Below are 72089 nucleotides of genomic sequence, written 5' to 3'. Positions count from 1 at the left end.
AAAGGTCTCTTATTGCACTAGTGATACTCCCGCATCTGCAAAACTCTGCAGTCGTCCGTTAGAGGCCTCTGCGTATGCCATGCCACATTGCACACTGACCTGCCAGTACGCCATTCGGGACCAGTAGGGATGGTGCAGTGTGCCTCTGAAGTTGCATTTTGAGACATTAATTGTGTATTGAAGCGTCAGATGGCTCGGCAATTGGTAATCATTCCTGCTAATGTATTGCGATTGGTTGAGGTGCAGTTATGAGGAACCCTTCTTCGTGGAGATGGTATTGGTGTAGAAGACAAATCATTGGCATGTTTTCTGGTATCTATTATAGTGCAGAAATATGAGCATAAATTAGAAACAGATACTGTTTGGGGAGAAGAGAAGTTTGTGGCACAACTTGACCAGAAGAAGGGATCGGTTGGTAGGACATGTTCTGAGGCATCAAGGGATCACCAATTTAGTATTGGAGGGCAGCGTAGAGGGTAGAAATCGTAGAGGGAGACCAAGAGATGAGTACACTAAGCAGATTCAGAAGGATGTGGGTTGCAGTGGGTTCTGGGAGATGAAGAACCTTGCACAGGATAGAGTAGCATGGAGAGCTGCATCAAACCAGTCTCAGGACTGAAGACGACAACAACAACAACAACAACTGTTGTAACACTAACACATAATGATGACGATAGGGATGATAATGACGAACAACTCATTGCAAATGGTAGCGCTACGGCTAGTGCAGGAAGAGGCAATGGAAGCAGTGGCGGTGAATACCAACCATCTCCCAAGAAGAAGGTTAAACTTGCAAGTATCATCAGGGCGTTTGATGACAACACACTGGAGAACATGTACGATGATTATTATGTAAGAGGTTTCAACACATACGACAAGCTTCTGAAAAGATTCCCTAAACTGAAGTCTCAAAGCAATATTAAAAACATACTGGATTATGTGGCAAAGAAAAGAGAAGGAAATACAGTTTTCAAAGGAAATCGTACACTGATGTTAAAGACCATCAAGGAGTGTGTAATGGCGAAATTCAATGAAGTGCAAGAATGCAGTTCCGCCGTTCATTATTGGCATTTACAACATTGGGCATTGGGTGTAGCCAGAAATTTCGGATGTACAAAATTTACAGCTTCACTAGGATTTATTACTAATTTGAAAAAGGAGTTTAGGATAACATCACGCCGTATCACTATGCTCCAAGCACGAAAATATGAGGGTGACGAAGAAGAGCTCAAACGTTTGTTGCTGATGTCAATGAGCATATCACGAGAGAAAACATCGATATTAGTTGTGTATGGAACTGTGATCAGAGCCAGTTCAACTATGAACTTTCATGTGACAGAACACTATCCATGAAAGGTGAGAGAAACACTGTCGCGATGTTGCAATCAGTTAACTGTGCAACACTTAGTTACACGATCGATGTTGCTAGGACGATTGGCAGACAAACTCTATATGTGCTTCCAAGAATCCAGTGGAAAATTTATTCCCCGCGTGTCAAGGGAATAGAAACGCGGTGCCTTCCAAATTTCATCGTCAATTCAAGTGTGGGAAGATGATGAAACAACATCTGAAGACGTTTTTTCTGTCAGTTTTGAATCCACATTTGTCGAGAAAGTCATTAGTGCTTTGTGACTCCTGGTCTGGACATAAGGACGAACGAGTACTACTGGAAGCATCTGGTGGAAAACATGTAGATTTAAAAATCATTTCGCCTAAAACTACAAAATATGCACAACTTCTGGATGTATTTCTTCAGGAAATATAAAATATATGCCAAGATAACAGACTTCATTAACCTACATTCCAGTAATATGCAGCAGAAATTGCGTGACAGATTCTTTATCATGAATATGCATTCTGTCATTTGCAATCAGTTATCTGCGGGAGTATACAGACCAATGCTTCGTTACGCGTGGCAGAACGCTGGTTACGATATTGGTGAACCAGTGAACAACTTCAAAAGTGTCATTGATGTGGCGCTCAACACTGATATTATAGAATGTGCAAATGCGCCATGTGATCAACTTGCATTTCTTCACTGTGCGTTTTGCAGTCATTCGTATTGCTCGGAGCATTTTATTGGCATTCCGCATTTACATTTATGGTTAACATTGCTGCATTGCATATGGCATCTACAATTACATTTACAGTGATATCTAGAGCATGACTGCAGAGTTTTGCAGAAAAACGACACCCACCAGCACATTCACAGGTACATAATAGTCCTGTAACCAAATGTTCATACAGATCTGTTTGTTCGAGCCCAAGTACTTTCCTGGTGAGTCAAATTATTTTCTGAAATCTAGAAATACAGCACCTACCTGAGTGCCTTGATCCAAAGCTTTTAGTACATCATGTGAGGAAAGTGCAAGTTGGGTTTCACATGACTGATGTTTGGCATTGAGGAGGTCATTCTGTTGAAGATACCTATTATGTTTGAGCTCAGAATATGTTCTATGAGTCTACAACAAACTGATGTCAGGGATGTTGTACAGTAGTTCTGTGAATCACTTCTACTACACTACTTTTAGACTGGTGTGACTTGTGCAATTTTATAATAACTGGGCATGGGTGTTTTTGTCTGAGGGATCTACAATAGATTATAGTTAGAAGAGGGGCTAACTTAGCTGCAAATTCAGTGTAGAATCTGATGGGAATTCTAGCAGGCTCTGGAGCTTTATTCAACTTTAATGATTTCAGCTGTTTCTCAACACCACTGACAATAATATTTATTTCTTTCGCCCTTACAGTGGTTCAGGTATTAAACTGGGGAAATTCTCCTGGTTTTTTTCTTTGTAAAGGAACATTTGAAAATGGAGTTATGTATTTGCCTTTACATACAACCAGAATTTCTTTGGGTTCTGTGAAAGATCACTTGATGATATTCTGCTATGGCAGTCATTGAAGGCATGCAATATGTTTTTTTTATGTAATAGCTGTTTTATTTTTGACTTGCTGATATATTATTGTTCTCATGTTAATGACATATAGTTCCATGATATGATAGGATATAAGATGCAATTGGTTAAGATTCAGTCCAATGTACTGCAGAAGATCTGATGATGGCAACATAGTTTGCTGAAACCGGTCATCACAATAAATGCTGTATAACAGCGATCTTCATTGTCTGAATTTGCACTTCTGTTTCTGTGTTAATAAAGAGTGCCAAAAAGTTGATAATGTGAAACACATGCTCTCCTTGTTCATCGAAATAGATAAATCCATACTACTGTGGTGACATCACCCAGTTACATAATGTTGTAATGCGTGTGTCACCTGCATGTGTTTGGAAACCGCACCCTCGAACATTTTGTGCATCAGCCACCAGAGGCGATACAATCATGCCATCAAACATTTTGCAAGCCAGCCACTGGAGGTGCTGTCTTTATATATGTGTGTTCTGCTTTTGTATCTTCCACACTAGCAGTTTAGTTCATATGTAGTTAGGAGATAATGCTGAAGTTTTCATTCCTACATGTTAAGTTATTTTCAGCTGTATGTTCGGAATGAGTGAACAAGCTGTGTATTCTTTGCTGCCTCCAGTGGTTGTGATCAATAAAGCTAACATTAATATTGTTCAAAAGAGTTTTTGTGTACTGAGATTCCATCAATGAAGTGCACGCAGGTTCTAACAGTCAGCCCAGCTTGTGCCGATATGGGACCCCATTGTGATATACCTGTGAAGTACCATTGGATTAACGAACATTTACAGAAGAAACTTACAAAATCATGACACAAACTAGTGCACAGGAGGCGGCCAGGTTTTTCTGTTCTGGAATTTCGGCAGATGCTACCAAATTTGCGCTGGTAGTAAGCCAATCAGATCACCAGTATGCTGCAGACGTGCAAGATATAATTACCTCGCCACCAGAGGCTAACTCCATTGACCAGCTTAAAGCAGGATTGATCCAGTAAGTGTCAGCATCACAAGAAGAGCAAAATCATAAAGTTCTCACTCAGGGAGATACTGGAGACAGAAAGCTTTCGAAGTACTTGCGGCACTCAAGAAGCAAGGTAGACATGGGAACCATTCCAGACAGCTTACTGCACACAATAAGGAGCAGTTGTTTGCAACTGCCCTGTCATAGTAATTACAGCGTCGCAGTCTAAGACACTGTTGGATGCTGTAGCAGAACTGGTCAGTAAAACCCAGGACATGATGACATGGCTTCTGTCAGCACAATTACTGCGCAGTGCACTAGCGTGATGCCAACTGTTTTGTGCGCACATATTCTGCAACTGAATAGTAGCAACAAGGTATCTGCTGCTATCACTGGAAATTCGGGGAGCAAGGGCACAGACACAAACCCCTAGCAACTACCCAAGGCAGCTCATTTTGTATTATCACGTAATAGGGGAGAGAGTGTGGCAGATATGATACGCGAGTTGGGATGGAAGTCATTAAATCAAAGACGTTTTTCGCCGCGGCGAGATCTATTTACGTAATTTCAGTCACCAACTTTCTCTTCCGAATGCGAAAATATTTTGTTGAGCCCAACCTACATAGGTAGGAATGATCATCGAAATAAAATAACAGAAATCAGAGCTCGAACAGAAAGATTTAGGTGTTCGTTTTTTCTGCGCGCTGTTCGGGAGTGGAATGGTAGGGAGATAGTATGATTGTGGTTCGATGAACCCTCTGCCAAGCACTTAAATGTGAATTGCAGAGTAATCGTGTAGATATAGATGTAGATGAAATGGCAATGTCGGTCAGAAGTAGGTGCCTCCTCCAATTGCTGATCAGTTTCTCTGCACTTGTTCTTAGTGACTGGTGGTCCAGATGGAAAAATTTAACAGATACTGGGTCCGATTTTTCCATTTACCTACGGGCTACGTTGCACAGGAAGCGATCACCTACGTTATTTTGTCTGACTGCTGCAAACAACTAAGCCATAACATAGCACCCTGCACTTGGAACTAGACTTGGGTTTACAATGAGCCTTTCATGGGATTTTACCGTTGCAGACATAGCCGAACCTATCACTGGACAACTTCCTCACCCATTGTAATCTTCTACCAGACATTAAGTACTCACACCTAGTTGACAACACAACAGGCTTAATGGCATCTGGATCTCAGCGGAATGCAGTTATTCATACTGACAAAGTAGTACAGCTGGTGGATGGCGAGTATGTGGAGCTGCTGAATGGATTTCTGACTCTGACATGAACCCCTGGAGTACCTAAGAAGGTAAGACATGATACTGTCCACTACATAGAGATGACCAACGGTTCTCCTACGTCTTGCAGACCACGACGTTTGGCTCCAGATTGTCTTAAAATTGCAAAAGCAGAGATCGACAGTACAATTAGTGAATGTGTAATGCTGCCTTCCAACAGCTGGTCCTCACTGCAACATTTGGTCTCAGCCTTGTGCTGACTACAGACCTCGGAATGCCTCTGAACCAGACAGATACCCAGTGCCATTGCTACCCGACTATAACTATTCAGTGGTGCAGTTATTTTCAGTGTCCTGGACCATGCAAAAGCATACACACAGATGCCTGTAGCCAAATGAGACATTCCCAAGGCAACAATCATCACTCCTTTTGGCCTGTTTGAGAGCAAATTTATGACTTTTGTACTCAGGATCGCTGCTCAAACATGGCAACGCTTCATTGATTATGTGCTGCAGGGCCTAACTTTTGCTTTTGCATACCTGGACAATATTTCTGTTTTTTTTTTTTCCGCCATTTGCTGAGCAACATTGCCAACAATTAATGAAACTGTTTAAACAGTTGGAACACTGTGGCATCATTCTGAACAGTGCCAAATGTGTCTTTGGACAGCCCCAAGTGGATTTCCTAGGCCATAGGATAACAGCAGCAGGATTGTTACCACCGCCAGAGGAGATGGACGGTATCTTACAGATTTCACGCCCAAATACTGATAAGGAATTGTGCCGATTCCTCTGTATGTCAAATTTTTATCCCTGTTACTTGCCACACTGTACAGAGTTACAAGAACTGTAAATTGCAGTCCTCACCAGCCCAAAGAACTAGGGTAACTTGCCTATAACATGGACTGACCGAACATGTGTGGCATTTGAAATGGCGAAAAGGAGCATTGCAGGTGCTGCACTACTGGCGCATCCTGAGCCTACTGCACCTTTGGCGCTAGTGGTCGGAGCCAGCCAGAATGCAATCGGCACGAAACGTTGCAACAATGATGTAGTTACACTTGGCAACCACTCACATTTTTCTTGTGCAAACTATGGCCCTCACCAAAGCTGTGAAGCAGCTACAACAGAGAACTTTTGGTTGCTTGATCCCATCAACTACTCCAGACCTCGCCTGGAAGCTAGAGACTGTTACCTACACTTATCACAAACCACTAGCTTACGCCTTTTGTCAAAACAATACAAACTGTTCACCTAGATAACACAGTCAGCTAATGTTCATCTCTTAATTCAGCCCGGAATTCTGTCACATCTCTGGCATTGACAGTATGGTAGCCGATTGTTTGTCTGGGGTTGGATGCATTACTAGCATGATTTATTACACCAAATTTGTCAGTGCTCAAAAATCATATCAACAACTACAGGGACTGCTATTGGCAGGAACATCTGTATTTGATTTGCAGCTGATCAAAATTCCAGGGAGCGACGTCAAGCTGTGTTGTGACATGACCACTTCGAAACCGCGGCCATTCCTACGAATTGCCTTCAGAAAAGACTTCGTCAATATGGTACACAACTTGTGCCATCCCGGTATTTGATCAACAACATACCTCGTGATGAATTGTTACTTTTGGCTGGGTATACAGAAAGACTGCCGTGAATGGGCAAGGTGTTGTCTTAAATGCCAATGCAGCAAGATATAGCACCACGTGCAAGCACCGATAGGGAACTTTCCGGTCACCACAGCCCATTTCAATCACGTCCACATCGATGTTGTTGGGTCATTGCCATCATCTGACAGCCAACATTACATACTTACAATGACAGACCGCTACACCCACTGGCCGGAAGCCGCACCAGTGGACAACGTGACAGTAGAAACTCTTACTTTTGCTTTCGTGTCATTTTAGGTGTCACGATTTGGCTGTCCGTTACGTGTCATGACAGACAGAGGACGGCAACTTGAATCCAGCCTTTCTGCACAGACTGTGTAGCAGCCTTGGAACCCTCAACACACAAATTTAAAATAAATTAGTTCTTGTTTACATACTGAGGTGCTGGCCCTCTTTATTCTATATGCTCAGTTATTTTGTGTGAAACTGAATCTTTCAAGGGTCAGCTGATTGTTAAACGGCTACCCAGTTCATGGTTCAGCTTTTACAGTTGCAGGTTGCCTTACTAACAGCTTCCAAGGACAACAAAAATTTGGTTTTCAATATTTTGTACAATTCTTGACAGAAATTCAAAATTTAAAATACTATTGTAACTACTCATTTAAGTGGTGTAATCTTACACCACACATTACAAGTATCACACTTACGAACTGTGTGTATGTGTTAAAGCGGCGTAACTCATGGCGCGTAAATACCCAGGCTGTATTCATCCACTATTTGAAAAAGAAAGCACGACCTCCAACAAACTCTACACATTTTTTTCAAGCTTTAACAATTTTTTTTTTCTGGCTGACACCCCCATAAAATGATGAAAGGAGAAAGCTTATACTACAACTTTGCTGTTCAAGCGGCCAAACTCCTGCACTAGACATGATATTTTAATTTGTTACTTCTTTACTACTCATTCATTTTGCAGACAGTACCCACATATACCTCTGGATGTGCCTGCAAAATTCTATCATGGAATGATACACTGTGCAGGAGATAGGATGTCATAAATATTGAGATACAAGCAAAAGTAACTTTTGCTTCAAACGGAGCATGAATTACGCAAACTATATTCATCCGGTGTTCATTAATGACAGTACTTAGCAACTTCCAATAGGTACTGTAGGCATTATTCAAAATCTTTTCTAAACTTTTTCTTGTTTATATATTTAATGTCTAACATGTACCACATTAGCTCATTTGCAAAGTATTCAAACATTTGAAACTGTTTTATACATGGGAGTTCAAACATTATAGAATGGAGGGTACCTGATACTCTTTTAACAAGAATGGCTAACAGCCACATTTCGGCACACAGTCCTAGCAGATACGGTCATCATATGTAGCAGATTGATTTCTGCTATTATTTGATGCAGAACTGCTTGTCTGTTAGCACTGACAACTCTATATACACACTGTTGCTCTCGGTCATTAAGTATAGGCTGTCAGCCATTGCATTGTCCGTGATGGGGCGTAATGCCTAAAATTCAGTGTCTCAGCACATTCTTGAAACAGTGGGTCGCAGAATACTGAATTCCCTAATGGTTTCCAAAATGGAATGTCCCATGCATCTAGCCCCAACTGCCATTCCGCATACCAAATCTTAATTCCCATCATGTGGCAATAACCACATCAGAAACTTTTTCACATTAATCACCTGAGTACAAATGACAGCTCCGCACATGCTCTGCCCTTTACACCTTGTGTACATGATACCACCACTGTCTGTATATGTCCATATCACTATCACATGACTTGGATGACCTCAATGTATATGCAGTAGAGCCACTGGTGGAAAATGAAAAGTTACACAAAACACATTGTTTGTGTGCAGAAGCAAACATGTGTAATACTGTTAAGTCTGGATAACTTTGATGTGGACATGGTTAGTCTGTCAAAGGGCTCAATGATTGCTACTTTAGAGGTGTTACATGAAGAAGGTATAGAAAGGTTATGTAACGATCAGACACAAGCAAAACATTGATGCAACATCTGTATGTAAAAAAGGTGCGTCACTTGCAAGGCAATGCTTGGTAGACAATGAGCAAACTGTCAATGCAGCAGTGTTATGTAAAAAAGTGGTCCACTTGCTAGTCAGTGCTCGATAGGCAATGGAAGTGCTGCTTCTACAATTTATCATTGGGAAATTTGAAGTAGTCTGGGCAGCAGTGAGACTGAATTAAGGAGGAAGGGGTGCCGGGGTAATCCGTGCAGTTGTGTGAACCACTATGCCATGGTGGCTTGGTGTCTGATGCACCTGCCTAGTAACCAGGAGACCCGGGTTGGATTCCTGCCTTGGTACAAATTTTTAGTCACTACTGCAGTCTACATACATAAAATCATGCGTGTATGGCACCAGTAAAGTCTTTGAAATAGTGCCATTTTGTTTATATAAGTACCTGCACCTGGGTTTCATGCTAGATCCCCTATTTACATTCAAATGCTGAGGTGCTGTTCCAGAACATGGAAAGCCTCGGCAATTCTGTTCATTTGTAAGGTGAATTTAAAGTTGTCTGTGGTGGCAGTGAGAATTTGGTTTGAGGAAGGAAGTGTGCAAGGGTAATCCGAACAATTCTGTGAACCGCTATGCCAGGCTGGCTTAGTGAGACCCAGGTTCGATTCCTGGCCTTTGTACAAATTTTCACTTGCTGCTTCAGTCTATATACATAAAAACAACAGACAAGACATGCTTTTGGAACTCAAATGGGAATCCCTGAAGAGGAGTGAAATTCTTTCCATGGAACACTACTGACAAGTTTAGAGATGTGCCAGTTTAACCTGACTGGGGAATGATTCTACTGATGCCATTTTACATTTCACCTAAGGACTGTGAAGATAACACAAATTAGGAACCATATGGTGGCATATAGACCCTCACTTTGCCTTCACTATTTGCGAGTGGACAAGAAAGGAAATGACTACTAGTGGTACAAGGTACCTTCTGTCACTGACTTCAGAAATTTGTTTAAAGAATTTAAAATACTAACTGTTAATAACTTGTATGTGCTGAAGATAATCATTATGGCAGTAAACAGTAACAAAACACTTAATAAAGAAATATACGATCACAACACTGGAGGTAGAGAGAGAGAGACCCCACCTCATCTCTCATAGAACAACACTTTATGAGAAAAGCCCTCACTATGCAGGCATAAAACTACTGAATTACTTCCATCCTAATATCTCCAAATTGCCCATTACAAAACTACTTCTTCTTCTTCACGCGATCAGGCCCAAAGGACCGCGCGCCACCACAGTTAGAGCTCTCCATCCGTCTCTGTCTTCTGCTGTCTGTCTCCAGTTTTCCGTGACTCCCAGCTGCAACAGGTCTTCTCTCACTCCATCGATCCACCTCTTTCTAGGTCTTCCCACTGGTCTGCTGCCTGACGGGATCCAGTCCATTGTGATTTTGGGCCATCTTGTTGCCTCCATTCTAACAATGTCCAGCCAATTGCAGTCTTTTGCTTCTCATCACTCCCAAGATGTTAGGCTCCTTGTACAGCTCTTCTAATTCAGTGTTATGGCATCTTCTCCCTTCTCCAGTAGTCTGATCTCTGACTGGTCCAAATATTTTCCCGAGGACTTTCCTTTCAAATGTTAGCAGTCGCTTAAGGTCTTATTTTCGAGTGCTCCAGGTTTGAGAACCATAAAGTACTACTGGCATTATTAATGTCATATACAACCGTAGCTTTAGTTGTTGAGAGACACTTCTACATTTTAATATAGGGTCTAGAGAGTGATAGTATCTGTTTCCCGCCTGCAGTTGTGCTTTTATCTCTGCTTCAGTTGATGTTACATCTGTAAAAAATGATCCAAGGTATTTGAACTCTTTCACATGTTTATACCTGGTGTTGTTCACAATTAAATCTTGAGAGTTCTGGATCTTTCTTCCTATGGTGATATACTCTTTTCAGAGCTAATTTGTAGACCGATCCTAGCTGCCAATAACTCCAAGGTCTGGATACTTCTCTTCAGATCTTCTTGTGTGCATGCTAATAGTGCAATGTCATGTGCATGGGCCAGATATGTAATGTGTACATTACCGATTTGAATGTCCTTGATGTTTTCTTTGTTGAAATCCCGCATTACCTTCTCAAGTGCCAGATTGAAGAGGACAGGGGATAGCCCATCTCCTTGGCGTAATCCTGTTACAACTTGGAAGCTTTCTGTCATTTGATTGCCTACCTTAACCTTAAGTTTTGTGTCATTTAGGTATACCTCTACCAGTTTGACCAACTTCTTTGGTATACCAAACTCTGTCATTGTTCTAATCAGGCTAGGTCTATGTATACTATGTAAGCCTTCTTGAAGTCTACAAACAGGAGATGTATCTCTCATCCGTATTCGTACATTTTTTCACAGACCTGTTTTAGGACAAAAATCTGGTCTGTGGTTGATCGCCCTGCCTGGAAACCTCCTTGGTATTCTCCAATTATGTCTGTTGCTAGAGATTTTATTCGTTCTAATAGGCAGTTGGAGAAGAAAACTAAAAATGAAATTAGAATTATGGCTCCTAAACAATCCTGTATATTCAGTAGATGAGTTTCTAGATTTGGTACACTCATATGATGGAAGACCATCTATCTAAAAATATCTTAGACTGTGTCACAAACTGTAAATATTTTAATGTCAGATATGAATATTGTGTTACAAACTGTAGATTCCTTAATCTAAGTATGGCAATAACAATTTTTTTATGTATAGTCCATATATGTAACTCTGTTCTCTCAACTAAATTTAGAAAAAGTTGTGTAGATAAAAGTGCCAGCCAATAATGTGTAACCCTAGTAAGTAAGGCTCTGACTTATCCAGAAGACTGTAACAAAAAAAAACCTTTTTTTGTAATCAGTTGATGTTGGATGAAAATAAATAAATAAATAGACTAGACAGTGGCTTGTAGAATATGTATGTAGACTTAACATGGAAAATTATTAATACAAACACTCAAAGAAACAAACAGTTATCAAGTAACATTAACTTGAAAGCAAATGAGAGAGTAGTTTCCAAGGAAGAAGAAATAACTGATGAATTCAACTCCTACTTCACATAAATAGTCGAAAATCTAGCAATCTTATAAGGAAACTTCTGTTCCAAATTATGAACTACTCATTCTTGAATGGCACATTTCCTAATAAACTGAAAATTGCAAGTCATACACAAAAAGGGAAGTAGATGAGATGCTGACACCTACAGGCCAGCTGTAGTAATCTCAGTATTTAGCAAAATGTCTGAATACACCTTGACCATTAACTAAATACATTCCTGAGAAATAGGAAAATTTTGTCACTCACATATTCTGGTTTCCAGGAAAACAAAACTACAGTTGCTGCAATACAGGAACTCCCAGATTTTACTGTCTTGTTGACAAAAAGCTACCAGCTATAGGTATTTTTCTCAATCTCACATAGGCCTTTGACATGGTTAATCATATCATCTTGCTGCAAAAAATTCATTCTTATGGAATAAGAGGAACTGACCATGGCTCAAAAGACTAAGAGCAGTATGTTCAAATAAATGAGAGCAAGCTTTCAGGAATTGCCAGTGCTGCACTTTCACCTACCGTATACAAATAATATAACTTGAATTTCCACAAGCATCAATCTTAGGTCACTTAATTTTCCTGCTTTATGTAAATGACCTTCCCATAAACTTATCTACCAAAAAAACTAACAGTTTTCCTATTGACACAAAAAGCAGCCAGACTGCAGTGGAAAAAAGCACAATCCAGCTACACTGGTGGCTTAAATCAAACTGACTGCTCCATAGTACGAACAAAACAGTTGTTTAAACTCCAAAAGAAAGCAGTCAGAACAATACTGTCCAAACAGCAAAAGAAACATTTAAACATTGTTTAAGAAACTGAGTATATTACCCTTCCCATACCAACAGATACTAAACCTACTATATTTTACAAAGGAAAACATCAGTATACTGGATAGGAACTCACATTTGTGCCACTACAAAATAAGATAAAAAACTCACTAAGATTGGTTTCCATTCAACAAAACTGTACAGCTAAAGTATTAAATAAATGGGAATACATTGTACAATTGCACTAATAAAGAAAATCGGGAAGTTGAAAGATTTCAGAGTAAATTTAAGGTAACTCCTAATAAAGACCTGCTTTTGCAGTGCACAGGAATTGTTGGAACCTGATCTGGCACAATAAACAGCAGCTTGTTTAAACAGTGTGTGGGATATGCGTAAGTCATTTTATCAACATAGGTTATGTAAGTGAGTTCATGCAAAGAGTATAAATGTTATGGTTGCAAATCTTAGTGTCTTTAACCTACCTGCATAATTTGATAATGATATTGTCTATGGAGTTCAAAATTCCTATTAGTATTTATTTCTTGAACTCTTTGGTGTGTATTTCTTTTCACATTAACATCCATTATGTGAAGCAATGCACCTTTTAATGTTATATTCAAATAACTGTTAATTACATATTTTCTTAACTCTTTAGCGTGTATTTTCTCTTAGATTAATACCCACTACGTGAAGCAAAGTACAGTACTTAAATATAACCATCCCAACACTCCCCATCATCAACAACATTCACTCTGATTTGTCCAATATCGTGATGCACTTTGTGCATAACGTGTAATTTAAAAGACTAGTAAAAATATGATGCACATAAGTCAATGGACCACGTAGTGACAAAATATTTGAAGTCAATGTAAATAAACTAAGTCAAGCCTGATTTTACTGTAACAGATGCAAAAGCATGAGCAGGAAGAAGCAAATGGCAACGTTCTATCTGCAAATGATATCACAATACCATCTGACATCCATTCCACCACCCTACCTGTGATGAGGAGGCAAGCAGTGATAGTGTCAGAATATAAGAGATAAATGGAACTCAAAATATCACTGTCACTTGGAAGATTGATGAAACTATCACATTTACTTTGTTTTTGTGCTCCATGGTATGTAAAGCACCTTCTGCAGAGTATTCATTGGGAAGAAAAGAACACCATAAGACACTGATAGTTGCAGCCCTCAATGTTGACTAATTTATGTGCAGTTGCCTTTCAAGATTAGTAACATTGTGTTAAATAAAGTTAGTATTAAAAATCACAACACTGTTTCACAGAGGCAAATGTCAAATGATAAAATCTGGAGAAAAAGATAATCATACCCATTATTTTCTAAGCCTCATAAGTGATTGTGTTATGGACATGTGAGAGTAAATATTTTTAATGTCTTGCAGAAGCTTCTGTATGATATCCTAGTAATATCCCTCTACATCATTGTTAACTACATGTAAATCTTTGCTTTATTCCTTTATTATCCCACACAGACTGCAAATTCAATTGCTAAAGTATTGCTGGCATGTCTAACACATTCAAAAACTCCTACCACAATGACACAAGTGATAGTCATGTAGAATCTGTACAACTTCATAAACATCAGTTCCATACACTTCCCATGCATCAATTCTAATCATGTTAATTCCCAGTAACAAAATAATAATAAATAGATATTTGTGAGGCACTTGCATGAAATGAAAGCTGCACCTAAGTGTTGTTAGCATTTGTCTGTGAAATGTACTTCCTGGGTGGCATACTGCCAGAACTTTTTTTATTCCCAACTTGGCTTTCTTTTGTTTACACTACCACTTTCAATATTATCCTAAAATTTGTTTTGTCCTTTGCCCCTGCCCCTCCCGCCCAATGATCTACACTACCGACTTCCAAAATGTGGCAGCACATAATATTTAACATAATTCATTTGACACCATAGTCTCACATAGGAATCACACTATCAGTCATTTTCCTTTAAGAACTTTCCAGCTTCACGAATTCTTCATTTGTTGTCCTCTTCAGAATATTTTGTTGAACAGCATTTTGTAGATCACCAATCTCCTCTACAGTAATACTCGACAAGCAGTGAAATCCAAGGTGTTCTGCATCCAGAAGACTTCAGATGATAGAGCCCAGGATGATGCCATGTTCCTTGACTTCCAGAAAACTTTTAATATGCTGTACTTTATCTCATAGTGAACAAAATAACAGCTAATGGAATGTGTGACAAGCTGTGTGACTAGACTGAAGACTTTACAACAGGACTCACTGCGAGATTCCCAGTGGGGAGAAATCATAACTGTGTAAATAGCTGTTGGCATACTTCAAGGAAGCACTCATAACATATATAAATGATTTGTGGAAGTCAGCGTCTTTATAGGAGCTATTTGTAGACAATATTTTTATAGACAATGAAGTGGCAATACCAGAAAATTGTAGTGAAATGCAAGAAGGTCTCCAAGAAATGACATTCAGTGTAGAAGTGGCCAGCTGACTCAACGCAAAAGTTATGTAGCGTGTATGAATATGAAAAAGGCCCATTACTGTCAAATACTACCATCAATGATCAAATTGTAATGACAAATTATAATATATTAGTTTAGTAATTTAACTAAAATAACTTTGTGATTCACACTGTGATTTATTGATTCCTATATTAATAAATGAAACAGTTTGCATTGTATGGATTTTGACATTAAAAACAGTGAGTAACTTCACAGGTTAAAACTAATTTCTTACGCAATAAATGACAACAAATTCTCTTTTAATCTAATTTCATGTATTTTTAGTATTAGCTAATTATAATTAGCTTTATAATTTTTTGTCTGCGCTAATTATTATATATTATATAAAACTTTTATTTTGTAAATAATCTTTTAGTTTTCTTTTGAAGGAGCAGATAGTACCTACGTCCCTTATATGTTATGGTAATTTATTATACAGGGTGCAGCAGCATTCATAGTGGGATATTAAAAACACACCATCAAGCAGTAACTGTAATTTATGTATTACCTCTTATGTCAATTAGTATGCCATTTACTAATGTGTAAGTAATTTTCATTGCATGGATTACTTTTTGATTATGACTCCTGTCAAATGACGCCCCCTCTGCACAACACATTCATCTAAGCAGCATTGGAAGCTTTCCATAACTCAGCATAATTTATTCCCTGGGACATTGCCTACAGCAGTTCTGATGCGAGCCTTCACAATGTGTTCGGAACACTTCTTGCTTCAGGTACCTCCAAAGGAAAAAGTGTGCACATAAAAGGTCAGGTGAGTGAGGCGGCCAGGAAATGTCACCAAAACGGGAAATTACTCTACCAAGAAATATCTGTCGCAAGAAATCCATGTAAATTCTGGCCACCATTCCTGAGGTCAAGGATCACATTAGAATTGCTGTTAGCAATGTTCCAGGGAATACGTTATGTCGAGTTATGGAAAGCTTCCAATGTTGCCTAGATGAATGCGTTGTGCAGAGGGGGCATCATTTGAAAGGAGTCATATTCAAAAAGTAATCCATGCAATGGACAATGACTTACACATTAGAAAATGGCATACTAATTGACATAATAAATAAATAATAAATTAGTTACTGCCTGATGGGGTGTTTTCAATATCCTACTATGAACGCTGCTGCACCCTGTATAATTTGATGCCATTGTACAATAAACTCGGCTGAGTTTTAACTTTATTTTTTCAGTCTTGATGCAACTTACAGATGTTTCTAGTTTTGTAACTATGTACTAAACAATTTTTAACACAGTAGTCAATTTTTTAAATATTTGTAACATTTTGAAAAATAGATTCCACAACAGACAATTAAGATTTCCAGCTCAATAAAAAGTTTGAGGCAGTCTGAATATAGGTCAAGCTTATTCATTATGGATGTTTTAGGACCTTTGACAATTTATTCAATGTACGTACATAAAACTGCAACTAGTCACTTTTTTGAAATAGTTATTTATTATTCCATGAACAGGTTTTCTAACCTTTTCAGGCACATCTTCAGATGTAACTTTCAGAAAAACAATATGGGAATTACCCTGACAAACTTCAAAAATCAGTTCAAGGAATAATAAATAACTATTTCAATTAAAGTGAGTGGTTGAAGCTTCTTGTGTTCTCATAGTCTGAATATAGCTTGAATATTTTTCGTATTCACTCCCCAAAAAGTTATGCCATAAGTAATAACAGAATGAATATAAACACAATATACTGATCTGATAAGTAAATATTGCCCAATGGTGTAACAATTCAAATGGGCATGTGATGGTGTAGAAATTCTGTTACCAACAGGAAGTATCTTTACAACTCTTCCCACTTTCATCAACAGTCAACACGAATTCCAAAAATTTTTTGCATTCCACATATTGTATGAAGTCATTATTTATTTTCAGGTTATCGTAATCTGTTTCTTTTTTATGTAACATTTCATAGTGCTTGGTTTTCTCCCTTACTTCTGGTTCAAAAAATATTATTTTTCCTCTCCTACTTCTGGTCCATAAAATATTATTTGCTCATGCTTTGTACTTTGTGGGATGTTATTAATGTAAATTAATAACAATTCTGGACCTAGCACACTATAGTGTTAATATATTTAGTGTCAGAAGTATATTTTTCAATATATTTAAAGCTACTGGATACATTTCAGTCACTGCACTCTGTTTTCTAGATCTGACTGGTACAACCTCTTCATCATCCCCCCCCCCCCCCCCTCTATTCTCACGTCATTTAGTTTATATAACAATATTTAGTGATTGACAGTGTCAAATGCTTTAGTTAGATCAAGGAATTTACCTGTTGCACAATTACCTTCATTCAATGCTCCTGGGAAATGTTTTGTAAGATAGACATTTGCCATTTCAGTGTCTTTCCCTGATCAGAAACCAAACTGATCACTGGAAACAAAGTTGTATAAGTCTGTCTTTCACAACAATTTTTATTATTTTTGCAATGCCTGAGAGTAGCGAAGAGTGGCCCATATTTCTATATTTCAGTGTCACCCTTTTTGAAGAGAGGCTGTAATTTAGGATATTGTAAGTAGCCAAGAAAGCAACTCTGTTTGGATGATTGATTTATAATGTCCACTAATGGTGGTGTTTGCCGGCTGCGGTGGTCTCGCGGTTCTATGCGCGAAGTCCGGAACCGTGAGACTGCTACGGTCGCAGGTTCGAATCCTGCCTCAGGCATGGATGTGTGTGATGTCCTTAGGTTAGTTAGGTTTAAGTAGTTCTAAGTTCTAGGGGACTTCTGGCCACAGCAGTTAAGTCCCATAGTGCTCAGAGCCATTTTTTGGTGGTTAGGTTCTCTAAAACAGTCCTTTTTCAGACAAATTGGTATTTCATACAAATCTGCTGAAATCTTATTTTTTTAGTTTGCAAATTGCCTTGCAATACTTCCTCCTTTGTTGTGGGAAGTAGAAGCATTGATTGTGCTACATATTTATTTAGCTTTTTGACGTAAGCAGCTGTTTGAAATTCTTCCTGTGTAATTTTGTTTCTATATTGCTGAAGCAGAAAATTATATAGTATGCCAAATCTTTTGGCGAGTGCCTGTCTCTTTGATTTTATGTTTGATTGATTCATATTTCTGGTATCTGTTTCCTGTTTATCTTCCGTACTGCTTTGCTTTTATTTTCAGCAGTATCATTTAAGAATTATAAGATCTCTTTGCTGTAAGCAGCACTTATGTGCATGTTTGCTGTACTGTTTATAAAAGTGTGGTAAAGATGTATTAAAATTACTGTTATAATGGATCTGAGGTACTTCAGTGTTTGGAATCCTTTTTTGATACCTTTTGTTAATCATTTGCTTTTTTCTACTGTTGATAATAGACATAATATTACAGGAAAAGTCTCTTCAAATTTCAGTTTGAAATGTCATGAAATTTTTGAATTTTTCATTTGCAGCTACCTCTGTGTCTATTACTTCCCATGTTTGATCTGCTATTTGTTCAAAACCAAAAAGGTATGAGTCTACAGACATATATTTTCTTTGTTTTTATTGCAGCCAATTTTGTATTTACAGTTTGACTGAATGATCAGATAATTTTCAGTTTACTACACCCACTCTACAGTTTTCTTTGTCCAAAACCATTAACATGTGATCAACCGCTGTCACTGACTGGTTTGTTATTCTTGTTGCACTGTTAACCACTGACAGTAAACTGAAACTTAAAGAGTCATGCTTAAGTTAGAGGTAGCATCATGATTGAATGTATTTATATTTAGGTCTCCAGATGTTATGATGTTTCCCTATATGTCATATCAAGCACTTGATTTAGTATAAACATTAAATTGCCAATTTTCTACACTTACAATGGTCCCTTAGTTGTAGTGCTACCAAAAGAAAATTCTTCTTTTCACTGATTGCACTTAGATGACTTCAGACATTAAATGGATAATTCTGTTTCACTTAAATGCAACACTCTTCACACTGCTTGGATGATCTACTGTGTGCACATGCTAAATTGTCAGACTTTAAGACTACATTATTAATTTCTGATTCTTTGCACAAATATTCTGTGATATAAACAACAGAGCAATCTACACCCTCCAGCTCAACCACTAGCTGTTGCACTTTATTCGTTAGACACTGAATGTTTTTGTGAACAACTCTCACTTTTTGTTATTACTACATTTAGCTTTTCCTCTTCTCTGTTTTGTTGTCACTGTGAATGATTTTAAATGCAAAATGCATTGTATTAATGTATTTTATTTTCGGAAGACATTTGTGAATAAGTCGCTTCCTCCAATCGCAAAGCTGGTCGCCGCAAGTGATGCCTTTTTATATATATATATTTTAAAAAAGAAGAAGAAGTTAGAAAGAAAGAAGCGGCGACACTTTCTGCACAACTCACCCATCATTTTTCACAACAATGCACAGCCGCATACAGCACAAGCTGTGGCTGCTCTGTTCAGTCGATGGGACTGGTTAAGTGCTGTACCATCCACCATACTCACCGGACTTAAGTCCTTGTGACTTTGATTTGTTTCCAAAGATGAAGGGACCACTTTGTGGCATTTGCTTCATAACAGTTCCAGAGATTCAACAGGCAGTAGACCACCCCTTTTGCACCATCAACAGAACATGCTCTGCTAACGGTATACTATGCCTTCCACATTACTGACAACAGGTTCTACACAACACTGGTGACTACTTTGAAGGACAGTAATACGTGCAAACACGTAACTCTTTTGTATAGGTTGTGAATAAATAGTTGCCCCTATTTAAGTTCCAACCCTCGTATTTTGCTATAAGTCATACCTAGTCTTTTTAAGTGCACATTATCCCTTCCCAGACATTTCTCACTCATTGCAGTGTTCCCTAATATCATAGTTTATTTTCTTTGCGTAAGTACTGCTCACTAATCTTCTGTGCAAAATTCCATTGATTACCAGTCTTGAGCTTGTATGCACACTTTTGCTTGAATGGTTTCATTTATGATTTCTTGCTTCACGAAAATTTGTCTCAAGGCCATTACTGTTTTTTGAGATTTGACTGTTTTGCGTTAAAGATATTTTTCAAATGTTTGATGACTTGCTGTCATCAGATGCTCAGGCGAACAAAATGTCTACTGACTTGCTGAGATCAGATGCTAAAGGAAACATTGATACACAAGGATTGTTCAGTAAATAATGCCCCACTTTATTTGATGTTTGTTCTGTGCGCTCGTGAAGTTACGAACCATTCTGGCAGATGGCAGAGCCATAGTACAGAATCAAAATGACATCTACATAGGACTCACATTACAAGCAGCAGGCTGTTATTGAATACTTGTGTGCAGAAAACGAAACCATGGTAAACATCCAAAAAAGTTTTTGTACTGTGTATGGCAATGCTGCAGTTGATAGAAGTACAGTTGGTCGAAGGGTAAAGAAAGTTACAGCCTCAGGAAATGCAGAAACAGAGGTCCATGATCAGCCACACTCAGGACATTCTGTCACAACCACTGCTCTGGACATGCTAAATCATGTGGATGCCATTATTCATGCCAATTGGTGCATCACAACTCTATAATTGGCTCTGCAGTTGTTAGTCAGCATTGGAAGAGCATCTGCAATCATTGAGACTCTTGGATATTCAAAGAGGTACTCACGATGGGTTCCACAAATGCTCACAGCAGACCACAAGATTCAAGGAAAGGCCATTTCATCTGAAATGTTGGAGCATTTTGAGACAGCCGGAGAGGCTTTTCTGTCATGGATCGTTATGAGGGACAAAAACTGGGTGCATCACTTTGTGCCAGAAACAAAAAGACAGTCCATGGAGTGGCATCATCCCCATTTACCACAAGAGAAGAAATTCAAGACAACCTCCTCTGCCGGAAAAGTCACAGTGACAGTCTTTTGTGATTGTGATGGCGTCGTTCTTGCAAATGTGACGCCAAGAGGGTCAACCATCAATTCAGATGCATACTGGAAGACTGAATAAACTCAAGAACCATTTCTGACATATTCAGTCGGACAAGAGTCCACCAGAAATCCTACTCCAATATAAAACCAGGGAACAAATCATTGCCTCATCCACCCTACAGTCCAGATCTGGCACCCTTGGACTATCATCTCTTTGGGCCACATACGGATTCTCTACAGGGAACACATGTTGAAGATGACGAGTGTGTCAGTCATGCAGTGAAAACATGGCTACGCTTACAGGACAAGAGCTTTTACCAGCCGGGAATGACATACGGCCATAGAACGTGATGCGGACTATGAAGAAAAATAGGACATGGAGAAGACATGTTGATGTATATTGTCACCAAATTCTGACTCTTAACAAGAAATATGTTCTGAGAAAATAAATGTGGGACATTACTTATTGAAAGACCCCCTCATAGTTTGAAACTAATACATTTTTCAATACAGACTCACCAGTAACAAGAAAGCCATTTCCATCACCCAGTTCTATTGAATCATTTTCACATCTATACAGTGTGTCCAACAAAAGACACCAGGGAGGAGTCCACAGGTCATGCAGCATGTTTTCCACCTGATGCTTCGTCTGCCGGTTGTCACTATGCGTAGTTCTTGGACCACTATATTTTGCACTTTCTCCCTACACTGTGCAACTGACTGTACTGCCGCTTTCTTTTGAAGTTTTTTTTGTCAGATTTAATTACTTCAAATATTGTCGCTGGATGCCATTATTTCAACTGTTCTGAGTCTTTCCCTGCCAGTGTATCACTGGGCCTGATCCCCAGGCAGAAACACAATGCATGTGTCTCCTATACTGAGCGACAGTGTTAAGGTGTTTTGTTTTGTGTTTCCTGTCAAATTTCCATTTGGTATGGTATACACAAAGAATGGAGGAGTATTTCTTGTGTTGAACTATGCAAAAACAGGATCATATGTCGAGTGTTGGCTTGAATTGATATGGAAATTTCTCAGTGTGCATGTTCCAAATGCTTCAACGCTGTGCAGATTAGTGAAAAAAATCAGGGGAAGTGCATGAGCAGCTGACTACTGACATATAAGTGACCGAGCATCAGGCACAGTTGCAGATGGAGTGGCGGCAGTCATTGGCTGTGCCATGAGACACATGACCCCTCCTGGGTGTCTTTCATGAGACGCCCTGTATCTTCAGCAATTGGAATGGTGGGAGCCTGCCACCAGTCAGTTATAGTTCTTTCTCAATCACCACATCCTTGCTGTTCGGTCTGTTTTGTGAGTACACGTAGAACCTTGTAAATTTGTGACTGACAGCACACCACCAACACTACTATTTGCCATTGCGTTTTGTCACATATAAATTCTATTTTATTCAAGATGTAGAATTAAGCATCTGTGGAACTTTAAGACAGAAATAATACCTGAAATTACTTACAAGAATGACATATGCTACCCTGTGGCTCACTGGATGAAACTGAGCAAATATTCAAAAAGGAGATGGCTTACAAACCCATGTTTGTTTTTTAATGATTGCTGCTCTGCCTGTCACTTACCAGGTGGGATTAATAGAGGATACAGAGATTGTTAAGAGCTGTGTGTTTCCTCGTGGTGTCATTTCGAGTCATGAGATGCTCATCCAATGCACAGGAATAATTGTGCATCATGAAACCAAGAAGAGTTGAGCAACGTATTGCTTCCTCCCACATATATCTCACTAGATGACTGATAATAAAATGGCTAAAATTTGAGTTCACAAAGAGCTAGAGTATAAATGTCGATAAACCTACTGAAATTCTAAGCAGACTTCTTAATGTTTTCTTTTCTTCACTTACAGGTGTTATAAATGAACTGATTATACCTTTGATGTGTAACAAAGAATTATAATGATATTCAATGGGGTTTCAGGATTGCAGCCAGATCACGTTGACTTCTTGCCACAATATTTCAGGTGGCAATCATCCAGCCATCTTCAGATAAGTGTCTGTCACTGGAGACTGCAAGTTACCAGCATCAGCTGTATAGCAAAAAATTGGCACGAAAATGCATGCATGTTGGCGTTGGCAGCCATCACAGGTGTATCTTCTATAGAAATCTGCACCCTCAGGAAATACTGTTTTGTATGTGGCGAGCAGGTTCTTGCCTAAAGGTGAAAACTACATGTTTGCCCTCTATCTGAATGCACGCACACATCACTAAAAACAGACATTCGATATCGCCAGATGTGTCATTATGAATAGACTGTCTTCCCTCAGTAGAAATTAGAGATTATCCGGTCCCAAGCCTTGTCCAGTTGAAAACCGCCATCAATATTTATAAGACTTTGTGCTAGGCATATCTCTACAGATACTTTAATTACTGAATCCAAAAAAGTTTTTTCTGGGGCCAAGATTTTCATGGCAGAAAAATCCATAGCGTGTTCTGTGGTAATACAATGCTTAGCTAAAGCCGACTTACTGGGCCACGAAAAGTGAGTGTGGCACTCATATTCAACATACCTTTCATGTACTGTTGTGTTATCTGACCGATGTAAGCATTGCCACACTGGCAAGGAGTTTTGTAGATCCTGGCCTTCCACAGGCCCAGATCATCGTTTACCGAATCGAGAAGGGCACTAATCTTCGCTGGTGGCTGAAAGATTACTTTAACTTGATGTTTCCTTAGGATCCTGCCTACTTTAGATGAAAGGTTGCTGACATATGGAAGGAACGCCATGGACTTAAACAGCTCCTTATCTTCTTGATGTTGTGGGTAGTCACATTTATTCCTTCTTAGTGCTGTTCCATTCCTTCTTAGTGCTGTTCCAATCTGATGTGGAGTGTAACCATTATCTCTGAACGCCGATTCTGGATGTTCCAGCTCCTGTGGCATGAGGTCAGGGTGATGCGGCTGCAATCCTGAAACCTCATCAAACATTCAGTACGCTGGGAAAACTTCAAGAATCACAATTATAATGATGTCAACATGTTATTAATTGCATATATCAAATGAAATTTTTAGCTGTTAAATGCAAGGGAAATTGATATGACAACTCTCGTACACAATGCCATCTAAGAATTTCGATACAGGTGACAAATAAAGAGTAAATTTAGAATACAGTCATCTTTATTTATGTGTTTTGAAAAATACAAAAAAGTACATGTAATCCTTAAAGGGCCATTCACATTTTATCATAGCTGCATACACCTTTTGGACAACAGATGTAAGTTCTGGTTTTATGTCTTCTTGATCTTAGGAAATAAAGTTCATGTGCATCCAAGTGAGGTTTTAATGGCCTGAAAGAAATAATTCACCATAATTTTAGTCAATACTTGTTATAGTCTGTAAACATTATTACATAGCAGTTATGGAAGATGCAACAATGAGAACATTTTTTTAATAAGGGACTTCAAAACATACCTTTGTAATTAAGCTACTTTCAATAGTATTACTGATATGAATATTGTGATCTAAAATCCTCATCCTTGAGGAAAAATGATAAATTCAGCTCTTATTAGTTACGTCATTTAGCTGCCAAGAAAAAATATTTATTTTACACATTTTTAAGTATATATTTCTAGCCAAAGTAACTTAAGAACAGCTGCATCAGTGATAACTCAGTTTAGCAAGGAACTAATATCCAAGCAAAGTATCTTAACATTGGACAGCATTTGTCATATCAGTAAATGCCTGTGATAGAAATGAATGAAGGGAGTGGGGAATATTACAGTTTAACAATCTCTCAACAGCATGGTCTTCAGAGATAGAGGAATCTTCGCATATAATAAACTTTCAGTATCAAGGTCATTACAGATGGAATAAAATCTCATTTGGATAAGGGTACAGAAGAAAATTGGCCATAGCATTTTCACAGAATCATTCTACCATGCCCTTAAGCAATTTAATGAAACTACAGAAAAACTAAATTAGGCAAGTCACATGAGGACCTGAACTCGAACTCTCGCACAGAATAGTTCAGTGTCTTCACAACATTCAATATATGGAGTTAGCTATGGTATTGTACTTGAAACATGGAGGCTGATTACAATTCAGAGAAATTATGTATGTTCTGACATTTTGTGTGTTGTTATGCAACAATTATCTCACCTATACTGAGAGAAAACTCTCCACAGAAAAAAAGATACCGACATTCCTAAAATTTTAAAATTTTTAGCACTATTTTAAACAGAGAGAATAGTTGAAATTGCCTCTTACTCTTTGGCTTAAGTGATTTCTATTGTTACTGGCTGTAAAATGTCAGACAGTGACAACACCAGTGACAAATGTCAAGAAATAATGAAAAAAGAAAGATGGAGTACAGTTTCTGAAATGTACAAACCATAAAGTAAGTTAGAATGGAAAATGAAGTGTACATAAATTGGATATAATGTTGTGGCTGCAGGTGAGTATTGCTTTAAAATCAACATTTAATTATCATGGTGAACACAATAATGTACAACATTAAATTCACTTCAATATGTAATTCTATTTCCAGTTGTCAGATGAGAAGCACAACTAAAATAATGGAAGGCCACAAGACAGAATTATACACTAGATTTATTGACTTCCAAACAGATAATGTTGGCCAATATTATTAAACACCTTCACTTGTTCTCTTGCTCTTGTGGAGACCAAAATAAAAAGCATGCTATGTGCTTGTGGCACAGGGAAGATTTCAGTTCATCACCCTTTCCTTTCCAGTAAGAGGTCACTCTTACCAACCCCATGATGAAGATTTCAACTATTCATATGAAAGTCTTAATGTTGTTAAAATTACGCTATTCATTGATGGAGCAGTAGAGCACATATTCGAAATGGCTGATCCATCTGTAATTCCAGCATGCCCTATTAAGTCAGGCTCATCAAGATCCTGTCCCTATAAAGGTGTGTCCAGATAATACCTTTCTTGTCATGCACAGTTGTAGATGCACGGGAATAAAAGGGAATGCACAAAAATTTGTGGAAAGAATGCATTTATGCATGGGTGTTCTCATGTCCACATGTTACCTCATTGCGCAAGCAGTCTGCTATGAATCCTCTTATCAGAGATACAAGAAAATACAAAGTGATGACAACATTTTGTCTTCAAATTTTGGTAGGTCAAACTAGATTTTAGAAAAGTACCTGGCAGCTTATATTACTCGTCTGAATTATTTATTCTTCATTTCAAAGCAGAGGATTTCAATTCTATAAAATTTGTAGTTGATAATATAGAGTAGTTGTTATTATTTCATTTGTTTTATACCTCTTTTCACTGTAGGAAATGCCTAAGCTTGCAATTATTAGCAGATTTTGTTCCTATATGATATTAAAAACTTAATCATAGCTAACACTTGGTTTCAGAATCATGAAAGAAGGTTGTATACGTGGAAGAACCCTGGAGATACTAAAAGGTATCAAATAGATTATATAATGGTAAGACAGAGATTTAGGAACCAGGTTTTAAGTTGTAAGACATTTCCAGGGGCAGATGTGGACTCGGACCACAATCTATTGGTTATGACCTGTAGATTAAAACTGAAGAAACTGCAAAAATGTGGGAAATTAAGGAGATGGGACCTGGATAAACTGAAAGAACCAGAGGTTGTACAGAGTTTCAGGGAGAGCATAAGGGGACAATTGACAGGAATAGGGGAAAGAAATACAGTAGAAGAAGAATGGGTATCTCTGAGGGATGAAGTAGTGAAGGCAGCAGAGGATAAAGTAGGTAAAAAGACGAGGGCTGCTAGAAATCCTTGGGTAACAGAAGAAATATTGAATTTAATTGATGAAAGGAGAAAATATAAAAATGCAGTAAATGAAGCAGGCAAAAAGGAATACAGACGTCTCAAAAATGAGATCGACAGGAAGTGCAAAATGGCTAAACAGGGATGGCTAGAGGACAAATGTAAGGATGTAGAAGGTTATCTCACTAGGGGTAAGATAGATACTGCCTACAGGAAAATTAAAGAGACCTTTGGAGAGAAGAGAACCACGTGTATGAATATCAAGAGCTCAGATGGCAACCCAGTTCTAAGCAAAGAAGGGAAGGCAGAAAGGTGGAAGGAGTATATAGAAGGTTTATATAAGGGTGATGTACTTGAGGACAATATTATGGAAATGGAAGAGGATGTAGATGAAGACGAAATGGGAGATACGATACTGCGTGAAGAGTTTGACAGAGCACTGAAAGACCTGAGTCGAAACAAGGCCCCCGGAGTAGACAACATTCCATTAGAACTACTGACGGCCTTGGGAGAGCCAGACATGACAAAACTCTACCAGCTGGTGAGCAAGATGTATGACACAGGCGAAATACCCTCAGACTTCAAGAAGAATATAATAATTCCAATCCCAAAGAAAGCAGGTGCTGACAGATGTGAAAATTACCGAACTATCAGTTTAATAAGTCACAGCTGCAAAATACTAACGCGAATTCTTTACAGACGAATGGAAAAACTGGTAGATGCGGACCTCGGGGAGGATCAGTTTGGATTCCGTCGAAATGTTGGAACACGTGAGGCAATACTGACCTTACGACTTATCTTAGAAGAAAGATTAAGAAAAGGCAAACCTACGTTTCTAGCATTTGTAGACTTAGAGAAAGCTTTTGACAATGTTGACTGGAATACTCTTTTTCAAATTCTAAACGTGGCAGGGGTAAAATACAGAGAGCGAAAGGCTATTTACAATTTGTACAGAAACCAGATGGCAGTCATAAAAGTCGAGGGGCATGAAAGGGAAGCAGTGGTTGGGAAAGGAGTGAGACAGGGTTGTAGCCTCTCCCCGATGTTATTCAATCTGTATATTGAGCAAGCAGTAAAGGAAACAAAAGAAAAATTTGGAGTAGGTATTAAAATTCATGGAGACGAAGTAAAAACTTTGAGGTTTGCCGAAGACATTGTAATTCTGTCAGAGATGGCAAAGGACTTGGAAGAGCAGTTGAACGGAATGGACAGTGTCTTGAAAGGAGGATATAAGATGAACATCAACAAAAGCAAAACGAGGATAATGGAATGTAGTCAAATTAAATCGGGTGATGCTGAGGGAATTAGATTAGGAAATGAGACACTTAAAGTAGTAAAGGAGTTTTGCTATTTAGGAAGTAAAATAACTGATGATGGTCGAAGTAGAGAGGATATAAAATGTAGACTGGCAATGGCAAGGAAAGCGTTTCTGAAGAAGAGAAATTTGTTAACATCGAATATAGATTTATGTATCAGGAAGTCGTTTCTGAAAGTATTTGTTTGGAGTGTAGCCATGTATGGAAGTGAAACATGGACGATTACTAGTTTGGACAAGAAGAGAATAGAAGCTTTCGAAATGTGGTGCTACAGAAGAATACTGAAGATAAGGTGGATAGATCACGTAACTAATGAGGAGGTATTGAATAGGATTGGGGAGAAGAGAAGTTTGTGGCACAACTTGACTAGAAGAAGGGATCGGTTGGTAGGGCATGTTTTGAGGCATCAAGGGATCACAAATTTAGCGTTGGAGGGCAGCGTGGAGGGTAAAAATCGTAGAGGGAGACCGAGAGATGAGTACACTAAGCAGATTCAAAAGGATGTAGGTTGCAGTAGGTACTGGGAGATGAAGCAGCTTGCACAGGATAGAGTAGCATGGAGAGCTGCATCAAACCAGTCTCAGGACTGAAGACAACAACAACAACATGATATTAAAATTTGTATGTATAAGCACTGTTCTGACGTATGATCATGGCTTGCTCAATATCCATGCAATTCTCTTGCATTTTGGATCAATGGACCATGAATAACTAAACGAAAGTGATGTTCCTGAAACTGAGAAATACTTAAGGGAGATTCTTAGTCTTTTACTTTCAATGTATTATTTGTATTTAATCATAAGTATGATATGTAGATTAACATTTCTTTCATTTGTCTTCATATCACGAACAGCAAATACAACCATTCCTCAATTTTTTATATACTTTTTAATCTGCAATGTGCCAAAACTACAGGGACATAAAAATAAGAGGACTTGTGTATTTACCGTTGATTTTTATCATTAGCTCCTACATCATACATCTCTAATTTTTTACAGGTTTGTATCCTATCTTATTGGTCATATTATATACCACTTCTTTATTTGCAATACATTGCACTCCTGCCCATTGCAACTAATTTTCTTGGAAAACACATATTTCCCTCATTAATTTTCTATTCAAAATGGCTTTTCTATAATAAATTCAAAGCTTAATCATAAAGAGAAAATAACTAAATAATCAAAAATCATTCTTGAAACAAGACACAGGAGATGAACTGAGGAAAACCATAAAGAGACTGAAGCTCAGGAACTAAAGCCCAAGAAATCAGCTGGTGATGATGGTACATCAAATCATCACAATAAAGCTAGTAAGTGAAGAAAAAATCACACAATTACTAGACATAGCACACAGCTATTTCAGAAATTGAATTTTTCTTGTATCATCACAGCATGGTTACAGGAAGGGTAAATCTACACAATCAGCAATTGCCAGACAGACAGAATACATTGTTCTGCAATGTTTCTGGATCTCTCCAAAGCATTCAACATCAATGCAATGGTGGGTGACCAAGAGGGGGGTGGCCCATCCCAGGCCTCTAGTCCTGGTGGGCCACCAAACCTTTAGGGCATAAAGAGTTGGAAGCCCCCAGGCCCACACCTTTTTTAATCAAATCCCAAACATGGCCAAAATATGTTCAGTTGGAAGCCCCCAGGCCCACACCTTTTTTAATCAAATCCCAAACATGGCCAAAATATGTTCAGTAAATAAGGGGCAGTTTGGACTTTGAGGCCGTATATTTATGCAACATAAAACACCGTTACCTACTTAACTATTGTCAGGCCAAGGCAACTATCAGTAGGGGTGTTCAGAATATTTAAAATTATTGTAAAGCTAGACGCCATTATTCTACATGAAACACTTTTTTTGATATCTATGCGATTTAAGTAAGTATGGTTAAAAATACACATAAAAGTACAGTGAAGAGGTTACCAATGATTTATTAATTTTTTTAACGAACACATTATATTCGAAAAATTACTTTTTGAATGGTTATACATAACTATTACATAGTTTATTTTATGACATGAAAATCCATTTAGATGAATAAAGGATATTTCAAAAGATACTCAAGAGCACATCAAAAAGATATGCTGCATACTGCAGTTGTCAGAGAGCACCAGATAACAGGTGTCACTGCTCTTGCGCAATTATGACGACGCAGGAAGCCCATGTGTTTGTACGAGTAAAACATTAAAAGATCTTACATTATGTTGTAAAAGAAACAAGACATCAGAAGATACTCCAAGAGCATCGGAATTTCATGAACCATACTAAAATGCATAATTTGGTTTAAAGTGCACATTCGTATGTCGCAGATTCCCAATGACGTAGGCCGTAGGCCTCGACCTGATGTTAAGCTTTTGGATGTGGTTTTCACGGTGTAAATTCTCTTTGCGTACCAGTACTGTATTATCTCATGTTTGGTTCTTTATTATGACATAATGCCATATGCGCTAGAGGATGAAAACATGCACTTGAAATGCAGCGATCAGTTGAAACTAGCCAATAGTGTGAAATTAAACACTTTGTTTCAAATAAATTGACTGCCTATGCTAAAGATTAATAAAAGCCAAATTTCTTTAGCAAACCGACAAGATCGACTTCTGCAAGGCGATTAATGCTTGATTGTCAGAAAGGTGGCAATAAAATAAAATCTGAAACTAATAACATATTTTAGCATTCCATAATTAGGTGAATGTATTTTAATTCACTTGATAGCTCCCGGCCACAGAAATCCGTTTTGCTTCCATTTCATGTGAGAGCTTTGAACGAAGAAAAAAACAGCAAAATCACTATTGTTAATATGGGTCAGGTGGAGACTACCCATCTCCCCACTATAATTTACAAAAATCAGCTTTTCAAATATCTATTCATTTTATAGCTCTTATCTTTCTGAAGAGTCCGTTACATAAAACACATATATTCGAGCAAATGTAAGACAAGTTATTTGGTATAAAGTGTGCCGAAGTGCAGTGCCACGCCTTTTCACACAGCATTCTTCTACTGCATGTCACTGTATTTCGCTCTGTTAAACTCAAATGTGTTTATGTTGTAATGGAGGCTATCAAATTATATTTAGGACACTGGAAATTATTATGTCCTGTGGTGCCTCTGTTACTCCCAGTCGGCCGGTTTGACATCCTGCCCCTCAAAAAATTCGCATTTACTACTGGGTGGGATTATTTGTAACCAGGAGAACAAGAACTCTGTAGAAAATTTGCACCCTTTATTGCCTATTAGCTAATAACTTGCTGTTTTGTTAACATAAAATTAAGTATATGGTACATGAAACCAGTAAAGACAAAAAAAAACCAAGACAGTACACATTTCTTGAATCCTTAGGTCATGGCATTTTTTCCTCTCTAATCTTGCTACAGCTTCACAAGGTATGCTTTCCTTTGTTCGAAAGAATCTAATAACCTCTTCAACTCTTCAAAGTTCATCAAACATCCTCTTACACGAAAAAACGAAATGTTGTCGTCTATTACTGAAAAAGCTGTTAATACAAATAGTACCCAACAAAATAGGCCTTTCTAATATTGCAGCCATTGTAACACACACCAAATAAACGAAACTGTTTAGGCACAAAACGTCATTTTTATAACACGACAGAACATATTCATGAAGTACCAATACCATATGCCTATTAGGCCTACTATAAGCAAAAAGCTTTTTGTTAGTAAACAGTTTCAGATTTCACTCATACACTCCAGTTTCTCAAGCATGAGATCAAAAAGTAGTAATAGGAAATTTTACATAAATTTGGAATTGTCATATTCTCCCATAATCTGTCTGATGTCCCCGTTTCTTCTCCTTCCTCGGTCTAACAAACAATCTTGTCATCATTAATTCTGTAATTATTCCTGCCATTGTCAAAACTTATCCTCCAGTTAACTTCACTAACCCCACCAGAATCACTGTTTTAGTTATCCCGCAATTATTGTGCAGTTAGCCATTATTACATGTTTGCACAACCCATTTTCCGCGCTACTCTCAGAATAGAACTCAAGCGGCTTCTAGCCAGGGACTGTACAACTGGCCCTCACTAGTGTAAATTTCATTTTCTTGGGTACACTGAGAAGATAATACACTATCTTTCTTACCTGTTATTCCTGTTAGTCATTTGTGTCCACTCTGGTAGTCTGAATCTATGGATTTCACTAGTAATTGTAACAATGCTGGCCATTCGCAAATCCAATCAGTCACACAGATAAACAGTGATTGGCAGTAAAATTTTTCCAGGTGGCATCTGGCTGCTTGCTGCTACTGCTTACACAACCGATGGCCACATTTCTGTAGCCAGAAGCAGAAGAAGGTACTACTCATATGCTACTCAACTGCACATGCACGTGAGCCCACTCGTAACTGATCAAATGACTAATGTAAACAGTTGTGACGTTATGCTCATTGGAGCAGAGCATAGTCTTTCTAAAGCCTTTGACACATTTTACTGTTGGTATACGCTTGTACAAACACTGTGTTTTGTTGTTGTATATGGCACATTTCCTTTGCAATTTAAGTTTTACTTTCGTTTTTTTCTCTCTTTCATGTTTAATTGCTGCAGTATTATTCTGCAGTAGCATTGAGACAGTAATATCCTTTGTTAGAGTATCAGCTCTTACCAGTCAGCATTACAAAAATTTAACTGAAAAGTAAAACAATGAAAAATTCCCGTTTTTCCAGGTTTTCTCCCAATGGAAAAAATTCCCTGGTTTTTCCTGAATCTCCTGGTTGTCCCAGGTTGTATATACCCTGATAATTATTTTACTCTATTCTGCATTATTTCTTTGTCTGCTACTTGATGTTAGTGTGCTAATTGATGTTTTAAGATTCTCACCTACATCTTTAAGTAAGTGTATTACAATTAGTAGATAGTGAAGTACACACATTATAAATACTCGATTTTTATGTCAGCAATTACAGTTATAGTATTAGTATTATGGAAAGGACAGTTAGTACTCACCATATACTGGAGATGCTGAGTCACAGAAAGACACAACAAAAACAGTCAGAAAACACATGACCACAGTGGTCATTGTGTGTGTGTGTGTGTGTGTGTGTGTGTGTGTGTGTGTGTGTGTGTGTGTCAAACATAAGTGTCTATTCATTAGCATAATTGTCTTGGGTGGGTTCTTGGCTGGTCTTAATGCCAATAATGCTAGAAACAGATGAATTATTATTATTATTATTGTGATAGTAAATGGTGGATTATTACACAATTTTTCTAGAGATATTTTGTGATAATTGATTGAATTATTAACATTTATAGTTTTGCTATTTAAAAGAAACATGTAAATATTATTTTAGCTATGATAAATAATGTGAACATAATGATAATTCATGTGTCGAAGTTTCAGTACTCCATTTATTATTTCTATCACTACATTCAAGTGAAGAGGCATTATGTAACTTACCTGTGGGACTTGATCTAGAATTAAATAGCCACATAGATCCTCACACTATCCTAACCTCAATGAAGTTCCCTATTAAGTCTTAACGTAACAATTGGAGCAATGCAAGATAAAGTTCTGATAAAGTACAGTGTTACACACAACAAGTATGACCTGCAACATCATCAACAGCAGAACATCACTGCTGAATAGCTGAACAGCATCAACTGCTGGCTTTCAAAAGCATCCTTTGCCTAACATCTGAGAATGAAGTATCCAGGGTTGTTATTCTATCCTCGCAGTGCTGTATTTTGCATCGGGGAATTACTAGGATGAAAATTCTTGTTAGTAAATATGTTTATTGGCCCAAATTGGACGAATACATTACACATCTTGTGCATTACTGTCAGACATACAGTAGGCATCAACCAGTACCTCCCTGGACTCTCTCCTAATGGTTGTAGGCCAGTGGTTCCCGAACTTTCTTACACCATTACCCCTAAGTGCTATCAGACATTAGCTAGTACCCCCCCCCCCCCTTCTCTGATATCTGTTGCCCCTCCCCCACATTATCATCAACTTCAGCACCTAACTAAAAGGGGGGCTGCTAGAATGAATGACGAAGGAATTTGTGGTACATAGCAAGTGCTGCCCGCTACTCCTCAGATAAGAAAAAGTGAGGGTAGACACTTGTTACAAACATTAGTCATAATAATTATGTGTAAAGTGCTATAGCAGCCGCTATATAGTTACTGCTGTGCCTTGTTTTAATTTAATTCGTTTATCTCTTCCATAGTGAGTATTTAAGCAATGACTAAGAAGACATTTTCTTGAGATATTTAACATTTGTTACGCATATGTCTCGCTTTTATCATCAACGTTGTATGGGACAAAGTACAAAATGTACTAGTCTTACAAAATTGTGATAATAGTAATGATCTATTCAAAATAATTTAGCTTCTTGACTGAAACAGTGTTGAATCATTCACGTTTTATTCCTCAGAAAATTTCATTTTAGCCCGCAGGGAGTATTTACCTCCAGACTGGGAACCACTGTTGTAGGCCAAAGAAAGTGGGAACATCTCTGTACTGATTTCACTATAACCTTTCTGGAAGCCATGTTGCTCACTGCAGTAGTCATAAATTTATTTTCTATATGTCTTCAAGCAGCAGCAAACGACAGTGGTAGCAATCACCATGGCTTTGTCACAGGTCTTCATCATTGACCGTGCAACCATCACCTTTGTGACAGCCATCTTTAAGTGCTTCTGCATCTACATGAATGAAGCACCTATCTATGCCCACATTTCTTCCACATCCATTAGCAAGGTGGAGATTAGCGGGTACTTTTAAAGCTCAAATCCTTAATAATTATGAGTGCCCATTTCTGAAAGTGCTTCCATTAGTATTTATAGCAAATTTTACATAGGAACAACCTTCAATAGGTGCAATCTCCCTGAGCTGCTTCATGCCCCCTCTTATTGGACACTCCTTGAACTGTTCCTCCCACCAATAGATTGGGAGGAAGACTACACTATATTATTCCAAGTTAGCATTCCACAGTTGGTGTCCACATTTGTGGCCACACCGTGATGGATCTAGGGACCCATCAGGGGTTGATGCAGCCATCTGTTGATTATGGTTGTAACATCCCAGGGGCAATTACAATGACAACAAAGTCAGATGTGATTATGCCATTCAGACATATTGTCAACAGCTCTCACCACGATTACAATGCCCACCATCACCTGTGAGTCCCCAAGACACCTTGAGACTAGTCCCCTATTTGGATCTCTGCGAGAGTACTGCCAAGGACTAACCAATGATGGGACAACATTCTACGAGTCAGAGCATGTAAAGCTAAAAAGTCTATATAGTGGGAGGGGGGGGGGGGGGGTCAGTAAAATAAAATGGAAATAAAATAAGGACATCTGCTCAGATCAATATAGAGTGATGTCAACAGCAGCAGAAAATGGTATAATGGGAGTAAATTTATTATGAATAGGAGAGTAGAGCAGAAATGGAAATGACCATATGGCATCATAGGCCAGGAGGCCCCATCTGGGGAACTTTGGCCGCGAAGTGCAGGTCTTATTTCAGTAGGTACCACATTGGGTGACTTGTGCACCGGTGATGAGGAAGAAATGATGATGAGGACAGCACAGCACCCAGTCCCCGAGCGGAGAAAATCTCCAACCCAGCCGGGAATCGAACCTGGACCCGCTTTGCATGGGAGGTGAGCATATTACAACCCAGCTAAGCAGGCGGACAAGTAGAGCAGGGAGTTAGCTACTGTGAAAAGTCCATTGACGGGATGGTTCTGATTAGATCTGATAGCAAATCAACACTGACAATGATAGTTTAAGTATACATCCTGGTATCGCAATCAGAAGATGAGGATATTCATAAAGCACAGTATATTAGGATATTGTACAGATATATGAGAATACTGTACAGATAATTCAGTATGTAAAGGGAGGAAAAAATCTAATAATCATGGGCGATTGGAAAGAAGTTGTAGGGGAAGAAATATAAGATGGTGTAATGGGAGAATATGGGCTTGGCAGTATGAATGAGAGAGACAAAAGACTAAATGAGTTCTGCAATAAATTTCAGGTGGTAGTTCAAGAATCACAAGAGGAGGAGGTATACTTGGAAAAGACCCTGATACATGGGAAGATTACATGTGGAATACATCCTGGCTAGACAGATATTTCAAAATCAGATATTGGATTTTAACGTGTACCCAGGAACAAATACAGGCTCGGATCACAATTTGCTAATGATGAAGAGTAGACTGAAGTTTAAGAGAATCACCCAGAAAAATCATTGTGGAAGAAAATGGGATACTAAAGTACTGAGGCATGATAAGAAGCATTTGAAGTTTGTTAATTATGTGTATACTGAGACAAAGGAATGCCAGAACAGGCAGTTCAGTTGCAGAGGAATGGACACCTTTACAAGGGCAGTCACATATTTGGGAAACACAAACATAGGTAAAAGGAAGGTGACCGTGAAGAAACCTTGGATAACAGAAGATATATTTCAACTGACTGACGAAAGAAGAAGATGTAAAAATGCTCAGGGAAAGGCAGGAACCCAGCAACATAAATCATTTAGGAATGAAATAAATAGGAAGTGCACAGCAGCCAAGACAAAATGACTGCAGGAAAAATGCAATGAAATAAAGAAATCACTTTTTAAAAGACTGAGTGAAAGTATAGAAAAGTTCAAACATCACTATTCTCAGCAAGAATGGAGAAGAATTACAGGATCTGTTAAACATAATGAACAGTCTAAAACAGTGATTCCCAACATGAGGGTATTTACCTCCCAAGGAAAAATGCAATTTTCTGAAGCATAAAAATGAAATTGTCTAATTGTATTTTGATAACAAAGCTGAATTATTTTTAAAATATCATTAATGCTAGTTTTTCATAAGACTGCAGTACTAATCACATACATTACAACGAATTAATTTTTTTCAAATACTAGCATTAATGTATGACACAGGCCGATGACCGTGGCAGTCTGGTCCCTTTAATCCCACAAACCACCCACAATGTATGATACAATATGGTGGAGGTTATAGCTTGTAAAACAAATATCTGACCATCATCTTCCTCACATGGTCCACCCATTAGACACATACTTTATGCTATGCACCTCTGGTAGGTAAGATTGAGACACAAACATCATATATCCCACAACAGCCCAGATACAGCTTCATTATTCATTCCATAGCAATAAATGAACTATTCAACAGTTCAACATGACAGTAACTATGTAATGTCTGTTACACTTCTGTAGGGCCTACACAGTTTTATTATTATTATTATTACCATTACTATTATTATTAGTGTCAGTAGTCGGGAGCAAAGTATTGACAGATTGATGTCTTTAAATTTCTCCCAGTAGAATAGTCAAACAATCAGCTGATTTAAAGACAGTAAGTATAGCACACATTTTAACTTAATTGATTTTAAATGAGGGTGTATGGCATGGATGAAGCAAGCATCACTAAAAAGAGGAGTAGGGCAGAGGACGTGTGTTTTGTAAGATGCTTCTACCTTCAATGTGGGTAGTCAGATTAAAAAAGATTTTTAGAAGCAGACAATACCAATTGTGTCACTGGCACATTAGTTCATGGTTTAGTAAAACACCTACAACTAAATATCATTTGTCTTTTTGAAAATAAAAGTGTTAAAATGGAATAGTTTTTCTTTCCTAAGTTTAGGTAATCGATAATTTTGATGATGGCGGGAGAGGGGGGAGGAGGGTGACAACTAACTCCACTTATGGCTAACAGCTCAAAAATGTTGGGAACCACTGGTCTAAATAGTACAGAATACTGATTGAGAAAAACCAGAAAAAAGTAGCAATACTAGTAATTTAATATAAAATTGGTGATTATGAAGCAGAAGAAGTTAAGGAATCTTGCTACCTTTTAAGTAAAATAACCCAAGGAGGACGTAATGAGCAGTCCACACCGCACTTCACGTAGGATGGTGCATCTGCACATAGAGGCGGGACGATAGGGAAGTGTGGAGGGGATGAGGTCTGCACATGCGTGGCGGCAAGAGCGGGCAAACAAACTCTGTGTTGCTGTGGACAACAATCAGGATCTTTTGCCTTTGGCACATTGTATTGTATATTCAAATCTATGAGGGAATAATACATTTTACAACCAATTTCGATTATTCGTCTACATGTCTCGAGGTTGTATCCACTGGTGTACAGCAATTTTCTGTGTGATGTCATAAGATGAGAACAGCTGACACAGCTTTGTGAAGATGTCAAGTACAATTTTTCTCAAAACGATGACTGCCATTTACTGCGCTTTGGACTGTATTATAAGAAAAAATGTAAATAGTCAACAAAATAAACTTCAAACTCAAACTAAAATCATTATATTGGTTTGGTAACTGCTTCTACTTAATATAATTTGTTTTTAATGTGTGTAATGCGCGTATGTGGGTGTGTTACACTGCCGTTCAAAGTAAAAAAGAATTACTGGAAGCAAGGACTAGTACACAAGACTACTGTAAAAACTGTCAGAATGTTTCATATTTTTCGGTGTCAGCAGGAATTATGAGTTTAAGCCAATTTGTTCGACATTACAGTGGGAGAATGGATTTATGAACCACTGAACACGCAAACAATTAACCATCTGTGAATACCCAGATTGAATGCTGACCGACAACTTCGAAGGCCACCGATATCTCGACATGTAACCCTCCCTTTCATTTTAAGGCATTTTCCAATTCCTGCCTTGAAAATGACAGGGGTTTACTTCGCAAAATATTGGAGTTTCTGACGAATTTATCCAGCAGCATTCTCAAGAATAATTAGAACATATAACACGCTGGGAGAAGCTTAATATCTCTTTGGGCATTGTATTGATATTTCATAGGCTAGATATTCCCAATCAGTAAAAGCTCATGTATTATCCACACAATAGATACAATGACAAAAACATTTTTAAACCAAGAGTCTTTAAAACCAAGAAACATTACTTTACTTTGTCTCAAAGCCTATACTGTAATACCATCTGCTATCCGAGTCCATGTCCAAACCATGCGATTGTAAATTTAGGATGATAGGTTCAAGGCTTTTATCCATCTGCACCTCCTTGTCAGAGTTTTGTGCCCCCGCTCAACTGAGATGCAGTCTGTTGCTTCATCCAAAGGTGTTTCAGTGTCTTATTATCTCTAGCTTGTGACCTGTGCGCAAATTAATTTTATCAGGTTATACTGACACTGATATGTGGGTAAAAGCAAAACAGTGTGACACCATTCACATGCAAGAAAGGCAAATTTGTATATTCTGTCACGTGACTTTTGTAAATTAAGGAGCTGTATGATTCCAGCACAAGTGTGGCTTATATTGTCCGGAATATTTTTATTTCTCAGCCAGGGTACAATATCCCCTTTCCTGACGCTCGTAGTTGGTCTTTTCTCTATGACAGATGAATGATAACTGGCATGGTAGTTACGATGACAGATTTCGAAGCAAGGTATGGCAGAATTGTGCAGTGAACCCCTTCTTGAAATTCTTACACCTAAATATAAGTTTACTCTCAGGAACCAAATCAGAAGAAGAGCCAGCATGCAGAATGAGTATCCAAGAACCTTTTCCTATGGAAACTTGAACTACCTCCACCTCTTGTATCATGCATCTTTGTGAGGTAAGTGGTTCTTGCTGCTTCTATGTCACTTCTTTCAATTTATCTCCTTAATGGTTTTGAAACCAATGTCTTTTAAAATTAGTTGCATTGACAAAGCACTAAATTTGAAGCCAATCTGCTCAGGCATAACTGTAACAAGCTTCTGCGATATCTGGGATTCCCTTCTTATATACATTTCAAACATGGAGCGCTTTAAAACATTGTGTCTAAACCATGTATTTTACAAGTTTCTTGCGATTTTTATGCTTGCTAAGTGATTTGAAAACTAAGTTTCCTGAGGTATCTACAGCTTTGACACTTTGTTGAGTATTCTCTGTACAGTTCTCTTGCCGAAATGTGCTTCTGCAGTTCGTTCTTGAGTCTTCACAAATTCAGAAACAGAAGTCTCACTTTCTGATTCACATTTGAAAAAGTTATAAATGCGGGACGCAAACCTTCTCGACTGCTTGTGAAGTAATCTACACCCACAAGATCACTCTGCAGTTCACAATTAAGTGCCTGGCAGAGGATTCATCTACACTCACAAGATCACTCTGCAGTTCACAATTAAGTGCCTCGCAGAGGATTCATCGAACCATGTTCTAGCTATTTCTCTACAGTTCCACTCTCGAACAGTGCGCGGGAAACACGAACACTTTAATCTTTCCGTGTCAGCTCTAATTTCCCTTATTTTATTACAATGATCGTTCCTCCCTATACAAGTGGGCACCAACAAGTATTTTCACTGGCACTGGCACAAAACTTGTGCTTGGACTACAGTAAGTTTTCTTGGCATGACCTACCTGCCTTTGCCTACAATGAACTTCTCTGATTCCAAGTACCTGATGACACATTTATTTCATGTGTTTGTTCCAAGTTCTGTAAAATAAATTTTGAGTGCAGTCTAAAAAGTTTCAATTTTTCATTTGTTGTGATGATTCAAATTCCAGTTTATAAACTGTTGACTTTGCAATATTTTGATTTTTCTCCAAGTTCAAAACTCAGCAAAATGCCATGAGCTTTTGGATGAGTGTTATTTGGCTGTCTGCAATGGCTAAGGAGTACTCAGCCTTAAGTTCATGGATGTACACCACTTAACACAGTTGGAAGACCAAGGAAATATTATTTGGTCATACTGCTTCGAAACCATTAGCTCACACATCAGCATACTTCTTACAGTCTTTGTAATCAAAAAAACTATTGTGTGAGTAGGGTCTCAATATAACTCCGACTCAATACCTTACAACGAATACACAACTTTCAGAGTTCAAGTGGTAGAGCTTGCACAAAATAACTAGGCCTACCATGTGTAAAAATGCATTCTTGAAATGCATTCTTGTCCTTAGTGTTTGGCAGGCCTACCCCTATGTTCTGAAGGAATGGCCACCTTCTTTTGCTGTCACCTGATCAGTTATTTACTTAATTAATTAAGAAAGAAACATTCTTTGCCAAATTGAGGATGGCCATTGGCTGATTCATGCAACTGCGGATGTGGTGGCAAGTACAATCTTTTTCTTTATTCAGCTAAAAAAAGTTGAATCCTGCACATCTTACATTCTCATTCATCGGCTTTAGGGTGAAATGCATATTATTTTCGCAACAGTCATAATTACTATGATATTATGAAATTAAATAACTAAGCACATTAAATTAGGACAGACTGCAATAAAAAATACGAGTCACTGTGAGCTTACGTTAGATGCAAGTTAGGTCATACATTGCTCTATGCATCAAGTGTAGCTAATATATTGAATTTTTGTGTCTTCCATATTGAGCAAATGGATTAGCAAATGGATTCTATGTACTGCACTCACTTCTGTTCACACGCAGGAACGAAACTCTGAGAGTGAAATATTCGTAACAGCCCTCATATCTCATAAACAATTTGAGATAGCAAACTAGTTTTTGGCAAATGGTAGCAGGCAAGGAGAAAAATATTTCACCATATAGTTAAAAAGAGAAATATCCACTCTGCTGCAGTATCTGAGTAACTATAGATTTTTTTCAGTAAAATAATGTAATTTTAAGACTGTAGGCAGTTAATGAAATGAGAATTAGAGTGCATTTGCCATGTAAGTGAACAATTACACTTTCTTTTTATTTTAAGAATGAACTTTTATTAAGCTATTGACTTGACTTGTCCTCAGTTACTTGTTTAATAATCACTGTTTCAGGATTTTGTTGCAATTGCAGCTGCATTAGCATTTTAGTGAAGTGAAGCTTTGTAAACCCTGCTGTGTTTTGGTAAAAGAACCAAATCTGAACATGGCAACAAAACAAGTGTAGACATTACTCAAAACCTGCCACTGATGATGATTCTCTAACAGAAGAAAGGTTAACAAGTGAGCAAAAAATTATTTCTTTGTTGAATTTTAGCATAATCCTGTAATGCCACGTGTTTTAAAAATAAATGAATGACTTGTCAAATTACTGGTTGTACTTGTATAATTGATTAATAAGACTGTTTACAGATTCGTTAGCTGTTGATTGCCAGTCCTGTTTGTGACTAGCCTTCCCCTCACCTATTGCACAGTGGAACCCCCATCGCCACCATTGTCCCCTCCCCTACAACACCAACTGTGCATGTACAGGCCACATTATTTTGTGAACCTTCAGTCAGCATGTCAGATTACTGAACTGCATTAGATTTTCTATTCTTTAGAGTGCATAAACAAATATCATATAACAAACTTGGAGATCAGTTGACTGGAACTAGAAGGAAAGATCAATAAGAGTCCTGGAAACATATGTTGGAGAATGTTGACAACAGCATAGTAGCAGAAGAGCTTGGAACCTCATAAAAAGATTGTCTAGTGACTCAGCAGCTTCCAAGGATCAGGTTTCCATGACAGCTGATTAAATCATACATCAGCTCCTTTTGAATGGTAAACCACCCAGGAACAGCAAGAGTGCCATCTCGTATAAGAGGCAACAAGTTGCTGAAATACCACGTGAGTCATACTTCACTTCAACAGAATTGGAAGCTGCTATCAGTTCCTTGAAACCCGGGAAAGCAATGGTCCCAATGATGTCATTAATGAATTTATACAGAACATAGGGCCCATAGCTAATGATTGGCTCTTACAACACTATACTTTCTGCTGGTCTAACAAGACAGTATCTAATCTATGGCTGAAGGTGAAGGTAGTAGCTATCCCAAAGCCAGGTAAATCAAGAGATGATGTCAAGAACTATCGTCCAATATCCCTGCTGTGCAAGCTGTATGCATGTCTAATCTTGAATAAAATAGGACCACAAATAGGAAGCTAAATCATTCCACAACAAGTAGGATTCAGACACGGTAAGTCTTGCACTGGCCTAGTCCTCTGTCAAACTCAAAACATAGAGGACGGTTTTGAGAAGGGAGAAAAAACTATTGTGGTGTTTGTTGACTTATCAGAAGCATACGACATGATAAACCACACTGATCTCCCACAGAAGGTACTATGTGGAATTTCAAGAGCAAAGAAGTCTCTGGGAGCCTGAAGAATGGTAGTGTTTTGTCCCCTCTACTTTTTAATCTGTATACAAATGACCAACCAACTGGACCAACAACAACAAGTTTTATCTATGCTGATGTTGTAGCCATTGCCTGCTAATCCAGATCAATCAAACAGATTGAGAGAAACCTAACAGATGCCTTAGAAGTTCTAACTGAATATTACAACAGGAATCAGCTTCGACCAAATCCAGCAATGATGCAAACATTTTTATTTCATCTGAACAATAAGGGAGCAAACAGGGTATTACAATTGGAATGGAACTCAATTAAACTTAAACACTGTCCAAACCCAGTTTATCTTGAAGTCACGTTAGATCAACCATTGTCTTACAAGAAACATATAGAAAAAAAACTAGAGTGAAAGTCAACTCACAGAGCGATATAAACCGCAAACTTACCAACTCACACTGGGGAGCAAATCCTGAAATTCTACAAGCATCATCCCTGGCATTGTGCTTTGCTCCAGCTGAATATGAATGCCCTGTATGGAGAAGATCGACACATGCCCAGAAGCTAGATGCAGCACTGAATGACTCATGTCAATTACTTACAGGATGCCTGAAGCCTACAAACCGTGATCTCCTTTATATGTGTTCTAGAATACCCCCCCCCCCCCCTCCACCAACACACAGATCAGACAGCAAACGGCAAACGTTGGTGATGGCCGATCGAAGCGGCAGTGCGAAGATACAAGACATCCCCTGTAAGCACATCAGCCAACGGTGGTAAGAATTAAATGGAGGGAAGATTTCATAAAATCTTGAACGTCCACTAAATGAAAGTCAATCTACGACCAGAGAATAAATGTGGTAACAGAAATTGGATAAAGGCAGCCTGAAAAGTTGGAACATTAAAGAAAAACTTCTCGCTGGATCACAATCGAAATAGAGAGACTGGAAGAGCCTAAACAGACTTAGATGTCAAATGAGAAGACCATAGGATAACTTGTTCAATTGGAGATACGTCGAAGAAGAGCCCTGACAATGTGGAGGAAAAGAAATGATGACACACCTGTTGACCTGTCCATCCTTGGTGGCTCCATGCACTTTCCAAGACCTGCAGTTGGCCAACGATGCTGCACTGAAGTGTGCTGTACACTGGCTAGAGATATGAGCCTTGCTATAGACAATAATGATGACTTATGATATGTGAAGATCATTGATATATATATGTATTTATAGTCTAGTATATATAGCCTATTAATTAATTACAGATGCAGCTCAGACACGATTAAATAAATATAAGAAAGTATTCCTGGTAAGAATAGTGTTAAGACAATAGAAACATGATTGAGGGATACGTTCTTGTGAATCAATATTTACTATACTTGGTTAAACTTTCTGTCTTAAGTGTATAAAACATTATATTTAAATCTTAAAACAAAATTCATAACATATTTACATACTTGGCGTAAGAGACAGCTAGTTGCTTTATAGCAACATCATTTATGGAATCAAGCAGACTGCGTAGGTTGTAATAAAATTTGTGTGGAAGCACAGCTGGTGTAAGCCTCTTGCGCATCTTCTGGGAAGCTATCAGAAGCCTCAGCAGGTGAATAGTTGAACGTGACCCATATGAAAATACATCCATAACTGCACTCAGCACTCTGCTTCCCAAATTGTACATGTTGACTCTCAAGCGATGGGATGCCTCATGAGAAATTTGCTTGTTGCCTTCTGCCTCAGCTTCCTAAAGAACAATGCATGTCATTTACATATGTACCAGAAGAGTTAAAACAGTGATTCTTAGAAATTTAAATTCATTATATTACTACACTGAAACATTTATTCTGAGATAAGCTAAATAAAAGTGCAACAAAATAGTGGAAAAGACGTAACAGGAGACAGTTTTAGAAAGTTATAACAAAATTAGAAATAAATGTTTTACCAATTGTTCCAGATACTGTTAGTGAGTTTTAAACATGCAAGAGATACAGATTATGTATATGTGTTATAAGAAATAAAGGCATGTGAACTTCAGCTTCAGTATAATTGGCTTCTGATGACATAAATAAAATAGCTATTTTGTTACATTAGGAGAATGAGACTCTATCAATCTTAAGAGAATAAGGTCTTTCGCTACTTTAAAGATAGCCTAATGAGATTTCGGCAACTATAAATAGTTAAGGAACTTACCTACACTAAAAGAATGTTCATCCATTATGTAATGGTAGAATAGGTGAAAGGCAGTCCTATGCAACAGACACGGTTAGAGCACCTCTAGTGTATTTATTTCCTGTAATAATAAAGCTTGCAACTCAGTAACAACAGAATGAGATTTTCACTCTGCAGCGGATTGTGCGCTGGTATGAAACTTCCTGGCAGTAAAACTATGTGCTGGACCGAGACTCGAACTCGGGACCTTTGCCTTTCGCGGGCAAGCGCTCTAGCAACGAGCTACTCAAGCACGTTTCACGCCCCGTCCTCACAGCTTTACTTCTGCCACTACCTCGTCTCCTACCTTCCAAACTTTACAGAAGCTCTCCTGTGAACCTTGCAGAACTAGCACTCCTGAAAGAAAGGATATTGCGAAGACATGGCTTTGCCACAGCCTGGGGGATGTTTCCAGAATGAGATTTTCACTCTGCAGTGAAGTGTGCGCTGATATGAAACTTCCTGGCAGATTAAAACTGTGTGCCAGACCAAGACTCGAACTCGGGAACTTTGCCTTTCGCGGGCAAGTACTCTACCAACTGAGCTCCTCAAGCATGACTCACGCCCCATCCTCACAGCTTTACTTCTGCCAGTACCTCATCTCCTACCTTCCAAACTTTACAGGAACTCTCCTGCAAAACATCCCCCAGGCAGTGGCATAGCCATGTCTCCACTATATCCTTTTTTTCAGGAGTGCTAGTTCTGCAAGTTGAACATAGAAAACATCAACATTAAACGTCATTAGATTTTTGACACTTCTTACGAGGACACAGAAATTTTGTTGAAAAACTCCGCTTTTGCGTTACTTCCTTAAAAACCGTCAAATTCGTTACCTCCTTAAACACATCTCAATTCGCGTTATTTCCTTAAAAACTACCAAATTTGCATTATTCGTCGTATTATTTTCCTGTCCCTAACTATGAAGTATCTGTAAGGATAGTCTGAAACTATGTTAGTTAAAAGAAAATTAATGAATTATGACAAATATTTATTGAGAAAACCATTCTTCCAAAAAACTGCAATATATGCTTCAAAAGCAAGTCATTAATTCAATAAACAATTAAAAATTGTGTCCTATATACTTTATGTTCAAATCACCTCTCAGGAGGAAAGATGGCATCATAGCTATCCCAAAACTAGGCAAAGATCGGAAAGAGCCAAAGACAGGCCGAATTGGTGTGCCTTCCTTACAAAGGCCCAGAGAGATTATTCCTACAGAGGCTGATAAAGATGGCTGACTCATTATTGATCCAACACCGAGTCATATTCAGAGAAGGAAAGAAATGCACCTGACTCGGCATACAGAAGATGGCTTTCAAAGGCAGCAGACAACAGGGAAAGTGTTCCTAGACCTATTAGCAGCCTACAATACCATTAACCACCATGTTCTACTTAGGAATAATTACAACATCAGAAAATACTATATTTCCATCCAGCACATCATGAACCTTCTCCACAACCAAACTTCTTTGTAAAATTCCAAGGACAAGGAGCAGACGGAGGAGACAGAAAAATCGGCTGCCCCAAGGAAGCATGCTGGCTCTACCCTATTCAATATCTATTAATATGACCAGTCCATACTGGAAGAAACTCAAAGCTTCATTTCCACAGATGATAACACCATCACAACTCAGGAAAAAGAGTTTGAAAGCATTGAGCTAAAGCTGTCAAAAGTCCTAGACTTACAGTCCACATACTACAAGATGGATCAGCTGACCCCAAATCCTAAGACTAAGAGGCATATGTGTGCATTCCACCTCAAGAACAAGGAGGTCAGTAGAAGCCTACAGATTACCTGAGAACAGCTCCCAAAATATCTTGATGTCTTTGGACTGGGGACTTAACCTATAAGAAATACTGCATAAATATCAAGCAGAAAGTAGGTGCAAGAACAATGTGGAGCAGAAGATCACAGGAACAGTTAGGGTGTCACAGCCAGTAAAGATTCTGCCACAGGCAGAACTACAGTCATAATTTTCTACAAATATAGTTTACTGGGGAAAAAAATAGTATGCTTGTCTGCTCCAAGGAACCGAACACAATTAACACTAATAAATGACAGACTGGCTGAAGGATTTGGTTCAACTTTAAAAAAAAGTCTCATACTTGCTCAAGTTTTCCACAAACTAATATTTACAGAGTTCTGCTGCTGCACACAGAAACCAAGTAACACAAGAGCTCACTTTTAGTACATCCACTGTAGTATAGATAAAACAGAAAACAGCCAATGTTCAACCAAAGTTTGTGAACCAGGTCATGACATCAAACCACAGAGACTGGACCACCGGCAGCAGTGTTGTGGTGGAGGAGATGTAAATCTGTAGCTCTGGCTCAGCACGAACTGTCTCTGCACAGGCCTGTACACAGACCCTTGTTCTTAATCTGCTGGGCAGATTCAATCCAGAGTTGGTGGGCCTGCTCATTTCCCAGAAGAAGGCATCTTAATGCACTTGGCTGTCCAGGTGGGTCTTGCATAAACTAATGAAACCCCCTATGCAAAAAGTGTCAAAGAATTAAAAGAAAAAAGAAAACAGCCAAAAACTGTGATATTAATGAGATTCAGTCTTGATTAGGTTTTCCAGGATTTCATCGAATCTAATATCTTTCCAACTGTGCCACATTACTTAAAAATATTTGTTGTCAGTTTGACGAGTCAGAACATTTTTATGTTCCAGCACTTATTTATAGAGCAGATCATTAATATAATTCAAACTCATAACCTTCTGAATGCAGTCGGTCCATTACTGTAATCTATGATTTATCTGACAAGCATGACATAATGAATGTTTCTTTCACAGCCACTGTATGTTTTTTTGTCATCTGGTTTTGAAATTTCCAATCTCATCATCAAGTACTTACAGATGTATCTGAAAGTACATACACTATTGACAAGCCACATATGTCCAAAATACTTTGAAATTCATTCCATGACTATGAATTCCATGGCATCTGCTGTATTAGATATAGATCTACTACCCATTGGCTCCACTCAAATCCAGATTTCCTATGTTCAAATACTCTAAGAATCAATAATAATGAGGACAGGTGGCAACTCACCATAAAGATGATTGCTCAGTCGCAGGTACGCACATAGAAAAGACAATCACACTCTCTCAACTAAATTTTCAGCCGTAGCCTTTGTCAGAAAACGAGGGCACACACACATTCACACTGTGGCTGAGACACAACTCATGCAAACGACTGCCGTCTCTGGTTGCTGTGTCTACAGACTCTGGGAATCAGATCCAAACAAACCACTCCTCATGCCTCCCCGCCTCCCATCAGCAGCTGCTAGGCTAGCGCCAAGAATTGGTGGCAGCACTGACTGCAAGCTGAGGGGAGTGGTAGGAAGGGGAGAAGCAATAGGAATGAGGGAGTAGGGAAGCGGCACACGTACTCAGCTGCACTGAGTCAGTGATGGTGTAGGACACCTCAGTAAATAAACCATCTACTGAGACGAGAAAGAGATTTTTCCAGCCTTTTTTTTTCAAATTTCCCTGATGTAATTGAAATTCCCTAATATTCCTTGATTTCCAATGGCAACCCTGAGCTTGGCTTCTGCTCAACGTGAACCGAAATCCGATGAGGTTCTGGCCATTGCGAAAGAATACTTAGTGTAATGTTTACATGTGGTTGATTCTTATAATGAATGAAGTATAACAAAATTAAACGCAAACAACAGTAACACACTCCGACGTCCATTCTACCTGTCACAGAGAATTGTAACCTTTTATCATTTATGTACCAGCCAACAGTGCGTTTGTGTATGAAGTGACATTGACATCCAACTGTGTCTTCTGGGCGATTCTTTTTTTTTTGTCAGGTAATGCAACAATGTGTCTAATTATTTCAAAGATGACTCAAAACCAGTAGCTGGGGCCCAGTATGCTGTGACTTCCAACAAATTTCTACTTTTACAGCACAACAACCAGTATTTCTAAACTCAACAAAGGAATGTCAAAGTGGTGGTTGCGAAGAACAGGACAAAACTATTTTTGTTTTTTTACTGACTAGAAAGAAAAACTCTGTGTAAAATTTTAGCTGTTATGCAGCAGTGGTATTGACAGGAAAGGGAGGAATAGCCCTCTGTTTGCATGCAGCACAGTGGTCACAACACATCAGTTGTGTTCGTGTTTGCTGTTAGAGTATATCAGAATAACTTTGATCCATGAAAGTGTGTTTACAGAGTGAGTGAGAGTTACACCCTGGACAATGAAACAGGCAGCAACTGTAAAACTGTTGGTGGAGAGCTTTGATACTGTAGAAGATGCAACTACAGGAGAAGAGTGTGTTATTTATGAACAAATAAAGCAACAGTAGGCAAAAGAGGGTGCTGTAACAGCAAAGGTTATTAAACTCTTAATAAACAAAAAGGCATCATATGAAGAAAATGATAGTGTCATGGGAGTGACGGATGAAGCAATGACACCAGTCGCCGATTTCCAGGGAGCAACGGTTCATCTTATCAGCCATCACCTCCAAGAAAATGAACGCCATTTGCAGACTGATGTATGGCTCATGTGTAGAAAATAACTGATATGATACTGCACCTGAAAAATACGACACTGTTGGCACAAAAACACAAAATACAGTGCAAGCATGTGTTACAAAACTTTGAAAACTGGCTAAAACAATGAAATTCGTCAAACCCAAAAATTCTGCAAGATACGATAATTTTATAGCAAAAGACAAGAAAATGCAATAACACATGACTGCCCATTGGGACTTTGGGCACTGAAAAGAAAAAAGGAAGCTGACCCTCACTATTCACTGAGTTCAGAGCCACCAACTCCTGCGTAAAGAAAGTTAAATGCAAGAATAAGATTGTCCTTCGCAACATAACCCACAAAGTTAGAAAGTAGTTACTTTTTGTTACCTTTCATTACTAATTCTATGTCATTCACCAGCCAAAGCTGGACAGGCAGCGTCAAGATAAAACATTATCAAAATACATGAATACAACTCTGCTATGATAGTAATTTAATATCGCAAGACATATTTACGTTGTAGTTTAGATAACAATAATATCACAACTATAAAATAGATTCAAGTATATAATGAAATTAAATATAATGGTTGCTAATGGAGTCATGGAACTGAGCTGCAGCTCAAGTAAATACTATGCTATTACTAGAGAAGAATTGTAAATCTTGTAGAAGGGTTGCTCTTTTAGCTTACACAGAATAGTAGTTTTATGATAAAGACTGAATGTGATCAGGTAGAGCATTAAACAATTTTAGGGCCACCATTGGGAAGCTGTTTTGGGACTTGGCTAATCGACACCTTGGCATGTTGAGACTGTCTTTGTTGCGAGTGCTGTGCTTGTGAACTTCATTTCTCTTTATGTAAATAGCATGGTTTCTCTTTATGTGAAAGCGGCAGTTCAATATATACTGGCTGTAAACCGTCAGAACTCCTAACCTGGTGAAAAGTGGTTGCTTTCTTTTGCAGTAAAAGCACATTCTTGCAGCCTGCAGAATGGCCCCAGGACAACAGCCCATAACTGGTGTGGCTGTGGAACATAGTACACAGTTAGAAGGTACTGTTCTGGTACTATGCAGTTTCCTCAAGAGGTACAGCACCCGTGAAAGTTTGGAACATACATGTTTGGTGTGCTGTTGCCAGGTTAATTTGGTATCAATGAGAAAGTCCAGAAATTTAACATCTGCTGCGTTACCCAGTGCTCCGGTACTGCTGAGGCTGCATATCATCATTTGAGTTTTTTCTTCATTAATTTTCATTTTGTTCATGATAAACCAGGCCTTAGCTTCACTGAACAAGACTTTTGCTTGTTGGACTGCCTGTTCAACATTCTCTTCTTTTGAGAACAAGGTTGTATCATTCGCGAACTGCAAGGTGTGCCCATTGGAGCCTATGTCACTTACGAAGATAAGGAACAGCAGATGCCCTATTACCGATCCCTGTGGCACACCATGCTGTAGCTTCTTCTCACCTGAATCAGCTCCTTGCACGGAGACAATTTGTTGTCCGTTTCTCAAGTAGAATTCAAGAGTTTGCAGAACAGATCCCCCTATACCATATGTTTTTTTAGCTTTCTGAGCAGTGCCTTATGTGGGATGCAGTCAAATGCCTTACTAAGGTCACAGAGTACTAGTGCTATAGATTCTTTGTCTTCAAAACCCTGACTTATGTTTGTAACTAAGTCAAGTACAGCTGTTGTTGTCGACCTGCCATTCCGAAAGCCACGTTGCACATCATTTAAGAGACTATTTCCTTCAGAGTAACTTAATAGTTATTCTTTCATTATTGATTCCATCACCTTCGCTAGTACTGGTGTTATAGATATGGACCTATAGCTTGACACTTCATGTGGAGTGCCTTTTTTGTAAACAGGCACTGTGCGCACTACTTCCAGGAAGTATGGAAATTCCCCTGCATGGAGGCTTTTATTTATTACTACCGCTAATGGCTGTGCAATTTCACTGATTATAGTTTTTAAGTTAGTAAAGGACATGCCATAAATATCTGGGCTTCCTGAAGATTTGTAGCTTTTTAAATCAAAAGTCAGGAATTTCATCTACTGTGTTTTCCACTATTTTTATAAAATAGTCATAAACTCTTCTGGACTGCAAGAATTAGAGTGAGAGGTGGGCTTTTTCCTGTGCTCTTTAACCAGGTCCCATGCTGCTTTACAAGGATTGTGAACTTCTCCATTAAATATGGCAGTGCTTTCCTTCTTTGCTTTTTCTACTTCCTTTCTGCAGATCCTTTTGGTCTATAAATAACTAGAGTACAGTCTATCCTTAATATCTATATCTTTAGCAGCTTTGACCTCATCATTCAGTATTTGCACAATACATTTTATTTTGGCTAGTCTAGGAGTATCCACCTCTTTACTTTGTTAGTTTTTTGTCTATATTTTGATTTAGCATTTAAATATCTCTTGGGTTTCAATGGGAAATGTTCATCAAATTTCACTTTATGGGTCTGGAACATGTGATTGAATGCAGAATTTGGTGACAATTCATCAATTATTTGGTGCCAATCTATAGAAGACTAGAAGACTCTGTAGTTTTGAAATCATCTAAACTTTTCTTGGTAATAACTCTATTTCTGAATAATTTGAATGCCAGCTGGGAATTTGTTGTGTACTTACTGAATTTGTCCATAACTTCATGATTGGTGATCTGCTAGTATAGGGTCCACCACACTTACTTTGTAGTCCCAACTATTTAGGTTTGTCACAATTGTGTCACGACAAATAGCTCCTCTTGTTGGTAGAGAGGTTCCTACAAAAAGCCCATAGCTGCCTACTAAGATCATAAAGCTCTTTCTTTATCATTACCTTCTCCAATATGAATGTTGAAGTCTCCATATAAAGCAATTTTTGTCTGTAAGTGCACTAGGTGACACAGACAGCTTTCCAACTGGTTGAGGAAATTTTCAAAATTTCCGTCTGGGGGACGGTAGACAGAAATAACAATTGACATCTCACAGTCCCAAAACAGCTAATTCTAGGTCTAGATCTACACAAAATTTACTGAAGTCAATTGTATTGGCACTGAGTTTACTATTTACATACACAGCCACACCACTGTGGATAGCAGTTTCTCTACACCATGCATTCACCATTTCTAAATATTCAATGTTTCTGTAGTATTCTGTTTGTGGTGGGGCTAGCCAGTGTTCACATATACATAATACATCAGGTCTCACTTCGTCAACAAACAGTGATAATGTTTCAAGTTTTGTTCTGAGGCACTGCACATTTACACTGGCTATAACTAAGACAGCATTTTCTTCAGTAATATCATTTCCTTTTCCATTGGAATGTTCTTGGTCTTGAGAGTTTATCGCACCGGTGCACTGGGCATCCTCCAGAATAAAAAACGTTTTAGCACTATGTTCTTCTGCCATATACTGTTGTCCATTATTTTATCTTTTAGGTCGAAATCAACACCAATTTTGAAGCTATTATTTATTCCCTTTGTTTCCAGTTTTTCAACTGTAAAATTATTGTGATTTGGGAAAGTGTTCTGCAAGAAGTTAGTTTCAACTGTGGTGCCACCTCTTAGTTTGCTTGGGTGGTACCAGGCTTTTTGTCACCAAACAGCATTCCTTTTTCATCACCAATACATATTATGGCATGATTTCTGTTTTTAGTACTGGCATTCACAAACGTTTATATAGTGGGCCTCAAACACTGTTCACCAGATTTTCCATTTTGTAGCACAGTCTTGTAAGATGTTTTGTTTTCTTTTTCTGTGTCTTCAGTGGTTTCCGCCAGTTCATTTTCTTGTTTCGCTACAGTTGAATTTCTTCTGCCTCCTCGCCTGTTTTTCACTTCTTGCCAGTCTGTATTGATGCCTTCCGAAGAGTTTTCATCCATCAGATTGTTTACGTCTGTATTTGGTTTGTTTTTAATGTGGGGTTCAGTTTCACTGACACACTCATTGTTTACATTTGTACCAGATGCCACTCTAGCAATGTTTGGGTCTTCAACCTTATTTCTCGTTGAAAAATTATGACGTGATCAATTTGCAGGCTTTTTGCTGCTGTTGTGACTGGTGATGGTGGTAGGTGCTGCTTCTCTGACACACTCCAGACCAGCATTTGAACTTTGCCTCAGATTAGCACTGTGTAACTCTTTATTTCCGGCTATAATACATGGCATGCTGTTTTCTACATCCTCTGCACACTGTCTTACTGTGTTTCGTGATGACTGAGATGCTTCTTCACTTCGTGGTACCAATATTTCGGGTCTAGTTTAGCAGGGGATACAACCTGTCAGCTTTGGTCAATGACTTCAGAATTGGCCATAGAGCTTGCATTACAAGATGTTCAGAAACAAAAGAATGCAAGAGAGAAAAAATGTACTTCATATACATTACTGGCCATTAAAATTGCTACACCAATAAGAAATGCAGATGATAAACGGGTATTCATAGCACAAATATGTTATACTAGAACTGACATGTGATTACAGTTTCACGCAATTTGGGTGCATAGTACCCAGAACAACCACCTCTGCCCCCAGAACAACCACCTCTGCCCGTAGTAACGGCCTTGATATGCCTGGCCATTGAATCAAACAGAGCTTGGATGGCGTGTACAGGTACAGCTGCCCATGCAGCTTCAACACGATACCACAGTTCATCAAGAGTAGTGACTGGCGTATTGTGACGAGCCAGTTGCTCGGCCACCATCGACCAGACGTTTTCAACTAGTGAGAGATCTGGAGAATGTGCTGAACAGGGCAGCAGTCGAACATTTTCTGTATCCAGAAAGGCCCGTACAGGACCTACAACATCCGGTCATGCATTATCCTGCTGAAATGTATGGTTTCTCGGGGATCGAATGAAGGGTAGAGCTATGGGTCGTAACACATCTGAAGTGTAACGTCCACTGTTCAAAGTGCCATCAATGTAAACAAGAGGTGACCGAGACGTGTAACCAGTGGCACCCCATACCACTGCGCCGGGTGATACGTCAGTATGGAGATGACAGACACACGCTTCCAATGGGCGTTCACTGTGATATCGCCAAACACGGATGTGGACATCATGATGCTGCAAACAGATCCTGGATTCATCCGAAAAAATTACCTTTACCATTCATGCATCCAGGTTCGTCGTTGAGTACACCATCACAGGCGCTCCGGTCTGTGATGCAGCGTCAAGGGTAACCGCAGTCATGGTCTCCGAGCTGGTAGTCCATGCTCCTATAAAACGTCGTCGAACTGTTCGTGCAGATGGTTGTTGTCTTGCAAATGTCCCCATCTGTTGACTCAGGGACTGAGACGTAGCTGCACGATCTGTTACAGCCAAGCGGAAGCTGCCTGTCATCTTGACTGTTAGTGATACGAGGCCGTTGGAATCCAGCACCGTGTTCCGTATTACCCTCCTGAACCCACCGATTCCATATTCTGCTAACAGTCATTGGATCTCGACCAACGCGAGCAGCAATGTCGCAACACGATAAACCGCAATCGCGATAGGCTACAATCCGACCTTTATCAAAGTCGGAAACGTGATGTTATGCATTTCTCCTCCTTACACGAGGCATCATCACAACAACGTTTCATTAGGCAACGCCGGTCAGCTGCTGTTTGTGTATTAGAAATCGGTTGGAAACTTTCCTTATGTCAGCACGTTGTAGGTGTCGCCACCGGCGCCAACCTTGAGTGAATGCTCTGAAAAGCTAATCATTTGCATATCACAGCATCGTCTTCCTGCTGGATAAATTTCGCGTCTGTAGCACGTCATCTTCGTGGTGTAGCAATTTTAATGGCCAATAGTTTATATAGGGGGCTATAGTATTTTCACGTTAACGATATCTCATGTTTGTATCTTAGTATTTCTCCGCAAAATACAATGGAAAGAAATGAATGAAATATATTACTAGCAAAGTATACATCACGTTACATGTATGTCAGTTGTTATGTCGAAACTCTTTCGAACTGTATTGCTTAAGTGCAGTACGGGATGAAAGTTTTCGTTTTCACTAGCTTACTGTCCCATTCTTCATTTGAACGATGTATCCTCCGTTTCAGTAAACCCTAAATGGAACATGGGATACAAATTGTAGATGTGTTGTTTATTTCGTCTTCGCTATTACTAACAGTCTTTTCTTACGTACATATCAGTACTGCTGATGACAGAAGGACCTAGGTATGTAATATACGTATACCAGACTTCCCTTGACCTCTATATATGTACACTGGTAACGAAAAGGTGGAAATAGACGTACGTTACATTTGCAACCTGTACCTCAATTGAACGGAGAGAAGAAGACACATGTACAATTTGTATCCCGTACTTCATTATGGGGTACAGTTTTTCTGTTGCCTTCTACGCTAATAGTATCCCATTCGTTACTTGAGCTATATAGCTATGCGCAAATTTGTATCTTGCCCGCAAATTTACATATATAGTGTCAGTGTAAAGGCGAAGTGAAGTACGGGATACAAATTTTGGTTGTGTCAGGGTTTCGCCTTTGATATAGCAAGTACACATTCGAAAATGTCATACTGATACTAGTGCTGGGAAACGAAAGAAGATCGACATCTGAGAAATTTCTATTACGTACTTCACAACACGAAAATACATTTATTGGTGGAATAAAACAGTGAAATATATCAAAATAGTGAAATACAGTGAAAGAAACAAATGGAAAAGTGATCTTACGACACGGAAATATCGAGGAATAACCGAAGCTCGCCTCATCTAGGTGGCTTTGAAGTGTCGAAACCTGACGTTTCCCTTTCCCTATAAGAGATTTAACCGCTGGCCAGTACCCCTCTATACTGTTAGTGCAGGCGCTTGTGGATAATGATCTAAATTCAGTGTTGTGGCTTACTACAAAATGTTGATAACCCCTATCCCCTAAATGAAGAAAACCAGTCTGGTATAACAATAGAACCCTCTGCAACCGATCTTCAATTAACCTAACCAAAACTTCCTTACTTCTATTTGGTACTACTCTGAACACAACATCGTCACAATACTGACCTGAAACTACTGCCCCCCCCCCCCCCCCCACATAATCCCGCCGGAGGTTCCCCCCTGTTGTACTTCCTTTTCCCAAAATGCGACTCGTCAATTTCGATCATTCACACCGGGACCGCCCTGACGGCCCCCTATATTTCACATATTCCCCACAAACTGCGCTACAAAACGAGTACCAGTCCACTACCGTACACTTACTAACGCGACATTCATGCACACAGAGCCACACAGGATATCTTAAACACCAACAGTAAGTGTTTTTCCATTATGTCTCTCAGGGAGAGCTTAGATTTCTCGAACGACGTTTCCCTCCAAATAAATCGCCACAACTTGTCTCGGCAGCATCTCCATACCAATAAGTCGTGAGTACGGCGACTTGAAACACTGGTGAGGATGTCTTCGCCCAGAGCTTCTCTTAAATCTTTAAGATCAACAGACAAACCCATTCCTATAAACGAAAGAAAGACAGTAAAAATTGTTTGTGGCAATCACAGTGTCTAGGTTTTCTTTAATTTGTTTGTTATCACTGGTAGGTTTTTTCACAATTTGCGTAAGATTATTCACTGATGCAATTAGATCAACACTGCAATGCTTTTTAGAGTACAGGTTTTATTAATGTTTCGCTGTATTAATGTCTTCTGAGAATTCGTCAGCTAATCTCACTTAACAGTTGTCCCAAACGTATTTTAAGCGACCTTTTGAGCACTTTAGAATGCGATCTTCGCTGTTGGTGAGCCCCACACATTCCGTGTGAAACGATTTTCCACACCACAGTCCACACAAAACTGTGAATTCCTTATTTGTAACGTTATTCTCGCACTTAGCACAAAGGATGCTTTCACTGGACCATCTTAGCTACCTACTTGAAGGGGCTATCGATATTCAACAAAAAGCTGACGACGCAGCTACACCAAAGACTTTCCTGGTGTATTTCAAACACCCTTGGAGTACTGCTTCAAAGAAGTATTACCGGAGGAGTATTAACAGAAGATTTATAATCAACCTACTAAATTTTGTTGTGGAGTGCTTCATGTCATGTTATTGACTATTTGTCTCAAACAATTCATTTGTGTGAGAAATCACTCATACTTACAGTATTCTCACAACTTCGATGACTGATATCTCCTTTTCTGATGGTCAATAGCAGCTACAATCTTAATGGCATATGTGTATTTTGTTGCTCTATTAACTGCAATATGTATAAATATAATTTGCACGACAACATGTTATTACTTTTCCTTGTAAGACGGCAACTGTTCCTAGATTTGTATTTCTTCTTAGTTTAGATGCAACTCCACCTTGAAATTCATTTTTCAGAGCATTAAAGTGTTCTCTAGCACTTCACCTTGTCCCACGGATCCAGGGCACAGTTCTTGGGTGGTAGGGCGGGAGGGGGGTGTTGTTACAATCAGTCTCTCGCCCGTCTCACCACCACAAATTTAGCTGTTTCACTGCTGTTACTCTAGCTACTTTAAAAATAATGTCACAAGTGCATACGATTACAAATATCTATGATAACAATAAGATAGTATAGTCATAATAGACCTAGTAAATATTTGTTTTCTTCAATACTGTGTATATCCCTTTGGCATAGCTTCCAAGAAATTATCTAAGTCTGCTGGCTTTCATGGCCGTTGTCACTGAATTTAAAATCTTCTGGGTTATTAGGCCACGTCATGTTTCTTCTAAAATGATCGACGTTTCGACCCCTCTGCTGGGATCTTCCTCAGGATCTTCTGGTGTCCACTACTGCTAGAACACTGTCAGAGACGAGTGTCGCATCCTCTTATAGAGGGGAGTTTTCAAGCGTTCGTGCAGAAGTGATAGTATTGGTTAAAATTCATATGGCTACAATTGGTGGGCCATAGTCATTGGCTAATATTCCCGCTCTGATGCAGAAGAAGGGTCGTTGGTAGCTGATCTGTGGATACCATTGGCGGCCCCTCGTCATTGGATAGAAAGGCACTATTCCACACTTATGTTGGTTGAAATGCCTGCTACCGCTATTGGTTGGTCGTCATCAGTGGCTAGATTAGAAACTGACAGAGCAAGAGAGGGGGAATGTTTACCCAAAATATTATTGTCCGCTGAGGTGACTTGCATTGCAGCGCGTTGTTTATGCCGCTCACACACTGCAGCCGCGTATTTACTTCCTTGATGGCAGGGAGCCACGATGCCGGAAGCCTATAGCCGTCCTCCTCTCTGTTGAAGTTAAGATGCATTTTTAGAAATTTCAACCGCTTCTCGGACTTTTCGTCTATAAATGTTTGTTTCTTTAGCCAGTACACGTACGTTTTTAAAGCCGATGTCAGGGCCACAGTTCTCATGATGTTCCGCTACTGCCGATTTTGCACTTGGTTTTAGCAGCATGTGCCGTTCGTATTCGTTTCTGGGGTCACTGACCGCATGTGGCTAAAACAAAGTGCAAAATGATGTTTCACTAAGTCAGTTCCGCTAATGTTGAGGAAACCAGTCTTTCTGTTACATTTTTCTCGGGTCACCCAACTTCCCGTGTTTCGCTAGTGTTGCCAATCAAGTACGGTCACTCAGTGTATAAATGGGCGGCTTGGAATGTTTACTGCAAATAGCCTTGAGGCATCCTTCAAGGGCAAGAAAAAAATTAGCTGAGAAATTTGAAAATTGATGTGCATATAAACGCTTTTACTAAAATATTCAGTGTATAAATGGGCGCCTTGGAATGTTTACCGCAGGCAGCCTGAAGGCATCCACAAGGGCAAGAATAAAGTTATCTGAGAAATTTGAAAATGATGTGCATATAAACGCTTTTACTAAAATACGAGGGTTGGAACTTAAATAGTGGCAACTATTTATTCACAACCGATTTACATGTTTCTGAAGCGAATGCCACGGTGGTTCCTTCGTCTTCGGAATCAAATCAAAGTCACAAGGACTTAAGTCCGGGGAGTATGGTGGATGGTACAGTACTTCCTAGTCCCATCGACGGATCAGAGTAGCCACAGCTTGCGCTGTATGAGGCCGCGCATTGTCGTACAAAATGATGGGTGGGTTGCGCAGAAAGTGTCGCCGCTTCTTTCGCAAAGCTGGTCGCAGGTGATGCTCTAAAAAACGAACAGTAATACTGTGCATTGACGGTCCTCCGTGGAGAAACATAATGCGCTAATCACAGCCGTACACGAGAATCACCATAGCTTTCACCATACTGGGAGCTCTGACGCACTTTCCACTTTCGCGGTGACCCATTATGACGCCCTTCGTTGGATTGGCGTTTCAGTTTTGGCTCGTACGATGTGGCCCATGTCTCATCCAGTGTTACGATACGGCGTAAGAAAGCCTCTCCTTCGCACTCATAGAGCTCGAAGTGCGTCGCAGCAGCATCGTAATGTATCCATTTCTGTATTTCCGTCAAGTTCCGGCCGCGGTGGTCTCGCGGTTCTAGGCGCGCAGTCCGGAACCGTGCGACTGCTACGGTCGCAGGTTCGAATCCTGCCTCGGGCATGGATGTGTGTGATGTCCTTAGGTTAGTTAGTTTTAAGTAGTTCTAAGTTCTAGGAGACTAATGACCACAGCAGTTGAGTCCCATAGTGCTCAGAGCCATTTGAACCGTCAAGTCATGCGGAACCCATCGTGATGCAATTTTTCGCATGCACAAGCGTTCCTTCAGGATGCGAAGCACAGTCGTATGCGCTAATACGGTTTCGTAGGCGAGCTAACGAATCGTACGGCGTCGATCACTGTCCACTAACGCGGCAACAGCAGACACTTCTTCAGAGATGCTAGGACGAATAGCCCCATGCATGTCTGCCACAATTTGACGACCTTCGTTGAAGGCTTTTACCCCACATGCCACTGTTCTTACGGCAATGCCGATTCCCCGCACGCCTCTTGAGGACCTTGATCACATTGTCGTGCTGTACGACCTCTGCCACATTCAATCTTGATCCAACTCCGCTGTTTCTGTTTCGAAAACATAGTGACACCGTAACGTTAGACCGCTCGGCCACAAGTGACTGTGTTTCCCTCCATTGTGCGCACACCGGTGACATGGCACGGGCGAGTCCATTTGCTCGGAGGTAGGGTAGGTATCTCAACAACGTCTGCTATCAGCGACAACAGTAAATTCCATTGCATAGTGTCTCCACAGCAGTGTTGCCACTAAAAGTTCCAACCTACATATTTAATGTGGAGAAGGCGGGCTTGGATCCGCGTCTTTATAAGCGCGTGTCAAGCTTGCAGCTACATCTTTATTAAAAGCGTCTATTTAGGGAGCAAAATAACTGACGACTGCAGAAATAGAGAGGATATAAAATTTAGACTAGCAGCAGCAAGAGCAGCTTTTCTGAAAAAAAAGTCAACACTTCATATAAATGTAAGCGTAAGGAAGTCTTTTCTGAAAGTATTTATCTGGTGTGCAGCCTTGAGCATTAAAATGTGGTAAAAAGAAGAACACCAAAGAATGGCTCTATCACGTAACAAGTGAAGAGGTACCTAATCGTATCTGGGAAAAAGTAAATTTATGGCACAATTTGACTAAAAAAGGGGGGTTGAGTTGATAGGTCACATCCTGAGGCATAAAGGAATTGGTAACGATTTTCAACCTAGAACAAAGTTTCAAAATCTGCTTTGAAATTGGTGGTACTGTCTAAAGTAGCACTTGAGACTATTTTTAAAAAAAGGTTTTTAACGACATAAATAAAACTGAATGTTTTCAAGAAAAAAGTCGTGCTTAAAAAACTGAACTGAAAATATATCGCCAAAATCCTACCACTGCAGTAGAAAGAACGGCGACTCCCATGCAGCCCCGGATCTTTATTTCAGAACAGGGGCAAAAACATGATAGTGGCGCCCCCACCCCCACGACTCAAAAATTAAAAAAAAATCGATTTTTCAAAACTATGTTCATTTTGTAGCCCACGTCTTTCTGATGAGTTTGATATATAAAACATGTATGTTCCAGGAAATGTGAGACATGTACAGAGCCAGTTCTCTTCACACAGCATTTTCTACCGCGCATCACTGTATTTCGCTGTGTGGTATTCAAATGCTTATGTTTTGAAATGGAAGCCATCACACCTATATTCAGGACAGTGGAAATTAAAATTCTGTGGTGCCTCTCCTACTCTCAGTCGAGCGGTGTGATATCCTACACCCCACAAAAAAGCAGTTAATACTGGATGGGATTATTTGTAACCGGGACAATAAGAACTCGTCAGAAAATTTGGACTCTTTGTTATCTATAAGCTAATAACTTTGTTTGGAAACATAAAACCAGTAAAGACAAGAGACAACCAAGACAGTACACATTTCTCCAATCCTCACGTCCCAGCATTTTTCTCTTTCTCTAATCTTGCTACAGTTTTACGCAGCATGCTTTCCTTTCAGAGAAAGAATCTATCACCTCATCGAAGGTCGTCAAACGTTTTGCTACATGAAAAATCAAAACGCCGTCGTCTAATACTGGAGAAAGCTGTTAATACGAATAGTATCCAAGACTGGTGTTTCTCAATCTAATTTCGTATATTTACGGAAAGAGCTGTTAATACGAATAGTACCCATGCCTGGCGTGGTTTCTCGATTTAATTACGTCTACTTTGTCACTATTAGATGAAACGAAGTGGCCTTTCTAATATTTTTGTGTTAGGAAATATGTTCACATTTCATTCATATGCTCTAGTTTCTCAAGCATGAGATCGAAAAGTAATAGTACGAAATTTTTATATCAATTTGGAATCGTCAATTCTTCCATAAACAATCTTGTCCTCGCTAATTTTTTAACTGTTCCTACAACTGTCAAAACTTACTCTCCGGGTAACTTGACTAACCCTGTCAGAATCGCCGGTTTCGCTATCGCGCGCTTATTCTCTGGTTAGGCGTTACTGCGAGTTACGCGGCTGCTAGCCGGGGATCATTAACGACAGCGCGGAGTGTCAACTTTGCACGTTCAGTGCAACTGCCCTTGCTAGTGTAGCGACCAGGCAAAAATTTTCTGCCAAAATTTCGTTTTCTTGGATACACCCAGAAGATAATATGTAATCTTTCTTACCTGCTATTCCTGTTAGCCGTTTATTTCCACCCTGGTAGCCTGAATCTATGGATTTCGCTAATAATTATGACAACACTGATCATTCGCACACTCAGTGAACCAAATAAACAGCGTTCGGGTTGATTCGGCTCAGCTAGTATAGTTTGTTATTTCTACATGCGAAGAGGATTCCCCTGGCAGAGACATCATGTACATTATGCACGCATTCAGAAAATAAACTTATTATTCGTTCAGAGATTAACGTAGAATGTGTCATGTGAATAATCGATAGACCACCGTGCGCTGGATGTTAAGTGCTTTGTGAAATTGCTACCCGGGGCAGATAACCCGGTAGCCCCCCCCCCCCCCCCCCTTAATGTAATTGAATGTGTATTTCATGTTTCATATTTCCCAACTTTAAAAATATTGTTTTGAAAAAAACATGCCTTTAAAGTTTCACCTTGTGTTTTTTAATACTGAAATTGAATAAAACTTTGATCAGAAATGTCAGCACCGTACAAATGGTATTTTTCGCAATGTCGAAGAACTCTCAATTTGGCGAAATTATATGGATTAACTGGCTTTCGCTTGCCAAGCGAAACATTTTTTTGCATGATAGGTTTCACTTCTCTAAACTTTTCTATCCGCGTAAATATGTTTGTCATCTTCAAGCACTCGCATTTTATTTCTTATAAAAATTAGCGATATGGCGAGTTAAGCAAGGAGGTTAAGATGTGCTTTCAAACTGTTTACCATAAATGAATCATTTTACTTAGAGAAATCTAGTTGGGAACCGCATTTTTGGTTGACCCTAATGTCCTAAGTGCTACTAACCGAAACTAACAGCACCCCCATTCCGTCGGTAACTACTATTACAGTATATTGCAACCGAGCGCTGGGATGCGCCAGACCCGCTTGCAGTAAATCGCCATTTTAACGAATATTAATATGTGTGGTACACTTCATATGAATGAATCTTCAAAACAGATTCTGCAATTTTAAGCCAATAAAAAATTCTGCTAAAATAAAGCTGCTAGACTAGCTCGAAGAGCTGCATCATACCTGTCTTCGGACTGAATATCACTGGACAACGTGCACTGCACACGGTGTTTGTCTTTTAGCTTACTACATGACGTAGTAATCGTGGCACCTCTTCCCTCCGGACCTCTCCTCCCACTACGGTAGTCAACCTGCGAGTCGACACTAACCTGCGGGTCGAGACTGACTTCCTCTTCTTCGAGCAAACCCTCTAAAATTAGCCAAGTCTGGCTAGGTACGCATAACGGATGTCAGTCGACGTAACTCGGCAGATATTTGCGATGAACATTTATCAACCGCATGGGAACAATTAGAGCGCATAACTTAATGGTTCAAATGGCTCTGAGCACTATGGGACTTAACATCTTACGCCATCAGTCCCCTAGAACTTAGAACTACTTAAACCTAACTAACCTAAGAACATCACATACATCCATGTCCGAGGCGGGATTCGAACCTCAGACCGTAGCAGTCGCGCGGCTCCGGACTGCAGCGGCTAGACCCGCACGGCCACCGCGGCCGGCAGAGCGCATAACTCATGTATGGATAGCTCGGTTGCGAAACAGGAACAGTGGGAAGAGACAACCCAAAGGGCTAGAATATCGGAACGATCACCTTCTCACAGACCAGAGGACGACAGCCATTACTACATTTTTAAATGTCCGTACATCCACCTTCGACGGATTACAAGAAGACAGCCGTTACTATATCTTTAGATAGTAGATGACTCCTTTAGCTCTATTTTTAAGGTGTCACTTCATTTGCAGAATGAGATTTTCACTCTGCAGCGGAGTGCACGCTGAAATGAAACTTCCTGAGAGATTAAAACTGTATGCTGGACCGAGACTCGAACTCGCGACATTTGCCTTTCGCGGACAAGTGCTCTACCAGGAGAGCTTCTGTAAAGTTTGGAGGTAGGAGGCGAGATACTGGCAGAAGTAAGGCTGTGGTGACGGGGCGTGAGTCGTGCTTGGGTAGCTCAGTGGTAGAGCACTTGCCCGCGAAAGGCAAATGCCACGAGTTCGAGTCTCGTTCCGGCACACAGTTTTAATCTGCCAGGAAGTTTCATTTCATTTGCAACTGATTTCGGTGTTAATTTACATCATCCTAATGCCCCGTGACAAGGAAACATAGAGGGGCCTGAAAATGATGCAGTATCAAATGAATTCAAAGTAAAATTAGGCCTGTAACTACAGCTGAAGGTGTCATCACTGTTATAAAGATCTTTGAAATGTGGTTTCGGATGGGTCACTAAATAGGCTTTTAGAATGTGGTTACAGGAGATTATTGAACTGCAGATGGATTTATCAAGTGAGGGACGAAGACGTCTTGGGTAGTGGATATTGCCACTGGAGAGGTTAACAGCGTCTCATGGATATTTCCACTCCTTGTGGGTCCTCGACCACGGGGGCGGGTTCATCACATTTAATAATTCAGAAATACTCATGGAGAAACCAACTGTTTCGTGTGTTCAAAACCACTCATTATTACATAGGCTTCATATGATGTGCTGTTTTCGGTAAAAAATGTTTAGAAGGCGATAACTACGAAATTATGAAAATGTTATGTTTTGCTTTGTTTCCCGTATTCAGTTTTAACAGAAAACCTACAAACGGGAAAGGCACGAATTTAAAGACTTTTTCCGACATCTACGTTCTAAAAGGGGTACTAGCACGAATAGGTAGCCCGGTTGGCTGACTAGTGGGATAAGGATATCATGTAGAACAAAAGTGGGATTATATCAAAATGTTATAAGTAGTCACAATCAAGCTGCAGTAGCCAATTACAAACAGTATTGTAACGTGCTTAAAAATGTTATTAGGAAGGCAACGAGTATGTGGTATGCAGACAGAATAGCTAATTCACAGGATAAAATTAAACCCCATATGCTCAACTGTGAGGGAAGTGTCTGGTCAGCAGCAGAATTTCGTAGTAAAAATATTTCTGTTACTGATAAAATCAGATATATGTACAGTAATTAACAATCGTTTTCTGAGCATTGCCGGTGAATTAAATAAAAATTTAGGTTCTACAGGGAACAATGTAACTTTCTTGGCAAATGCCTTTCCGAGATTGATGTCTGAAATACTCCTGTGCGATACATACAAGGAAGAGATTGAGTCAATAATTAAATCATTGAAGACTAAGGACTCTCATTATTCAGATAGACAGTAAACTGTCATGGAAAGCCAATGTTCAGGATCTGTTCAAAGACTGAATGCTGCCATTTTTACTATTCGAACGGCTCCGAAGTGAGTGATCGTTCGACACGAAAAATTAGTCTACTTTGCTTATTTTCATTCGCTTATGTCGTATGGTATTATATTTTGTGGTAACTCATCCCATTGTAAAAGAATATTATTGGCTCAGAAACGAGCGGTTCGGGCAATAAGTGGTGCAAGTTCACGAGCGTCTTGTCAATCCCTGTTCATTAGTCTGGGTATTTTGACAGTAGCCTCTCTATACATATATTCCTTAGTCATTTCTTGTTAACAATATTAGTTTATACCCAAGGAAAAGCAACTTTCGCTCAGTTAATACTCGGCAGAAATCAAACCTGCATTTGGATCGGACTTCCATAACTTGTGCAGAAAGGTGTGCACTATACTGCTGCATCCATTTTCAATAAGCTAACAGTCAAATTCAAAAATCTTAGTAATCCACGCGCTTTCAAATCCAAGCTGAAGAGTTTCCTCATGGGTCACTCCTATTCTGTTGAGAAGTTCCTTGAAAAAGTAAGCTGATTCTTGTTGTATTGTTGATTGCGTTTACTTAAACTTAAGTAATGACTTTTTCGGGTTCATAAACATTTTATTTTTTTATCTGTTATTAATTTTATGTTGTAATTTCATGTACTGACACGTTCCATGACCTTGGAGATTTGCTGATCAATTTGGTCCTACGGAAGTTGACGTGTAAATAATAATTAAAAAAAAAAAAAAAAACACCGTCTGCCTGCGGATACTGACCTGAGACAAAAGATTTACTATTACTGTAAGATTGTAGTGATACTCTATGTAAGTCTTTTTATGTCATTATTTAACAAAATGAATTCCAAATTTGTGTCAACTTCCCACTTGAGTTTTACAATTACAACTGTAGGTCAATATTTACTATTCCAAAACTAGGAAAATAGGGGTGTTTCAAGTTACACCTTGATATGTATGGTATATAGCACTGTTTAAAAAAAAAAACATTTTTAAAAACATACAAAAATAATTTAGCTACAATATTACTAATTACAATAGTAGAAATGTAAAAATGTAGCGATTGGACATCTTAGAAGTTCCGTCACTGGCTGTGGCAGCTAGGGCATTTTAAGCTGCTTCATGACGTTGAAGACAAAAGGAAGTCACTAGACACACAAGTCTGATCTTAAAGCTAATTTCTACGTTTTTAGTGTATTATAATCATCTGTGCAACCGTGATCATCTTCATCAATGCTGGCCCCGACTGTTTTTGAATGAATATTAAATATTTTGAGTTGTTAATCCATTTCTGATACGGAATTATAAATAAAATAAATTTCAATGAGGCTAATGAGATAACAGAGAATTAATAAATGACTTCAACAATGACAAGACAAGCTATGCTTAAGTTTTCGTGAAATTAACAGGGATTTCATACGTTGACTTATCGAAAAGTAGTTTGCACAAGCTACAGTAGATCGCCGGTCTCAGGCTAATGTCAACAGGCAGAGGGTGTCAAACCGTAAATTCAACAACATAAGCCGTAAGGAAACAATCTGTGTAATGTTTGAAGTGCCCTGCTATCCTTATTCTGATCGGGAGATGTCTCAAATTCGTACCATTGTCGTTTTCATGTTTTCCTTTAAAAATGACAGCGAGAAACACAGAAAAACTTCATATTTTATAACAATCGTTTTTAAAAGATTTTCTTTTTCAAAATCACTGTACGATAAATTGCTTGCGTAGCGTTTTTGCGTAGGCTACACAAAACAATTTTCTTTCTCCATGATTATTTATGACTTATTAAATGTAAGCAACTCGCCTCCGTGGCCGAGGACCGCCACAGAGTGGATACATCCATGTGACGCTATTTCCACTCGAGTGGAAATAAGACTGCTTAGTAACACGATAAACGAAGATGCAGAACTATCAGCAACATACTGCGTCATTACTCGTTGCTGGAAAACCATAACTTTCCAACCTTTCTTACCACCTACTGTTTCGGAAAAAAACCCACAGCGCCCGATTTTCAGAAAAAAGACGATCAGATTCCTGTCCTTTAAACCGAAAGAGCAATTTAGTTCTCCTGATTTTTCAAGCTATAGCACACGTCTTCTTCCTGTGACTTGATGGCGACTTTTGGGTTGAGAGCCCTGATCTTCATCTAGAACCACTAAATTTACGTTATTTGGTGTCGAATGTGTCTGCTTCTTGTATTTTAATTCTTAAAATTTCTGTTACTGTAATTGTCTGAATTGTCGTCCTACAACGTTGGGAAAGATTTATACATTTCGGTCTGTCTAAAGAGAATGTTCTTTCGTCTTGTTTGAACTCATTTTCTGCACAACAAACAGCGAACACAAATATGCCCAAAGCACGCCAGAGAGACTGGCCAAGGATACTGTCAATACTACCCAGACTGCAAAATATTCCAGACAGCACAATACATTTTAAAGTTTTTGATGTGCTCGATATTATTGCACGACTATCATTATAACCCTCACACGTTCCTTATTGTAGCAAAACACACACTGCAGTTCAGATAAACATACGTTTTGATATATCACGTACTTACATTACAGTCATGACGATAGAAGAGAAAAAATAGCGTATAAAATTTTTGATACATCAGTTAAGTTTGAGATCACGCCTGTCGAAATTTTGGAACTACGCCAGAATATCGATCTGGTAGAACTGAAAGCCTTGACGTAAGAACATATTTGAAATAAAACACACTGCCAATTTCGATAAGGTGGATGTTATTTATTTTGAACTTGAAACATAAGTAAAGAACGTCAGTAAGTAAAATAGTTCTCGAATTACATCCATATAATGTAACTAAATCTCGACCGACTACAAAACCAGCTAATGCGTGGAAAGACACGCAAATCTTTATGCTTGATGCACTAAACTTGTAGCTGTGTGTCTTGTGAGATTTCACCAATGCCCGACTTTTCGGTTATCCATTGTCATATCCTTATAGAACAGCACTGATACAACAAAACGATTCCGTGATCTGTCGCCTATCCTAAGTGCGCATAGAGTATCAACTCTTTTTACTTGCTTACTTCGGGGTACAATGCAAGACAGTCACATTTGTTTCCCATCAGAACTGATTGTTTTACGATTATTTGTTGTGGACAACCGTTGCGTCAAGAATGGTGACAGTATACAACAGTGAGCAGTTATATGAAAAGCCTTTTGTTCCCTCACGAATTTCTTGCCACAGACAGCTGTTATTGAATTGATTCTAAAAGCTTCGGCTGATTCGCTGCGTGCAAGACAAATTTCTAACTGCTCATGTTGGAACCAGTTTCCTTCACAACTAATTTACACCAAAACGAAAATAAAACATTTTCCTATTATTAACTAACAGGAAGAAAAGTAATGCTCCGAGTCAGTTTTACGTAACACACTGACGTTTCATGCAACAATTACTCAGGCGCTGTTGTTCCACGCTTCAATGAAAGTATGATGATGATATTCTTCGCGTCCGCACAATAACTGATAAAAAGTAGCGGAAATCTTAATTCTAAGGATATCAGTTTTAATGTAATGTAGATTCCACAGACTAAAAAGGCACTGAAAATTGTGGTTACGTTGCACAACGAACTAAAATTGAACAATTTATTCATACGTTATAAGTAGTTGATGAGAGCACCTTTTTTCGTTTTACCAGATTCATTTCTCGCACTTTCCAACTTTTCCTCATATTACTAGTACGATAACTTATCTCTCGAAACTCTCGTGGTTGGTTTTCAAGCAAGTAATTCATAATTAATTAAAACACAAATTTCTTCTGGCTGGGCACCAGAGCCTCGATAAATTCAAGGAAAAGACATAATTTTCTCCAGTTTGTTTGGATATAATAAGTATTATATTTAGGAGTTCTGGTCGGTTTCGAGCAGTAACTCATTTTCAAGTGCGCAAATACTTGGTTGGTTGACTTGATGTGGGGAAGGTGACCGTACAAACCCCGAGGTGATCGGTCCTATCAAAATAATGGAAGGATAGGGAGAAATTGACCGTGCTCTCTCAAAGGAACCACCCCGGCATTTGCCTGAAGCGATTTAGGGAAATCAGGGAAAACCTAAATGAGTATGGCCTCGCGCTCAAAAGGATATGGTCACAGCTTCCTAGTGATACGTATGAAAAGCCACGTACTATGCACACCTGACATAGTCGACAACAGACCTAACATCGGAATTACAACTATGCCACACATATGATTTGATATACATACTACGATGATATCTCCACATCTATCTGTGGATCTGAAAATGATGTTAAGCTCGGAACTAGTCAGTACTCAGCTGTAAAGCACCCACTTTCACCAAACAGCCTGGAGGAAATGATGGCTTTCTTTAAATTTAATTACTTTTAATTCTTGTGATTACGTATGACCTAGCACAGTAGTTTAGCATTCATTTAATGCAAACAATGGTATCACTGCACGCTAATGATACTGGTCATCGCGTTTACGGAATTAATTTCACCCAAAGCAGCGATGCTACACTTCCGTCATTTCTGTTCTTTAGGCAGGAAATATTAAAACGCAGAGTAGCCTAAACTGAATGAAACTGCAAAAAATCGTCATAATCAAAGGTAGTAATAACTCCCAGAAAGATTAACCAAAACATTCCTCATAAACTAAAAATTTTAAGGTCCTGATAACAAAAGATTATATGGAGCGATAGTGGCCAGGTTTACTGCTTCTCTTTTGTCAACGCATAAACTGGTGAACAGATGGAAACTCAGTTATGCTACCGCAGCAACATGGCTACACACAAGTTCTCAAAAGTTCTTTACACTGAAAGCATATGAGACCATATGCAAGGTATAGTTAATCGTATGCAGCAAACTGATAGCGAAAATTCCTAAGACGAACAAATGCTGCTGTTGCATTGTTTATATCCTACTTACCCTGAATTTTTTCAGAAGTTTTCTGACGCCCATGCCGCACATCCTTCTTACCGCTTAAAGAGACCCACACAAACTGATACTCGGTTTCGCTCGCGGCAACAGTGCAGCCAACGAAGATGCTTCTAGTTTAAACCATTCACTTATTATTGACTCTTCAACAGTAAACACGAGTCGCAGGGTAGCACCAACAGTAAAGGTTATTTAAGTGTAAATAGTTTACTGTGCGACATTGAAGGAGGCGGTTGCAGCTAATCTTAATTTTTGGAGAACAACAAAACAAATATACTGGCAACAATCACCATGACAGAAATTCTTTATTCCTCATTTTATCTATTAGATAACAGTTTTCTAACGTTCAGTTAGATACAAGGTTAGTTTTTCGTTTACTGTGTCAAGTAAAACAGAAATGCCGCATACGCTACGGTAGGATTCTGCATCGTGAACGTGTATCAACTGCTGGTAAAATTACTTCTCAAGATTCTTAGCCTCGAAAAAGGACTATAAAATGTGAGAAGGGAGAGTACAGAGAAAAGTGCCTTTTTTTATTGTTCTTGACCTGTCACATTATTTTCTCCGCTCCTTCTCACGCAATTGCGATTCTAGTTCCAAGGGACTATGTAAACGAAAAAGACGTACCCCCTTTAGACACTGGTGCCTGGAAATATGCAAAGTACGTTAACATACAGATTACTCTGTTTCAAAAACTAGCAGTGACGCGACGCAAAACTAGACCACGGGGCACAGGTAAAAAAGAGTCGTTGTTAAGGCTGTTAATGATTATTTCCGCGAACATGTGACGTAGCATCCTAATCCGATATTCGCTACATAATGCGTATGAGATATTTTATCCTCTTAGGTGGAAGCGCAGATTACGCCTTAAACTTTAAACATTACGGAGCAACTAAACATGGCATCAGACCACGATGAACGCACGACCGGGCAAGTTCTTCTCCATTCTTTGTTCAACGAAGTTAGGGTCCCTTTCCTCTATAAAAGAATTAAGGGTGTGTAAAATAATGAAATAACACAAGTACCTAGGGTAAACACGATCGAATGTGTTGAAATGATGACAACATTTTATTCATCATACGTTCTAAAGGAACTTAACTACTGAGAATCGCAACCCATCAAGCCTGACAATCAGGAGTTCTACGCAGCTATTCAATTATCTAAATTAATTCTTGTTTTCCTCGCGTACATGCCACTTACTGCAAAATAATAGAATTTGCGGAGAGGAAACATGCCCTTTACCTCCTCTTG

General features: G+C 39.0%; 1 protein-coding gene across 1 annotated transcript; it reads right to left on the bottom strand.

Annotated features, from left to right (window-relative positions):
* Nucleotides 1-24084: 24084 nt before the first annotated feature.
* Nucleotides 24085-70912, bottom strand: LOC126336188 (uncharacterized). The gene is made up of 3 exons (XM_049999695.1): nucleotides 70830-70912; nucleotides 44463-44746; nucleotides 24085-24250 (listed from the first exon to the last, which is right to left on the bottom strand). Exons 1-3 carry the CDS (start codon nucleotides 70869-70871, stop codon nucleotides 24136-24138), a joined length of 441 nt encoding a protein of 146 aa, XP_049855652.1. The 5' UTR covers nucleotides 70872-70912; the 3' UTR covers nucleotides 24085-24135.
* Nucleotides 70913-72089: the final 1177 nt, after the last annotated feature.

The sequence above is a fragment of the Schistocerca gregaria genome, chromosome 2 (assembly GCF_023897955.1).
Source record: "Schistocerca gregaria isolate iqSchGreg1 chromosome 2, iqSchGreg1.2, whole genome shotgun sequence".
Lineage (NCBI taxonomy): Eukaryota > Metazoa > Arthropoda > Insecta > Orthoptera > Acrididae > Schistocerca > Schistocerca gregaria.
Note: the sequence above shows the minus strand (reverse complement) of the source record. Positions and strands in the feature narration are given on the sequence as shown.

Excerpts from the sequence above, each read along its gene's own strand:
- LOC126336188 (XM_049999695.1), bottom strand. The coding sequence starts at position 70,871 with ATGTGCGGCATGGGCGTCAGAAAACTTCTGAAAAAATTCAGG. Across the intron at positions 44,747-70,829 it reads AACTTCTGAAAAAATTCAGG|GAAGCTGAGGCAGAAGGCAA; the intron begins GTAAGTAGGATA and ends ATTGTTCTTTAG. Across the intron at positions 24,251-44,462 it reads CTAGCTGTCTCTTACGCCAA|GCCATTAAAACCTCACTTGG; the intron begins GTATGTAAATAT and ends TATTTCTTTCAG.